This window comes from Tiliqua scincoides, chromosome 8 (genome assembly GCF_035046505.1).
Source record: "Tiliqua scincoides isolate rTilSci1 chromosome 8, rTilSci1.hap2, whole genome shotgun sequence".
In the NCBI taxonomy this organism is placed as follows: domain Eukaryota; kingdom Metazoa; phylum Chordata; class Lepidosauria; order Squamata; family Scincidae; genus Tiliqua; species Tiliqua scincoides.
The window spans coordinates 29,419,634-29,489,215 of NC_089828.1; the positions used below are offsets into that span (position 1 = coordinate 29,419,634).

Here is a 69,582-nt window from a genome sequence, read left to right on the forward strand (position 1 = left end):
AAACGTAATGTGTGAACTAGGCAATTATGGGTACAACCAGCAGTCATTTGTATGATCACAGTGACTAGAGCATGGTGTCACAGTGAGTGTTGTTGCCCGCTGTAAGTCTGATCAGCTGTTTCACATGCCCCATTGGTGTCTATGTAAATGCCATAAATGGGAAGCATCAGGGCTGCTTGTATGAATGGAAAATATCTTGTGGGGAAACACCCATGTTGTATTCATTCTCTCTCTCTCTCTCTCTCACACACACACACACACACACATACATTTGCCTCAAGCCAACTTGGGCCCCAATTCTATGCATAGAAGCAGGCTTCTATGAGCACATTCTGCTGAACGGAGAATCACATGCATGCCCAGATGCTGGATACATCATTCCCCAGCCTGATCCAACAGCTGGAACATGCACAGAGGAGCTGTGGCCACACCACTGTTTAAGATGGGGCACCAGGGTGGTTATAGCTCCCCTCACTTCCCACCTGCTTGTTTTACAGATCTATGCATGCATACCCTTAGTTCATGCTTATTAGTTATACATACTTTTTCACTTTGCTCTTAACAGATATCTCTCAGCAACTTCACCATCCATGGCACACTTTGAATATGCTAGGTTTCTTTGCAATCTTTCAGGCCAGTCAAGGGCTGCAGGGAGCTGGCATTGGGCCTGGGCCAAGATACCTGATTGGCCTCCCCTTTCTAAATTTGTTTTGTACTATATGGTTTGTTTTGCCATGGTCCAGACCCCCTGGAAGCCTGGGCCCTAGGGATTTTGCTCCCCCTGCCCCCTCTTGTCAGACCTGCCTTCTTCCAAAGAGCTCAGGGTGGTATACATAGTTCCACCTCCCTCCTTTTGCCCTCACAACAACCCTATGAGGTAGGTTAGACTGAGAGATAATAACTGGCTCAAGGTCACCCAGGAAGGTTGTGGCCGAGTGGGAATTTGAACCTGAATCTTCCAGGTTCAACACTGGAACCACTACACCATCCTGGCTCTCCCGGCTCTCCCTGAGTTTCCATCCATCTAAGATAGCTCCAATGACATCACAGAAGTCACAAAAAAAGAGGGCCTATTGGACATTTTCAGTGTTCATACTGTTGAAAGCCTGTCAAGCTGACCTTGAAGATTGCAGATTCCTGTCCAGGCCCACACAAATGTTTCACATAACGTGGATGGTGAGTCCATTGCCAGCTTTGCTATACCAAAGAGTCTTAGGACACATTTCCTCATGGAATTGATCATACCTGTTTTCCATGAAGGGGTAGGACTCCTGCCTCCTTTCTTCTTCCTTTGGATGTGAGATGAACACTATGCATTTAGCAAACAAAGAGAAAGCACGGACCTTTTTCTATCTAGCTGCGTTTAGGTAGCATTCAATGGCCCAGGAGGCCAGGTTGGAGACTTTCTTTGGCCTTAATGGGTTATCATTGTGGTGTGGTTAGTTTTACAATACATTTTTGTAACTATTTCCTTAAGACGAAGATGCAGGAAGAGTCAGGAATAGTTACGCCCACCTCTTAAAAAAAAACAGAAAGAAAAAAGAAAAAAATGTGTGTGAAGCTCTACTATTTATAGTGTGAACCAAAGATGCTACCTCACTCAATTTCCATTGGTGATTTTAATCACGTTGATGAAACCAAAGAATACCAAAGATTTTTCATGCACGGCCTGGGTCTGAAAAAGGGGACTCATTCTGCTGAACCCGGCCCCCCTTCCCCGTCTTTTACTCAGTGTGTAAATTTGTCTTCATTCATAACGATAATAATTACAACTTTCACAACAATGACAATAAAACTCTCGGCAAACATGTTGCAAACTTTATAACCTAGGATGAGTGCCTTGCTTGAACCAAAGTGTTAAACCGCTCTTGACCTCTTTATGTCTCACCTTATAGATACTCTTTGAATACCTCAGCCTACTAGAAAGGCCACTAATGAAAAAATAAATAAAAGAAATAATTCTTCTTCACCGTGGTGCTTTTTGCCATGCAATCATGCAATGAAACTTCCTTTGATACCAAAGGGAAATGTTTGTTTTGATTTCCACTTCCTTGCTGGCAAGCCAAAGCTTTCCTCTTCCTCCCCCTTTGCAGGAAGCTTGAGTCCTCTATCCAGACAAGGCCGTGCATAACTTTTAACCAATTCCTCCAAATACCTCATAATAATAAATCATTAGGGTTACGTTGTATAGAGAGTCTATGTGCTAAGGCAGAAGTTGCTAACTTGCTAACTGTCAAGGTTACTTTAAAAGTTATAGCTTATTTATTTTGAGGGCTTGATTCTTCTTTGTAAGGAGTTTGATTTTTTTAAAAGTTGTTTGGGTTTACGTTTGTTTTTTTTTATTTCCTTCATTTGCTTTTTGGTAGAATTGTTCAATAATCCAACGAAGGTCTTTCATCTAGGTTTTGAATGTCACTGAAAGCCTGTTGTTAAAGAGTTTAAGAAAGGGATTTTTGTTGTTCTCATTTGAAGATTTTGTTGTTGTTGAATTGTCAATGTCCTTTTTACAGGGTACAAACACAAATGTGTTCCTATTTTTTTTTATTATGGTGTGATTTTAATTTAATTATATTTTATATGCATTTATTTAATCACTGCTCTAATTTATGACAATGTGGAAAATGTGTATATAATTACCAAAGTTTTATGTTACAATCTTTTGTGTTCCTGATACTAAGGTCAGCTGAAGTTTTGTGCTTTTCCAGGCTGCAGGGTGTATCTTCAGCATGATCTTAGCAAGCACTTCAATGTGTGTTAAATGACTACAAACACTGCCAGGTTACCCCTCCCTTCCTCCAAGATAACTTGTACATGCCAAAATGAGTGTTTCAAGGTAGTACTTTTGTCACATAGAATGCAGAACAGCACTCTTAATGTGTGTTACCTTTAATTTATTTGTCTTTTTCTAGAAAAAAAAAAGTTATTTTGTGGGTAGGACCTGCCCATCCAAAAGATTGAAATGTTGTTAAAAAGCACTGGCATTTGTGAGAGACTTTGCTGCTTTTGTCGTGTGTTTCTTTTTGGTTTTGTTGTTTTGGGTTGTTTTTGTTTTTCACCCAGGTAAGGCTGGCAGAGGGCATGAAACGAAATGAAGCTAACTTGAATTTGGAAATGTCCTTCAATAAACAATACGTGCATCAACAGACCTATGTTTTTCACAGGGCTAAAGAGGCTCATGTGTGATGCATTCAGATCCCCTCTGGCTCTGGAGCCAGCAGGAAAGAATGGCTGAATTAAAAAAGGCAATATGGAAAAAGAGCATTAAAAAAGAGCCGAAAGTGCTTTAGAGTGTTACTAGGTGGTGGAAGAGTACACATTCTCCCTATTATGAATGTCTCCCCCCCCCCCCCGGGGAGGCCCAAGATCTCCCAGCACTTCAAGTAACATGTCAGATATATGCTGCCCCCACTTGTGCAGCAGCATGCAAGCCTCTACCCCTCTTCCCAGTCCCTGGATTTGAAAAGAAAGGGAGAAACAGGAAGTTATGGGAGAAGAGTACTGGGCTAGAGCATCTCTGATAGTTCCCCTCCCCACTACAAGAGAACTTCCAAAGTGATACAACCATGTGGACTTGTTCCCAGGGGTAGGTTGGCATGGGGCATCTACCCACATCTGCCTGCCTACCTCCACTACCTCCCACTCTCTAAATTTGAGAAGGAAGAGAAGAACACAGTGGTGCAGGATGTAAGGAGGCCAAGGATGCCTCTGGTGCTCTAAGACCACCCCTCTCCTCTCTTTCACACTTTGTCTTCCATTCCATTTCCTTTCTGAATCCAGGGAGTAGGAGGAGCAACAGCAGCAGACACAGGTGGCAAGTACCCACTTCCAATCCAGTGCCAGAGGTGGTTGCCTCCATCAGCATAATCAACAGACCAGCCTTGGGTTTCCTCTGAGAGAACATTGATAGAATGCTACCCACCACAAAATTCCAACAGATGTATTTAATCCTTCACATGCTGACAGGTCTTGTCCACAGAGCCCCCTCAGATGTGCACTCTACTACATGTATGTGCGTAACATTTAAGGGCAAGCCTCAGCTTGTGCAAGCCCCCGCTACATATACAACATGATGTGTGATCAGTGCACAACCACTTCAGTCCCTGCTTGTATATCCCTGTGCATGTGTTCTGTCTGCCACACAACTCAAGCCACTTAACCCAGGCCTAATGAGGATGCTGAGCAGGGACTTGTCCCAAGGAATATCTCAAGCATTACAAGAAGCTGTTGCCAAGCTGGCCACATCCATTGCACTGATGCCTCTTAAGACTTCTCTGTTTGATTCTGAACCCATCAGCTCAGGAAATCAGGGGGAAAGATGCTGGGAGCTGATACCCAGGCTACAGGGGATCCACAGCCTCCAGCTCCCTTTCTAAACACCCTTTATGTTAAGGAGAGCTGTGTAATTCAAGATCTGAAGAAGTTAGAAGACAACCACCTTTCCTCTTTTCCTACTCTACACACTTCCTGGTCACAAAGAAATCTCAGTCCCCAACATGATGTAATGTTGGAAATTCGCGGGAGGTACTGTTAAAATACCTGGGCTTGCTTTCAGTAGTCATCTGATGCCAATTTCTGGAAACTCCAGGCCACTCCTAGAAAGTTGGCCACCTAATTCAGGAGGATTCCTCATAGGATTGCAGCACAGCCACCCCCTCGCCTGCCATGATGCTGCCTCTGACATTGCACCGCAGTGCCAAACACATTGCACCATGCCAATGCAGTGCTCCTCTGGGCCACACAGCTAAGCACCCAGCAGCCCTCTCCTCCCCCCCCCATCCCAGCCTAATTCAGCAGGTGCTTTTTAGCTATCAACTGTTCAAGTACTCTAGTCAGCACCAAGTCTGAAGCCTGATAGACTCCAACAGGAACCAGGCTAAGAGCAAATGTTTTTCTATTTGCTCCCATGGCAGATGCAGTGGCTGAGCTTGGGCTTGCTTTCTAATGTGGTATAGAGGAGCTGTGCATGAATGCAGCTGTTGAAGCAACCCCCATGATGACTATCACCACCATGACACCAGACTGCACTGTTATCACCAACCCAGCCTTGTGGGGTTGGTACATTAGTGGTCCTAAGCAGACTGGATAGTTTGAGCAGTAAAGCACATTCTGTGCAAGTAATGATGCCAAGTGTTACTGAATAAGTTTACTCAACCTAGCAACCAGTCAGAAGTCAAGAATATGGTTGGGTATTCGTGTATGTTTTTTCCCTGGTTGTTTTGGCAACTTTGGTCACAGAAGTGGCGCTGTGCATGGAAGTTGAAAAGGAGCAGGCTTTCAGTGGGAGGGCCTCCGCTTGCTTTGAATGGTTTGGTACAGAGGTTTGCCTGACCCAGCAGTGGCACTCCTGGTGTGGGGATGCCACTGCAGAAGAGGGGCGGATTATGCTGCAATCCAGTGAGGAGCTCTTCTGCAGGTTGTGCCCCCAATCAGGCAGAAGCTGGGCCATCACCTCCTTAATATGATTTGTCATGATTATGCTTTATAATCATGGCAAGATCATTTTCACTTTCAGCTCCAACATCTATTGAAAGACGAAAACTGGTCTTGCTAATTTCAGTCATAACTTTCATGCTTCAGTCCAAGCCCACATCCATGCAAGTTACTCACCCTTATGCCTGCAAATGAATTGATTTGGTTTAATTCTTTCAATTCTCTGCTTTCCCCCCATCCGTTCTACTCGTTTCTGCCCAAGTTGCTTTCCATCTTCAAGTTAGCTTGATTGTTTCCAATATACATAAAGCCAAAAGACAATCATCAGGTATCTCAGTCAACCCAAAGAAATCACTTCTGAGTCAGAGGGGGCTCTTCCGTACCAATGAAAAACAAGGGGAGATGTTTTGGTATGAGGACTGTTCTGCTGTTTTTTCTTTTCCAGTTAGAAACAGAGTTGCCTTGGGCAGATTATCAGTAGGAGGTACCTGCCTCTGCCTGGTCACCTACCGCCAGCACTCCGCTACCACTCTGGTTTCTAAAAGGAAGGGGAAAGTGGAACAGGAAATGTAGAGGAAAATAGAGTGGTTCACCACCCTCTTTCTCCTCCACTTCTGCTCTTTTCCTCTCATTCTTTTCAAAACTAGGGAGTGAGAAAGAATAGCAGAGGCAAATGCTAGGGGAGGGGGGCATTTAGTGTATCACCTCAAGCAGCTGTAGTTTGATAACAGTAATTTATGAATTGCTGTCCCATTTTGGTTTCACATGAACAGTTCATTGCTCAGTTTCCCTCTTTGTCCAGCATTCTTCCTGTACTTGCATGTGTGAGGAACAAAAAAAGTGTACCAGGCATCATTTTGCCTTATTTGTGTGTACCTCCTGCACCGTTTTCAGATTTCTTTATGTTCATTTTTAAGCATCGCTACTGACCTCACTTTATGCCGTGCATTATCATCAAGGGTGTTTGCTAAGCAAAAAAGAACAAAGCAAATGATGATGTCATCATGCTTTTCAGTGTTAAAATGTTTCAGCATTTATGTAGTCACAAAAAATGTAGTAAATAAAAGGTTGGATTTTCCAGCACTTTACATTTAGAGGACTCTTGCATTCTTCTGTTCTCTGGAGAATTGCACCCACCAGTGCAATGACTACTGTTGTGAAGGCAAGGGTGATAACAGTAGACAGTGCCTATGGGGCAGAGGCCAACTTCTGTCAATGCAGTGATGGTGATCTCCATGTGGAATACTAAAGACCAGCCAGCCTTTTCTACTGTGCTATAATATGCCATAAAGCAATCCTATGTGTGTCTTATTCAGGGCCAATCTGCAACGTGAGGTAGCAAATGCCCAGCCCTCAACTCTGAATTCCCAGACTCATTGTCCAGAAAACCTCTCACACACCACTCAAGGAGTTTCATGACCAAAAACAGTGATACCACTCAAGGTCTTGATCATGGAAGTTCAATTTATTTTAACAGACTTCTAGGTAACAAATACAATGATCTTTTGCAGGCATGATGCATGCTTGAAAACTTTTGACAGCTAGAGGGAATGGGTGAGTTGTGTTTTCAGGTCACAGAAACCAGCTTCATGAAATCTTTACTTGCCCCCACCCCCAAATTTCTACCCAGTGATGAAGCTATGTTTTTTCCAATACAATCTTTAAGTGCAACTGCAGAAAACCAAACGGCCATAAACACTCAGGAGACCACAAAAAGTGCCATCAGCTCCCTGCTCTGCCTCCATTTGGAGTTTCCATTTGCTCAAGCAGAGTATATGTGGCAACTGGACTGCTTTCTGGGGACAAAGCTGTCCAGTTTCCAAAGCTGTCTTAACACATCTAGGAGCATCAGGTTCCCAAACACACACTGGCTTTTAAAGTCTGCCTTTTAAAAAGCAAACACTGATGTAGCCATTGTAAACACATTATAAAATTGAAACCAGCAGCTCTGAGCAGGAAAAAGACATAATGCAAAAAAGATGTGGATGCTAACCAAGCGTTTGTAAGTTTGCCTTTCCGCCAGAAGAGATCAATGGAACACAGAGCTGACCAACAAGTGGTGTCTCATGAGAAAAATGGAACAAAAGAACCTTGAGGGAAGGAGAGGAGGAAAAGCCTTCCACAGGGTATAGGGAAGCACCTCTGCCTGTATTCCATTTGCCAATCGCTCTGCTGTTAGTTCAGATTCACTAAAAACTTTCAAACTTTCTGTGAACAACTCACACAGAGCTCTTCTTACAACTGACACAAATTCTGGCAACACATGACTTGGCAAACACATGTTTGGACCGCACCACTTCAGATCGCAGGTGAGGGCTCACATGATGGAATACTTCTCTGTCCAAAATCATTCCCTGCACACAGAAAGCTAGCTTGTCAGGCTAGAACCTTCCTGTGCAACACCATTTCCTATGAGGAATTTGTTCCATGTCCGTTTCCATCACAGAAGACCCCACCTACGATATGAACTAGCAGCCAGACACAGGTTTGCCACTTCAGCTGCTGTTTTGCGAGAACTAGAGCTACACAGATCTGCAGCTGAAAGAAAACACAGTTGGCATAACATAAGATAGTTCAGTTACCCCATTTTGAAACTCCTGCCCTTGTGTGAGAGCAGTTATGGCACTGGCATGCATGTTTCTGTCCTTCTCATCCTGCCTGGAGCAGAGGGCTGTCAAATTAAATGGGCTGAACTTGCCAAACAGGCTATTTGGGGACCTCCATTTGGATTATTATTAGCTCCTTACAAAGTTCCTCAGAACTAATCAAGCTGTCTTCCAAGACAATCCGAGAGAAGAGTGAAATGATGGCCTGGGATTTATTAGAATTAAGAAGTGTCAGCAGGCATTTCTCTGGCAAGAGACTCTTGGCTAATACTCAAAAAGTTTCAGAAGGTACTCCAGATAACTTGGACCTGCTGAAGCTTGAAAATAAGACTGCCCAGGCTTCCCTGAGTTTGGCTTTGGGCCTCCGGGCAATTCAGAGCAGCTACTACTCCTAACATGATCAACACTGAACAGAAGAACAAAGACAAACATTCACAGGTCTGCAGACAAATGACCCAAGCCCTCTTGGGCACTGTGCACACAGTGAGAGCTGTGCCCGATCCCTCTTCCAGCCAGCCAGCCAGCCAGCCACTGATTCCCATTCACCATGCAAGACAGCACCCCAACTCCATGCATCTCTCTAAGCTAGAAGATTGGTTGCTTTCTTGTCTGTGGTGGTTGGCTTGATCTTATTGTGTCCGCAGTTGATAATCTAGGGCAGAAAGTAACATTTGAGAGAGTTTGTTAATTTGAAACTACTGTTTGTCACACAGAAAGAAAAGATGAGCCACCCATCTGGATCCCCTACATTGCACCCAACCCCAGCAGTTGCATTTGAACTATAGACTGCACATTCTTTGCAAGGGGCATGTGCTGGTAACATAGAGGAAAGTTCAGCCACCTCCCACTTCCTCTCAAGCCCTGGTGCCTAGTCCACCCACACAGACACAGTTCATACACATCCCCGACACCCACCACAAGAGACATCTCCATCAACCCGGCAGCCTTCCAGGCTTCTGAGAAACAAGACACACGTACCTCCATTCTGGGTGATATAGCGTACCCAAGGCAACGCCTGGTAGCCACTCTTCTCAATTATCTTTAAGTAGCGAACCTGGAAAAAGAAGGTTGGCAGTGAATTCTTCATAATGCAGGATGACAACTGGCTGCACAGGTCTGGAAAAGTTGTACCCCCCCCCCATAAAAGGGTGTGCGTCATGAAACTCAACCCTCATGCACTCTAAAGCAGCCTAAGTCACAGGTTGATTGTAGGCAATTAACACACAGAGCAGAGGTCCAATTGCGAAAAGCCATTCACCTGGATTCCAGACGTGGTGAAATATGGGATTTCAAACTTAACACTGATGGGTGGCTTCCCCTCTTTGTCCTCAGCTTCAACACTTGGGAGTCCAAAGTGAGCCCGCATCAGGTACTCCTTCCCTCCCTGCAGACAGAAAAGGGCAGTGTCAGTTTTCACATCCCCTCCCAGGATGCAGCTCTCTGGCTCCCTCACCAAACAGCCTACCCATCACCAGGCATGATGATGCCACCAGCCAGTGCGTGCCAGAAACAGAGTATGCCAGACAAGCAAATCAAGCCTCACTCTGCAGGGTAGAGCAAAGCAAAACAAACCCAATCAGGTACGCACTGCAGCCAAGATCTGGCACCCACTCTGAGCGAAGGGCAGAGGGAAGACCAAACATAACAGCTGCCAAGAAGTTAAATTCAGAAGCTGGAGAAAAACCCCAGGAGGACTGTTTCAGTCTTCTGTCCAGGCAGGATGTAGCCAGCTGCATTCATTATTCTCGCAAAAGCTTTCTGCCCAGTTTTGTCATAATTGAGCATTCTTCCTAAAAACTCACCGGGAAAGACTTAACAGACCACACAATGGCACTGTTCTCAGGCACCCACTTGACACTCCCGACGGTGGTTTTAAACTTGGGTGAGTCGGCATCATTTGGCACAGGTATGTGGATCTCCACGTTGTTGGCTGTGGATCTGCGCTTGAACTGACTCTTGGCCTAAGAAGATTGAAAGCCCCAAAAATGTCAAAATGATTCTTCTTCTCCCCACCCCAAAAATGTGAGAATATAGATTCTTTAAAAATCAAACTAGCAGGGGCTCTGCTCACTCAATGCTCAACATTTCTGTACTGAAACATCAATCAGATCCTTCAACACCAGTGCACAGATTGTGAATTATGAGCTTTTTATTCATTTACAGTGCTCATATCCAGCTCTTTGAAGCAGCTTTTGTGGGGTTCCCCATTATCAAGCCAATATCAGCTTAGTTTTACAGTGAAGTGTGTGCCTCAGACCATCTTTGGAATACACTGTTATCTGGAATGTATCTCAAAGCAGAGGAAGATCCTAAGATTTCTTTTGTATTCAGTAAGTGACAAGTCCTTTTGGCCAAGTTATTGCTTTATCGATTTACACATTTATCAGTTTAAACCAGTATTTTTCAACCACTGGTACTTATACCACCAGTGGTACTTGAAGTGGTGTCTGGTGGTATGTGCAAGACCCCCGAGCCCCTGCCATCTGGCAGCAAGACTAAAAATGCAATGTGACAAGTAGCAGGAGGCTTGGCTTGGCAGGCAGAGCTCCAGCATGTGCTATTCATGTGCTCAAAAAAGCCCTCCTGTCTGCCTTGAGCCTCTTACCAGTGTTTGTCACGTTGCATCTGGCCTCCCAATCCAGAAGTAACTGGTGATGATATCACCAGTTACTTTCGGTGGTACTTCCAATAGGTAGGCCATGCAAAGGGGTACAGCAGGGGACAAACCTTGAGAGACGCTGCTTTAAACTGGTCTAATTTATCAGTAGAGGCAGTCTAAAACTATTTTATTTTTTCATGAATGGCAGTGATATCCTAAAAAAGGGGGAGGCTGAAAGCGGTGCTATATGTTTTGATTCCAAATTAATATTTTAATCATTTTTAAAGCATTTTATCAAGTGCAATCACTGTCATAAAGGTGGTATATATGTGTTTTATGCTTGTGGCTGTCAGCAGACAACGCCACAGGAATAAAACAGGTATAAAACATTTCTCTCTCTCCCACACACACACAACCCCCAAAGAGCACAATTACATAATCAACTACATGAATCAAATTTAAATGGACTCCAATTACTTGAATTAAATCTTACAGTTAAGATTTCCATGCTACTTGTATGAACAACTACAATGAACTTAACGCTGCCAAACACAAATTAAAACATTGTCAAACTAAAACATTAAGATAGAAACTTGAACTAACAGAACTGAACATAGCATTGGATTGCTATGGAAAAAACTGGTTTTAAAATGCAGAAGTTTTAAAATGCAGGAAAAACACAAACATAACAAGGAACCATTAAACATTTGCTTATGAGTCAGTTTCACTTTCCATAGGGTTCAATACATTTATCAGCTTGAAGGGAGGGACTTCCTTCTCAAGTGTTTTTGGTGCCTGCTTTCATCAGATCAGGGCAATTCTGGTGGCACTGTATTCCTCTTGGCCTGCCCTTTCCAAAGGAATGAGGCACAGTCACACACTCCAAGTAAATGCAGACTGTAGCTCAGTTTCACTTTCCAAAAGGCTCCATGCATTTTCCTTGGCAGCTTCTGAGCATACTCAGAAGACTCTACAGCCAGTTAAAGCAACAGAGCTGTGAGAGAGTTAGGGGCTTAGAATCAAAGACAGAAGCACTCAGGACAATCCACAGATGCTCTGCAGTCACTTTAATAGGTGTGTGTCTGTGTCATTTCATCAACTGAGCAGGATATCGAGTTTTATAAGCCCAATTTCATGTTAGAGTGGTGTTATTTCATTTTTACCATTTTAGACTGTCCCTATTTATCAGGTAAATATCTGACAGCTCTACTAACCATGCTCATGTGCTGTTAAAAATCAATAGATAGAAAGTTTTTTGGATGGGGGTTAAAAACACAAACCACCACATTTTGGTGTTTTAAGATATTTTCCAGAAATTAAAATAGATTACTTTTCCAGTTAGAAATACTGTGGCTGCATCTGCTGACACTGTATCACCTATATCACCTACCTAGTACATTTTTAAAGCATTTAAAATAAAAATGAGAACTTAGAATAAAAACACATGACACCACTTCCAGCCTTTTTCATCATGAGACGTGTAAAAAAAATCACAGTAGAAGCCGACATTTAAATTTGAATGCAAGAAGTTTCAAGGGAAGAGGAAGCCAGTTTAAAGATTTCACTGTATACAAAAAGGGCGAAGAGGAAGCCAGAGAGTGTTCCAAGACTATTACGGACCTTGATCATGTACTCTATGCGGCTATGGGAATGCTTCTCTATGACCGACTCAATCCAGATTAGGGGCTTCACCTGTAGAAGAAGAAACACATCAGATATTACCATCCCTGGCTCTCAACCTGTCAAAAGAATGTTCCAGAAAAAAAGGTTCCACACTAGAAGTATCAGAGTCCACTGAAGGAGGTGGTTGATAATAACTTAGAGAGCTGGTGTAGTGTAGGCTAACAGCAGCAAATCAAACTTCCCCTTCTAGGAACTTACCAGATCTTAGGTAAGCCACTCCCCCTCAGCCTCAGTCTTCCCCAGCTGCAATATGGGAATAATCCTTACAAATCTACTGTAAAATTATATCAAAATAATCCATGTGATGCACTTTACACACTTGCAAATTCCAAGTTAACTTGATGGGTTTGCAAGCAGGTCAATGTCAGCAGAGGAAGGAATAACACTTTGCTTATGAAGGAATCTGACCTCCTTGATTGTCTTGGTGACAGTCATATAACTTCTTGCTATATCACTTACTGTCAAGTTGACAATTTTAATCATGCCTTGCCTCCTTTAAGACACCCTTTTGCTTTAAAAATCAAACAAAAGGACAGACTGTGCTTGAAATTTCAGAATTTACACAGACTTACGTGAGTATTCAGGCGATAGGACATGAGCTCAAACTCCCCATCCGGTGGGATGAAAGAAATTGTCCTGTCATTTTCAAAACGGGAAAGACGAACACACTGGTGAAATTTTACATCCTCCAGCTCCACAGATTTGCTTTTGCCACCTGCCAGGGAGACAAAAGGTGGTCCTAGCTTTGATGGCATACTGCTAGCCAATGAAAACCAGGTGGGAGAGGCACTGTGCCTGGGTAAGGTGGTGATTTTGGGGAGCATGAAAAAGGATACTAGCAGAAGTATCTCCAAGGATTATTCAGGACTAAATGTTCACACACAAAAGAGGAGGAATACATACCCCACTCCCTCCAACCCTTGCTTAGAGGACCTGGGCCAGGATACACCTAAACCCAAAAATCTCCCTTGTTTTTGTCTCTGGCAGTAAATATCTCGGTGCACAATTAATGCAATAGAAATTTGCTACCTAGAGAAAATCAACATCTTTCTCTCTCTGATAGACAGACACCTCCATGGGCTCTTTCTCTGATTAAAAGGCTACCAGAAAAGCAGAATTAAGATGGCCATGGCAAGGCACTTGCAGGAAGTTTCTTCTCTCTGGCGTGGCAGCTGGACTTGATAACCCACAAGGTTAGCAAGCTCTCATATTTTCGTTTCACAATACCTAAACTAAATACAAAGAGAACTGAAAGAATTAACTGAAGATTACAAAGGAGATGACAGCAGCCTTCTTCCAATGTTGCCAATTAGAGGGTCACTAGGCAAAAGAACAGGTTTGTTCTTCCCCATCCCCAACACAGAGATATAAAGCCTCCTCAGCCAAATGCAATTCTCTCCTGAGACAAAATCCAGGGGGACGGGGGAACCTACAACATTTGAAGTAGATATACTCACGGCCAGTGTTATCAAAGAGAACTTTGTCATTTAGGCCAAGGCGAAGTTCAGGCATTCCCGATAGGAAAACCCTCATTTTGATGGATCCAACAATCTCACTGCGCAGAACATTCCCATTAGCACTAACCTGGAGACAATGGAGGACAAAAATAAGAGAGTGTCACTGACTCATAACAAGAGTCTAACAAAATGCACAAAATAAGTTTAGATGTTTGCTAGTTTACTACCTCGGTCTGCTCACAGTGTAGCAACATACATTAACGAGCTAAAAAACAAAAAGCTGGAAACACACACACCCTCCAGTCTCAATGAATTCACAAGTGATGGGAGCCCCTCAATTGGCTGCAATTCAGGAAGGCGACCCTTGAACTGCTGAATCTCAGAGTTTTGGTCTTCTCGTTCACCTCCCTCTTTGCTGCAGTTATTTCTCTGGAGCACTTAAGGGTCCTGTTCAAATTAAGGAAAGGTCCTTCCAATTCATCCAGCTGTCAGCCCAATTTTGAACCTTGTAACTCAGCAGGTAAGAGCAGAGCTCTAGTGTGTTGTTTGAACTGTAGGAGTAAGGAAGGAATAAGGTAACTCAGGGATCAAAACTACTGAGCAACCTTGGAACCTATGATAAGGTTCACAAGCACACAGATTCTGAGTTTCAGTAGGGGGTGCCATATGCAAGCCAGCTGCCCTGAAACAATCACCTGAAGGACAAGGCCTTTTGTCCTGGACCCACCAGCCAGAATATTGAGCTCTCAGCATAGTACAAAGATACCCAGCACAGTTTTTTTACATCGGCTTCCCAGGACCTTTGCAATGTCACATTCCTACAAGCATTTTCTTTCTGCACTAAGTGTCTATCCCATACACTGCAAACTAACTGACAGAGTAGACAACAAATGGCCTAATTCATAGCAACTTCATATATATGGGGACAGATCATAACTCAGCACCTTCTGGGAACTAGGGACTTTCCTCATGCAGTTTCCAGCACCTTTGGTAGCAGGTTGGCAAAGGAACCTCTCTATGCCAAAATCTTGGACAGCTACTGCAAATCAGACCAGACTGGACTATCCTCAAAAAAGGCAGCCTCCTACCCAATCACATTTTAAATTAAACATTTGACAAATACTATTTGTGCTCACCAAGAGGTTCACAGATTCAATGACATCCAAGAACACCTCATTTTTCCGGTACTTGATCCCTTCAGAACGCCAAGAGACGGCATTTGTAACTGTGGCCGGAGGGCGGGGTGCTCCTGTTTCCAACTTGTGGCCTTCTTGGGTTATATACCTTCACAAGCACAGGCAAGAAGAAAAGACCCTAAGAGACTCTTTTCCTCTGTAAAACTTCTTGCCAAACCCCCGCTTCCGATTCCCACACCAGCCATCCACCACCAGTGGTAGAAACTGCTGAATTTCTACATTGTCATCCATTTCTACTCCACTATTTCTATTCTACTACTTCACTAACACAGCAGAAACACAAACCACCAGCCTACCTCCTTCTACTCCTGGGCCGCGACTCCAAATTCTTTCATCCTGTCTTCCTCTCCTCCATATACACGAACCCTTCTCCCCTCCATTCTGGATTCATTAAAACACTCTCCCTCCTGCCGATGTTTTCATCTCCTAAAACTAAGCTGAAATATCTCACGCTGCTACCCCCAAGTATACTTACTCTTGTAAAATTTTACTGTCAGTGGTTTGGGGATATCCAAAATCCATCAACTCATCTAAGAGTTCATAAATGATAACGAAGTTATCCCTAATGCTCTCTTCTTCTAGTTCCTTGAAGTATTCAGAGAACACCTGAAATGAAATTGTGAGATTCTTGACACCCAAGTTATTTACTCCAACAAAGGCAAGGAGAATGGCACCCAGAAAAGCACTCCAAGGTAGTCTCCCCTCCCCAAGACAGGCATCCTTTTCTAACATTTAAATCACTGCCATACCACAAGAGGCTGCAAGGGTGGTGAAGCTGGGAAATGCCTGAACAAGCAGGTCTGCTCCAGGGCATTAGGGGTGCCACCCTGCCCAACCACCAAGTCACCCTAACTCTGGTGTTCAGACCCTTCTGCAACTTCTTCCTTTGGGTCAGGCCCACAACAAATCCCAGCCTGAACAAGCAGAGCCTCAAAACTCTGAGCTGGAGCAACAGAATGCAAGCTCACCTGAACAACTTTGTAGAGGAAGGAGAACACTAAGGAGACACATGCATTCTTCTTGGAGGTCGCAACCACTGTGAAGTCATATTCAGGAGTTTACAGTTTAAGGTATGTTTATACATACTGTACACATATACCTATTTTTAAGCTATCTTCTAAGTTTTGCCAGCTTGTTTTTAAAGTACAATTTTACCCCATTTCCTAAAAACGACTTAAAAGAATATCCATTCCTCCTTCATGTCAAAGATTGTAATGGTAGATATGCTACCCTAAATAGTGTGAAAAAAGAGTGGTAATTGACATTTTGTCAAAAATTGACATTTTTCTGGGCTGAGAGAGAGTTGGCTGGGTGTGTGTGTTAGTTAAGGTTCCAACTGGCAACCTAAATCTCCAATAAGTGTCTTCTGGGCTTCCAGAAGTTTTTTCAGATGAGTGACAAAGAAATGTGCATGCGCTTCAAAATTCAAGTACATGGAATTGTCCTGCCCTTGGCTAAAGTAATCATCATTATATTAAGCATGGTTTTTTAAATTTGTTTGTGTGGTTCAGCAACCTCTATAGGGCTGTGTTGCTCAAGGGGAACATGTGGCTTTAAACAAGCCTTCAACATCCTGATGCTCAGGTCCCTGACTTCTCCCAATCAAATCCACTGTCATCACCACTGTCCAAATTGAGTCCATCTTATCTCCACCTTTACCACATCATACCTTAACTTGCAATGTTGCATTTTGGTAAAGGATACAATACAAGTTGTTATGCTTAATCCACATAAAGCGAACTCCTCCATGAGCGAGAATGGGAGACAGCATGCCTTCTTCCTCCTTTTCCATAAGAATGGGCATGAAGTGCTCCACTTCCGACATGTCCACATCTCCACGGTAATTTCTACAAATGAGGACCTAAAATTAAAATCAGGGGAGAGAAAAACCTTAGCAGCTTGAAGATAAGCAAGATGCAAAAGTGACTGGCCAACAGCTTTGCTTATGCCCTAAAGCAGACACAACAGTAAAAAGTGCTATAGAACCACAATCTGAACCACAATCTAGACAAAGATAAAAGTGATATAGAATCACCTAAAGGGAGCCTTCTAATTTCTGCCAGCCTTTAAGGAGGGAGGAGATAGAGCCAGAAAGCCACAGGCTTTAATGCCTGTTTTAAAAAATGTAGTGTATTTTCTCTCTGCATGAGCCTACTTGAGGAGAGAGCCTCAATTAGCTATCAAGATCAGAATACACACAAAAGCAATTTGAGTCTAATCTCCAGGATTTTTTGAGTTAGTGACATATAAGGACTTTAGCACAACACAGGAAAAGTTTCTAACACTGCATTCCAGCTCCCAGGAAAGCCACTAACTCCCGCCCAAACAGCAACATCTGATCTCTTAAAGAAACAAGGACTGTTATTACTTGATTAAGAAACTAAAGCATAATTTTCCACAACAGCAACAAGGTAGTCAAACATGACCAGGAAGGTTCTTTATGTCAGATGACTGAACATGCTGACAAGCACGTCTCAGGGCCAAATCCTATCCAACTTTCCAACACCAATGCAAACGTTCCCTTTCCTTGAGGAAGCCTCTGTGACTGCCCTCCCCAGTGCAGGATGCAGCGCACACCCCTTTGGCACAGTTGCATCAGCACTGGAAAGTTAGGAAGGATTGGGCCCAGTTTTGCTTACAGATGCAAACAAGATAAGGCAGCAGGCATGAGAGGTAGACCTTGGATTTGAACCAAAGGCTGCTGCCAAAGAGGCTTTGGACTACATAAAAAGTTGGTCTGAGGAAGAGCTTGACAGAACTCCATGCCCACCTGAAGCCAAGGAAGTTGGCAAGTGAGAGGCAAATGCAAAGGCCAGCCTGCCTACAGCCATAGTCAATTAGAAGATGATCACTAGAAGCAGTCCTGTTAGATTCCTTTTGTCCAACAGCACCCACAACTAGATTTCCCTAACAGGAAACCCATTAAGGAGGACAAGAAGGCTGCAACCCTCCTCAGTTATGGTTCCCATTTAAACAACTTGCTATTCAGAGGTCCACTGTTCTGGTAAACTGTGAAGATGTTCCACAGTAAACCACTCTTGGGGGATGTGAGCCCCCCACTAGCAGCACAGTGTACCTTGTCAGTTGCTAAAAAACTGAAGGTGTGCCTTGAACATTTTAGTGACGTGTGTCAGTGTGCTGCGAGATGAAAAAGGTTGAAAATCACTGTCCTAGCAGCTAATACCAAAGGATAATAATAGTTCATTATTACAGCATTTGTATACCATTTTTTTCCACTGAGTCTTACAGACTCTAGGACAGCTATTTTCAACCACTGTGCCATGGCACACCGGTGTGCCGCAAATGGTCCCCAGGTGTGCCTCAGGAATTTGGAAGAGGGTAATTTATTAGTAGGGCCATTGGGGGATGCAAGTCTACCATTGGCAGCAGTGTGCCTTGTCAATTGTTGAAAGAACTGATGATGTGCCCTGACCATTTTAGTGCCTTGCCAGTGTGCCATGAGATGAAAAAGGTTGAAAATCACTGCTCTGTGTGGCTCACACAGACAAACTAATAAGGACAGAGGCCAAGAATGGCCTGAAGACCCCCCCCTTCCTAACAGCTAATAATATGGGTAATATAAATATTAGTATTAGTATTATTTAAAATTATGCAATGGTTCTCAAACTTTTAGCACCAAGACCCACTTTCTAGAATGAGAATCTGTCAGGACCCACTGGAAGTGATGACATGACTGGAAGTGACATCATCAAGCAGGAACATTTTTAACAATCCTTGTGCTGCAATCCTACCCACACTTACCGGGGGTAAGTCCCATTGACTATCCTTGTTGAAAGCATATACATAGGAGCCAGTTAAAAGTACAGAGCTTTCACGTTTCCTCAAATGCAGTCACATACCATGGTGGCATCAAGTCTAATGTATTAAAGATAAAATACTGAAGTGAATGGGGACCCACCTGAAACTGGCTCGTGACTCACCCAGTGGGTCCCGACCCACCTTTTGAGAAGCACTGAACTAAAGCATTTGGACACCGCCTTTCTCACTAGCTCTCACTGTGAGGGTCTCACAGACTCAGGGAGGTTGGCACAGGCAGGCTAAGAAAGAGGGCAAAGAGGCCACGCCAGGCCTAAAGCAAAGGCCCCCCCACCTTGTCCCAGCAGCTCACACCAGAGCCCCTTGCTTCCAGATGGCCTGCAGGTAGACTACCCCTGTCCATGGAGGCTCTCCTGCAGAGCCCAGCCCGTCACCATGACGACGGTGGGGGGAGGGGCTGGGGGCTCAGGCGGAGGCTCCCCCGACCCCTTCCTGCTGAGTAAGGGACCCGCGCCGCCCCGAGGCTGCTCACGCTCCCCCCCCCGTACCTTTCCCTTCAGGTCCAGCACGTAGACGGCGCTGGCGGACATGGCGCTCCTCCGAGGGCCGCTACGGCACCCGCCCCACCAGCACTTCTCCCTCTGCCCGGCTCTGCCCTCCCACAACCACTTCCGCTTCCCTGCCCTCTCCCAAACAGCACTTCCGGTGACAACGGCCTGGGCCTCACCATAGAGGGGCAAATGGCTAGACGGGCGACTGCTGGGCCTCACCGTAGAGAGGCGAAAGGCCAGAGAGGCAACCACTGGAGGTGCTCAGCGTACGTGGAGAGCTTTTGAAGCGGCGATAGACTTCAAGGGTAGACTCACACGCACTGAGTTGTATGGGGTCCCAGATCAAACCTTCCCGCTGTCACGCCCAACGCAATGCCAGACCATGAAGAGCATTATAGAAACAGGGCGGTGGCGTAGCTGGAAGGGGGCGGAGCACCCAGTCTGGAGGGGAGGCTCAGCGGGGCGGGTACGCGACCCCTCCCTTCGGAGCTATTCCCGGCGGCGGGGGGCAAAACGGAACCGTACGGGAATGGCTCCGAAAGGAGGGGCTGCTTGCCCGCCCCGCTGAGCCTCCTCTCCAGACTGGGTGCGCCGCCCCCTCCAGCTACGCCACCGGGTCACCAGCTGTCATAACCGCAAAAGAGGACCAGGTCCCCAAAATGTAGGACATCCAGGACAAATGTAGGACATGACAAAACAAAAGCTGAAAACACCCATCTACTGACTTCAGGTGGTTGATTGAAACACTGTCTGGCTCATTATCAAATTTAAAACTACATTACATGCAACTTATTAATTATAAGATGGCTCAGCGTTGCCTGCAGGGGCCGCTCACAGGGAAAAGGAGGACATTTCAGTTCTTTTCCAGGCCATGAGGCTAAAAAAGAGGATAAGAAAAGGACAGCTGGTCACCCTGTTCCCAAACTGTGGGTCACAACCTGATTTTGGGTGGGTCACCAAAGGGCGATGATGGAAAGATTTAACTAACTGCCTCAAGCCCTGAAATTATTCCAAAAATCAGATACTGTAGCTGCTAATTAAATACCCTGCAAAGAGCTCAGCTCCCTCAGTTTGCAGGATTGCTGCTAACTGCCCTGCAAGCAGCTCAGCTGCAGTTTGCAAGCAGGTGGAAATAGAGGGAGATAAATGTTTGAGCGCCTTTCTTACTGCTTATTACTTTAATTAGTTAATTAACTTTAATTAATTAATTATATTTCTTTGTAGATCTCCTTTTTTTAAGGCCTGCTAAGCCCAGGTCGGTCCCGACAGGGTGTCCTGTAAACACCCTGTAAACAAGTGAGTCCCCTGCTACGAACCCTGGGAGCCACTGCCCCCACGTGCCCTTATCTCTGCGACCTTTGGACAGATGAGCCGAGTCAGTCAATGAAAACGCGCCTTCCATCCCGCGAGCTCACCGGCCAACGGCAAGCCGCGTAGCAAAATACGGGCCGAATTCTGACTAATGGGATTTTCGCTTCCATCTCTTCCTGCTTTAAGTTCTCGAGGGGAGGGAGCCAATGATGTAAGGCGCCCGCCAGCCAATAGAATCTCGTGGTCGCAGGGACGGACAGCCCAGCCGGCCAATGGAGACGTGCCCGCGGCGCAGCCCGGCCGAGGAACATGGCGAAGACTTACGACTACCTCTTCAAGCTGCTGCTGATCGGGGACTCCGGGGTGGGCAAGACGTGCGCGCTGTTCCGCTTCAGCGAGGACGCCTTCAACGCGACCTTCATCTCCACCATAGGTACGTCGCCCGGCAACCGAGGGAGGGGGCGCGGCGGCGTGTAGGCCCCGCCCCCACGCCCCGCCCTTCCTTGCCAGTGTCGCCATGGCAGCGTCTCTTTCGGACCCCCACCCCCATAGTCACTTGATGCTCTTGTCGCTATGGCAACCTGGGAGGGGGAGAGGATGCAGAGTTGGGGGGCTTCCTTCTCCCTCGCAGGACAGGTGGTCCCTCAACAGGTGGGGTGAAGGAAGCTCCCACCTCCCTCTCCCTGGGCGTTGTCTGTGGTAGAGCCCACTCCTACGCCTGTCTATTCAGAAGTCAGTCCCATCACAGTCAATGGGGCTTACTCCCAGGAAAGTGTGGGTAGGGCTGCAGCCTCAGAGCCCAAGCCTATGCATGTTTGCGACTGCAAACCAGAGGCAAAGCGCTTTCACTTTCTAAAGGCTAGGGAGCCCTGTGCAGGGTCATGCGGGGCTCCCCGCACCCCCAGGAGACTGCAGCAGGGCCTAGCAAGTGCATGCCAGTCCCTGCACCCCCTTAGTGACACAATCCTTCTCTGCACCCCCACAAGGACTTACTGCAGTCCTCAACTACCTGGGAGTTTGAGAAACGCTGGTCCACACTGAATTTTTTGGTAAAAATTTCTTGCCTTATCTATGGTAGTAACTCAGTGGTTCCCATACTGTGAACTGTGGTTCCTTGGGGAACTGCAGAAACCAGCAAGGGGAGCCACAGAATCCTTGCGAAAAACTGGCTGCTTCTACAGTGTATAGGATTGTAGTCTTAATACGGAGGTGTGGTCAATCACCCGGTAGATCAAGGGAGCCACCAGTCAGAAAAATCTGGGAACCTTTGAGCTAAATCTGCCCTAGCAGGTGTTTTTACAGATTATAACCCAGACTCAAGAAGCCTTAGCCGATAGATAACATATAAAATACAAAAAAACTGTCACTCGGGTAAAAGGGAAAACAGTTGTTAACAGTGGGGCCACATGACCCTGAAGTTAGCTTAGGGCCCAATCCTATCCAATTTTCCAGCACCAATACAGTCACAGTACAACTTTGAGGTAAGGAAACAAACATTCCTTTGAGGAGGCCTCTGTGACTGCCCCCATACTGCAGGATGCAGTGCATACCTCATACAGCTGCAAAGTTGAGTTGCTGGTAGTGGTTGCTCTTGAGTTCACTCCCTCCCCAGGAAGAACTAGGGAAGTTACCTGTCTGAAACCCTGCAGAAGTCAGGGTAAACAGTACTGGACTAGATGGGCCAATGTGGGCAAGGATCCTAGAGGCAACCTTAACTCAGGCTAAGGAAACTTCATATGATGAGATGAGCACAAATTCCTGTGCTCCACATGTTAGACTTTTGCAGCAAACGCAACAAAGAGTCCTGTTGCACATTAAAGACATATAAATGCCACAGAAAACGTGTTCATAATAATAGCGAGCTGTTCTTTTTTTTCCTTTTTTTTTTTACAGGTATTGATTTCAAGATCAGAACAATTGAGCTTGATGGCAAGAAGATTAAGCTGCAGATCTGGTAGGGATCTCTTCAGGATCTTAACTGGAATCTGGAGTTGAGGAGCTTTTTTCTGTGTAGCCAAAGTCTCTTCAGGCTTCCAAAAAGCCAGGGCATGCACACACAACACTGGAATGAAGCCAGATGCCCAAGGACTGTGACTGCTTTGCCTCTTCTAGCTGCATGTTGTTCTCATCTTCTCCTTACCACTGCTCTGAATATGGCAGGCACCAAATTGCAGCTGGTGGACCCTTTAGGTTCACCTTGTGAGATACAGGTGCAGCCTATTTATCCACAGATTTTCTATCTTGGATTTGTCTCAACACAAATGGGGTGGGGGTACTGAAAGTCACACACACCTTTGCCTCCTTTGCCCTGCGCTGGCATCTCGCTCAGTTTTCAGGCAGCCCAATACACTGCAAAAAGGCTCTGCCTTGCCCAGGCAGGGAATAGCCCTGGAGCCATGGAAGAGGTTCCACTTTTGAAGGAACAGTAACATTCCTGGAGCTCCTGAGCCAGCAAAGAGGCTGAAGAGGGGGGCAGAAAACCCTGTGTAACCAGAACACGTGCAGTAAGGTGGAGCTCTCTCTCACACACACACACACACACACAGGAGCAGGTGTGGTAGCAACAGAGGGGATTGCTTTAAAAAAACCCAGGGAGAGTTTGCTGAATTCCCCCCACAGATGATGCAGGCAATCACCAACACAAGCAAGCCTTCCCACCAAGCAAAGCATGAGATATAGCTTACAATCCTCTCCACACTTTCCTGGGAGTAAGCCCCATTGACTACAATGGGCTTACTTTTGAGTAGAAATGCATAGGGCTGGACTCTGAAAAGCTCAGCATCCCACCTGTGAAAGAAGCAGGACAGCTGGCAACGGGGAGGGCTCAGGAGGGGGATTGCTTTAAAAAAACCCAGGGAGTGTTTGCTGAACCATTCCAACTGTGAAAGAAGCAGGACAGCTGGCAACAGGAGGGCTGAATACAGAGGGGAGGGGATTGAGAACAGCTGCCTTAGTTTCCTTCCATCTGGAAGTGTCAGGCTGCAGCCTCCTTGCGTAACTCTATGGAATTTAGCACAACAAAATTTTTTGTTAATTGAGACAAGTCATGGAATGGAACCAACATGGATAAATAGGCTCTACCTATACATCTTTATCGCTGGCTTCTTTTTTAAATGGAGTCTATAAATTCTACTTAGAATGGGTGTGGGGAGAGAAAGTGTTGCCATGGGTTTTGATGGGATCGGCATCTTCATTCAGAAAATGCTTTTTCTGGCTTGGTTTCTCTCCAAGGACTTAGCCTCTCCTTCCCTTCCCCCAGGGACACAGCTGGGCAGGAGCGGTTTCGAACCATCACAACTGCTTACTACAGAGGAGCCATGGTGAGTTCAGTTGTCTCTTGAATGAGAAGCCATCACACGGGGGGACAATACTGGAATCTATAAAAATGCCAGCATGTCCCCTCCAGTCCCACTTTGTGTGTTGAGGTGTTCTGCTGCTGCCAGTAGGTCCATTCAGTGCTGAAACCTGTGCAGTCTTTTGCCCCACTGTTGCAGCTTCCATGTGTCTGGCTTTGTTTTGGGCTGTCTCTATCCTCTCCAGTTGCTTCAATCTTAAACATATGTTTCCCTTTCCTGGTCTCTTCTGTTTCTTTTTTGCATCATAGTTTAAGCTCCAGATTTTTCAGTTTAGGGGTTTCCACTTGTCTGTCCCCTTTGCTGTCCTCTGTCCATCCCAGGTCACTGGCTACATCAGCTCCTTTGGTTTCCTTCTGTGCTGGTCCCTGAAAAAGCTTCTGTTGCCATGTCCATTAAAAACTTTAAATTTCTCATTAAAGAAAGAAGCAACTATTATTTGCTCTGTCTCCCTCTGTTTTCTAGGGCATCATGCTAGTGTATGACATCACAAATGAGAAATCATTTGAAAACATTCGGAACTGGGTCAGGAACATTGAAGAAGTAAGTTTTCACTGTTCTTACATACAAAAAGCTTCATGTTCTTAAAATGCCAGCTTTTCCATTCAACACCCTGGCTAGTCCTTGCAAACACTGGCCAAGGAAAGTAAGCCCATACAAAAATGTTTCCTGTGTAAAGCTGGATGTCATGGAAAAGCATTCTAGTTTAGTCTTTTCCAAGATGTGACAGTTTTCCCCACACAGATAACTTTGGTATGAAGACACATTCATGAAGCAGTATTGTCTAAAGGTGGATCACCTCATCTACTTTTTGTGGGAACCAGGTGAGGTGGAAAAGAATTCCCTGACCCAGAGCAAAGGCAGACATTCTCTTTGATGTTTGTTGTGAGGACAGCCATGAAGAAAGTGGGAGAAGAGGATGTGAATGGGTGGCAACATTGGTGGTGGTGGGTCTTGGATTCCTCATGTTCTCAGATTCTTATTGGAGGTCCTTCTTAAGACTTCCTTTTCCCTGCTCCGCAAAGCACTCCTTGCCAACAGTTAGATATTTCTCAGTCCTGACTAAAAAAGCTTCTCAGAGGTGCTGGAGATCTCCCTGGTTTCTTGCAGAATTCTTTTGGGAAGAGGAAACTAACCCTGTAGAAGGTGATGGTGAGCTAGTCGTTCTGGTTGGTTGGTTCTCATCTGGTAAAAGCCTCCAGAAAATGCATCTTGAACTCTTGTTGTGTCACTGTGTGTTGTAATTACTCCTGCAAAGCATACTGATTGTTCTGGTGCCAGTGAACTCCTTGACTAACACTGAATCTGTGTGCTTCTGAATTAATGGTATTACTTTGGTGCTTTGTAAGTGCCTGAGGTGCAGTGAAAAATGGATCATATTTTACTACTTTGCAAAGTCTTTTGACAGAGAAAGTAAGTATGCTGTTGATGTGCTTCTGAAGTGGCAAGAGCAGCAGCCCTGGCAAATTCTCCTGGCTAGCAAATGGCTTTTCTAAGCAGTTCCAGTGTAGAGGGGAGAACCGCATGACAGAGTACTGGTTTTCCATGCAAAACAAGCTAGGGTGCTTCTTTACAGTGGAGTTGTTTTCTTACTACACGCTGCTTCTTTTTCATCACCGTAGCATGCATCTCCAGATGTCGAAAAAATGATCCTTGGAAACAAATGCGATATGAACCACAAGCGGCAAGTTTCCCGAGAGCAAGGAGAGAAGGTGAGGGCAAGGCAGACATCTTTGATAGCTGGTCTCCAGTAACTGGGGTAATAATATGCATGGCAATACACAATCACTCCAAATCTTCTTTTGATGTCCTAATGGTCGTGAGGGGGATGATGAGTTCAGTTCTGCTACTGCATTGCATTATGCAACATGAGTGGATGAAGCGCCTCTGTATGTTGTCCTTGTTGTGGGGTTTCAGTAGCAGCATCCAGATGGGATGAGGGCTGTAGTGGTGTAAACTGAGGATTTACAAACTCAAAGAAGATATTCTGTGCCTTTTGGAAGAACAGTAAGATGCTTGGAGCCCAGACCTATCCAACTTTCCAGCTCTGATGCAGCTGTGCCAACGGGGCATATGCTGCATCCTGCAGGGAAGGGGCAGTAATGGAAGCCACCTCAATGTAAAAAAACATTTAGGCTGCAATCCTATCCACTCTTACCTGGGAGTAAGCCCCACTGACTGTAATGGGACTTAGTTCTGAGTAGACATGCTTAGGATTGGGCTCTTATTCCCTTATCTTGGAGCTACCTTGTGACTGCTTCTCCACTGGAAAGTTGGGTAGGATTGGGCCCTTAAAGGGGCATTTTCTTCCCAAAGGCAGCAGGGAAAGGCACCATAGTGTTCAGGCTCACAGCTCAGCGCCTACCTGTGGAGCTGAGCTGAGATTTTTCTTCCTTCATTTTGTTCAGTTGGCCATTAGCTTTGGAATTAAGTTCATGGAGACCAGCGCAAAGGCAAACATCAACATAGAGAACGTGAGTACTGATCTTTCAACTTCACATTGAATCTTTAAGTCTTCCCTACTACTGAAAGTCTGGGCTGGCAAGCCCTGAAAGATGTCAGGAAGCGTAGCTGGGATGGAGGGACTGGGCTCCCTGTATGCTTTAGTGAAAAAAAAGCTCAAAGATGTTTTAGTGTGTTAATTTGTTTACATTCCTGACATTAGGTATTCAAAGCCTGTAACCACAGTTATTTGGAAGATGGATCAAAGCCAGCAAATAGGTTTTGTGTTGTGGTTTGATCCTATTGTGTGCTTGCACATTGACAGTAGGCCAGGCATTTGTTCTTCTTTAGTCACAGGATCAGCTTATGCAAGTTTAGAAGCAACCTGCAGTACACTCCTTAGCAGGGAACATTTTTTCAACATTTTTATGTTTCTTATTTTTAATGTTAGGCATTCTTTACTCTTGCAAGAGACATCAAAGCAAAAATGGACAAAAAACTGGTGAGTACCTTATCTGAAGTGGAGCCCCTTTGTGCAGCTGCAGGATGAAACTGACTCTCAATTGTGGCCAGCTCCCTCCTCCATTGGCCGGGCCACAGGTCACTCCATTAGAGTTAAGCAGTTCCTTTAACTCAGTGTAGCATTTTGGGGGCTACTAACCGTGTGCGCTGTCCATGTTGGCTACAGTGCCATTGAAACATGCCTGTATTTTGCCCTCTTCCTGAATCACAGCCATCAGTGGATGTGAAGAAGAATGTCAGTGGAGCACATCCTTGTGAAAAACATGCCACTAACAAGCAGCTCTGGTGTGGGGTGGATCATGGAGTGTCCTGTGAGGCCATTTAGGCCTGTTGGGTCTATCTGTCTGCAATGCCTTACTACCCCTGCCTCAGCAACCCTTACAGCCTCCAGTGGACAAATGGCTCAGTTTGAGTCAGTTGGAGCTAACATGAGAGGCACCACTGCAGTAACTAACACCTGTCATTCTTTGCCTCTTTAGGAAGGCAACAGCCCTCAGGGCAACATCCAGGGAGTGAAGATCACCCCAGACACGCAGAAGAAAAGCAGCTTTTTCCGATGTGCTCTTCTCTGAGGAGTACAGCCTTAATGTGAGCCTCTGCTCAGCCTACCTGGACTGTGCCTGCTTGTTGCAAGGGGCTCCCTCCCTCCCTCTGTCTGGAATGGGACCCCTTGCAACACTCCCAGCCACGCTATGCCCATCTGAGTGGAACTGAGAAGGTGGCTTCTTTTCACAACTGACTCTTCTGGACTGGTGGAGAAACATGGTGGATTCTTGCTGCGTCTGCCAGGTGGAAAACATGTTGTCTAGTTGGGGGATTGGGAAGAAAGATATGAATCAAGAGATCAGCCTGAGGAAGATTTCTAACGGGTTTTGCGCTCTCTCTCTCTCTCTCTCTCTCTCTCTCTCTCTCTCTGGGATGTGTTTTGTTAACTGTTTTGAGTCTAGTAGAAAAAGTAAGCTATGATCAGAATAACTCTTAAATGATTTCCCACCCACTGAATTCCCAGTCTGTGAATGATCAGGGTGTAGGGCATAGAGATATTTATAGGGCTAAATCATACAGCCAGCAAAAAGCACTGATTTTTTTGTAGCAGCTGTGTGTGCCCCCTCCTTGCTTTAGGTGGGGGACACACAGCTCACTTTTCCCTGTCACAAAAGGGGCCTCTTTGTTTGCTCATGGTGTGCTCTTGGCAATCATTCTAGACACTCCCACCATGAAAGAAGTTGCACAATGCCTCAATATAAAAATAAATTATTTTTTTAGAGAAATTGATGTATGCTGTTAAATGCCAAGCTCTTTGCTTCTCTGCAGGCAGGCTCTTGGAGCTTCCTGGCCATCGTGGGGGAAAGGGCTACAGGTACATGCTATTCTCTCCCTCCTCCTGAGGTGTCCCCTGCACCTGACAAGAGGTGCTTTTCAGCGGGAGTTACACTATACTGGCATTCCTTTCTCCAGGTCCACCATGGCCAGGTGGAGCTCCCACTCACCTGCCAAGAGCTGCTGCACTCACTTCTGCTTGGGGAGGCACATAGGAGATGAACAAAAGGGCAGCCACATCCACCCAGAAGTGTCCCACCAGCACTTCTGCTCTTGATATGTAACTAGAAAGGAATACATGGGGACAATGCCTGCCTCACTAACCAGAAACACTGGGGGTGGTACAGCCAGCAGTGCTGCGTGAAGGAAGGATCGGTGTTGCAGGATGGTGAAGAGTAACACTGCTGTCCAGGAAACCCTATTCATTCCTCTGTGGCTTGAGAGGAAAGGGGCAGGCAATGAAGAAAGATTAACTCTGGTTTATTCCCAGCAGTCATTCCACCTTCTTCATGACCAGTGGCAGTAGTCTGCCTCTTGTTGCTCTGGTGAAGGCTAATCCCCAGAACACTATATCCCCGTCCTTATAATATCCAAGGGTTATGGGGGTTGCCTTGCTGTAGGGTATTGGTATTCAGACTGGGGCATTGCAACGTCCCAGCCTGAGGGCCCTGGCCTCTGCCCCCTTAAGGGGTTGGGGCAGCGGGGAAGGCAGCGATGCGATCCCCAGGATTGTGTTGTTAATGGGGCTGCAGGGGCTGGGATGTATTCACCAGTCCCTGTAGCAGCACCCTGGGGGTGTGGGGAGCCCTGTACATGCTCACACATGCAGGATGCTGCTTCAGGGACTGGTAAGTACATCCCAGTCCCTGCAGTCCCCCTGAGTGACACGATCCCGGGGATCGTGTTGCTGCCTTCCCCTCACCCCTGCTTCCTCCCTCCCCTCCCCTCCCCTCCCCTGCAAGCACTTACTACAGCTTTCAAACTCCTAGAAAGTTTGAAGACAGCAGCTGTAGGGGGACTGTGTCTTCCTATTCACTTGTATTTTTTAAGGTGGGGGATGATGTTCAATAGATGTTCAAGAAAATGTTTATAAACATTTTAAAATCATTGATAAAATTATGTCAGTGCTGCACGGAAGGGACTGGACTGGTGTCACTCACTCAGGAATGTCACAGCCACTATCCAACAGCTGCCTGACACTTGCTCTACCACAATTTGCATTACAGTCACAAACATATTAGAGCATTATTATTTGGGGCAAAAAAATACTTGCAATTTCAGTTCTGGGATAATTGGATTCTTCCACAACAGAAGCACTAGAGAACATTGGCTACTGCTATGACCAATAAATAATAACTATGCATTCCTTTGCCTTAGCAGAAGTTAAAAGAGAATCAGGGTGCAATCCTAACCCACTTTTCAGCACCAACGTAAGGGCAGTGCAACTCCTAGGTAAGGGAACAACCATTCCCTTACTTTGAGGAGGCCTCTGTCAGTACAGGATGCAAAACATGTCTCATTAGCACTGCTGGGCCAGTGCTGGAAAGTTGGTTAGGATTTGGGCCTCAGTGTTTCCCCTTGGTTTGCCTCTGAGGATGGAAGAGGCTTCATGGACGCCAAGCTCTTGTCTTGCGCACATACACACAAGGATGACAGAGGGATGTACTGTCACAATATCCTTGCCTCAATTACCTTGATTGTTTTGGTGTAAAGCTGGTGATTGGACACTTTCTCACATTCTTGCCACTGCAGCTCATCAGCCTTAAAAATGTTCTTCCCTGAGAGGGAAGAGACTGGGAATGAAAGCAGCCAAAGCTGTTTCAATTCAAAACCTTGGTGGACTGAAATGGATCCAAATAATCTCATAAGATTATCTGGCATTGCACAACAACCACCAACTCGAGCAATTTCCCCAAAGAAAAATATTTGGGACTTGCCAATAAGTGTTACAATTCTCAGGATTCAGAGATGGCTTCTTCAATGCCATCTCACAATTACCTCCTACAAGGTGGCTGGGAACACCTGATCTCTCAATGAGGCCTTAACCTCTTAGATGCAGCTTCTCAGTCCCCTTCTTCTCCATGTTATCAACCAGAATACACTTAGGGCACAATCCTAACCCCATAAGGGCAATGCAGCTCTGAGGTAAGGGAGCAAACATTCCCTTACTTCGAGGAGGCCTTCATGAGTGACACCCAACTGCAGGATGCAGCACACGTCCCACTGGCACTGCTATGCCATTGCTAGAAAGTACTGACATAAGGGTTAGGGTTGCGCCCTTAAAGTCACACAAACTAGCTGCAGGCTACTCTTATACAAATCAGTGTGGTTCTGATACAGTGAGAGCTATTCTCTTTGCAGAGACATGCAAGGTACTTTGCCCAGGTTTCCTTCCCAGAAGACAACCTGTTGCACCGCACACAGGTGTGGTCAGGTGTTCGGTGCCCCAGTGTTCTTTTGAACAAAGTCATGTAGTTATTGAGGAGATCCCTGGAAGCAATACCAGCAAACAAATAGCATGAGCATGGAAGCAAATCCCAAACAACAGAGGATGTCTTCTATTAATTGCATTTTAGTAGTGTATGGTTGGAAACCAGAGTTTGAAAAGCTTTTGGGGTGATTTCATTAACCTAGGAAATAGAGGTATTTGGAATAATAGGCAGGGCTGCCACACAACAGGGTTAAAATCTCATCTTTTTCCATCTACTTACCCTTCCATATAAGCAGTAATTCATACAGCAAACAGATTGCCCATCTGAATATGCCTGGGTAGGGGAGACATGATTGAGATGTACAAAATTATGCAGGGGATGGATTGAGTGGACAGAGGGATGTTCTTTTCTCTCGTACACCAGAACTAGGGACATCCACTAAGGCCCAAATCCTAACCAACTTTCCAGCTCTGGCATAGCGGTACCAATGGGATGTGTGCTGCATCTTGTGGTTGGGGGGCACTCATGGAGCCCTCCTCAAAGTAAGGGAATGTTAGTTCCCTTACCTCAGAGCTTCATTGCCCCTTATGTCAGTGCTGGTAAGTGGGTTAGTATTGCACCCTAAAACTATCAGGAGTGCTAGAGCAGAGGGAAGAAAATATTCCTTTACCCAGCATATAATTAATCTGTGGAACTCCTTGCCACAGGATGTGATAATTTCTTTACCCAGCATGTGATTGACCTGTGAACTCAGGATGTGGGGATGGCACCTGGCCTGGATGCCTCTGAAAGGGGATTGGGCAGATTCATGGAGCAAAAGTCCATCCCAGGTCACAAGCTGCGATGGTCTGAGCCGCCTGCTGGTGTTGTGGCAGCGGCTGCCTCAGGATGCAGGTCTCTTGCTGTCTGTGTGCACCCTGAGGCACCTGGTGGCCCCTGTGAGACACAGAGGGTTGGGCTAGCTAGGCCCTGGGCCTGACCCAGCAGGCTGTTCTTATGTTTCCCCTGCAGCCCACCTAGTGACTTCCCGCAGTACCAAGGGCACAATGCAGCATCGTCACTCTAGACGTTTCCTAGCTTTCCCGCATCCGCTCTAGGCCTTTCCTCTCTATGGTGCTCCCCTTCTCCCTGTCAAGGCTAAAGGTTGCCGCCCACCCCCTCCCCTGCGGCTCTTATTGGTCAACTCGCTGATCCGGAAGCTGGAGCGTGTTTTTGCTTCCGGCGCGGCGAAGGCAGAACAGAAGAGGATGTCGGAGTACGAAGGCGTTCAGCGGGGCCCCCTGCGCCTGAAGGGGGAAGGAGGGTCCGCAGCGAAGCGGTGAGGGGTCTATGGGGGTGGAGCTTCCGCTCTGGTGAGGGGCTTGAGAGGGAGGGGTGGGCCTGTGGGGATCCAAGGGGGGCCGTGGCTGTTTGGCCAAGGGAGCATTCAGAATGGGAGCCCAGGTCTACCCAGAAGGCCCAGGTGGGAGCCCAGGTCTACCTGCCCAGCAACCCCTGGCCACAGACGCCCAAGTTCAGTGGGAGCCCAGATCTACCCGCCTGGAAGAGGCAGCTCCAGAGGGCAGTCAGAATGGGAGCGCAGGTCTACCCAGCAGGCAGATCTGGGCTCCAAGCCCAGGTCTTCCTGCCCAGGGAACCTCAGCCACAAAGGCCATTCAATTCAGCAGGGAGTCCAGGACTACCTGCCTGGTTGATCTGGGCTCTGGAGTTGGTAGTGCTCATGGCCCCAGCCTACCCCCAAACATCAACACTGGAACTGCCCTGAGTAGCCCCAGGGGAAAGGCCCTTTCTTGAGCAGAGGAAGGAAGGCCCAAGACAGGTACTTGCTCTGTTTGAGGCTGGGTGGAAACCATCTCGGGCTCATTTCAGTGGTCATGAAGAACCAAAGAGACAAGAAGAATAGCTCAAGGTGGTTGAATTATTATTATTAAGAACATAAGAACAGCCCCACTGGATCCAGCCATAGGCCCATCTAGTCCAGCTTCCTGTATCTCACAGCGGCCCACCAAATGCCCCAGGGAGCACACCAGATAACAAGAGACCTCATCCTGGTGCCCTCCCTTGCATCTGGCATTCTGACATAACACATTTCTAAAATCAGGAGGTTGCGCATACACATCATGGCTTGTACTCCATAATGGATTTTTCCTCCAGAAACTTGTCCAATCCCCTTTTAAAGGCATCTAGGCTAGACGCCAGCACCACATCCTGTGGCAAGGAGTTCCACAGACCAACCACACGCTGAGTAAAGAAATATTTTCTTTTGTCTGTCCTAACCCGCCCAACACTCAATTTTAGTGGATGTCCCCTGGTTCTGGTATTATGTGAGAGTGTAAAGAGCATCTCCCTATCCACTCTGTCCATCCCCTGCATAATTTTGTATGTCTCAATCATGTTCCCCCTCAAGTGTCTCTTTTCTAGGCTGAAGAGGCCCAAACGCCGTAGCCTTTCCTCATAAGGAAGGTGCCCCAACCCCGTAATCTTCTTAGTTGCTCTCTTTTGCACCTTTTCCTTTTCCACTATGTCTTTTTTGAGATGCAGCAACCAGAACTGGACACAATACTCCAGGTGTGGCCTTACCATCGATTTGTACAACGGCATTATAATACTAGCCGTTTTGTTCTCAATACCCTTCCTAATGATCCCAAGCATAGAATTGGCCTTCTTCACTGCCGCCGCACATTGGGTCGACACTTTCATCGACCTGTCCACCACCACCCCACGATCTCTCTCCTGATCTGTCACAGACAGCTCAGAACCCATCAGCCTATATCTAAAGTTTTGATTTTTTGCCCCAATGTGCATGACTTTACACTTACTGACATTGAAGCGCTTCTGCCATTTTGCTGCCCATTCTGCCAGTCTGGAGAGATCCTTCTGGAGCTCCTCACAATCACTTCTGGTCTTCACCACTTGGAAAAGTTTGGTGTCGTCTGCAAACTTAGCCACTTCACTGCTCAACCCTGTCTCCAGGTCATTTATGAAGAGGTTGAAAAGCACCGGCCCCAGGACAGATCCTTGGGGCACACCGCTTTTCACCTCTCTCCATTGTGGAAATTGCCCATTGACACCCACTCTCTGCTTCCTGGCCTCCAACCAGTTCTCAATCCACGAGAGGACCTGTCCTCTAATTCCCTGACTGTGGAGTTTTTTCAGTAGCCTTTGGTGAGGGACTGTGTCAAACGCCTTCTGAAAGTCCAGATATATAATGTCCACGGATTCTCCCACATCCACATGCCTGTTGACCTTTTCAAAGAATTCTATAAGGTTCGTGAGGCAAGACTTACCCTTACAGAAGCCATGCTGACTCTCCCTCAGCAAGGCCTGTTCATCTATGTGTTTTGAGATTCTATCTTTGATGAGGCATTCCACCATCTTACCCGGTATGGATGTTAGGCTGACCGGCCTATAGTTTCCCGGGTCCCCCCTCTTTCCCTTTTTAAAGATAGGCGTGACATTTGCTATCCTCCAAACTTCTGGCACCGTGGCCGTTTTGAGGGACAAGTTGCATACCTTAGTCAAGAGATCTGCAACTTCATTCTTCAATTCCTTAATAACTCTTGGGTGGATGCCATCAGGGCCCGGTGACTTATTGATCTTTAATTTATCAATGAGGTCTGAAACATCTTCTCTTTTAACCTCTATCTGACTTACCTCCTCGGTCAGGAGGGGCTGTTCGGGCAGCGGTATCTGCCCGAGGTCTTCTGCCGTGAAGATAGATGCAAAGAACTCATTTAATTTCTCTGCCATCTCTAGGTCTCCTTTTATCTCCCCTTTCCCTCCCTCACTATCCAGAGGGCCAACCACTTCTCTGGCGGGTTTCCTGCTTCTAACATATTTGAAGAAGCTTTTATTATTCCCCTTAATGTTGCTGGCCATGCGTTCCTCATAGTCTCGCTTGGCCTCCCGTATCACCTTCTTACATTTCTTTTGCCACAGTTTATGTTCCTTTTTATTCTCCTCATTAGGGAAAGACTTCCATTTATGGAAGGAAGCTTCCTTGCTCTTCACAGCCTCTCTGACTTGGCTGGTTAGCCATGCGGGCACCCTCCTGGATTTAGTGGAACCCTTCTTTCTTTGCGGTATACTCCTCTGCTGGGCCTCTATTACTGTTGTTTTAAGCAGCCTCCATGCACTCTGGAGAGATTGGACTCTTTTTACCCTTCCTTTCAACCTCCTTCTAACCAGCCTCCTCATCTGGGGGAAGTCTGCCTGTCGGAAGTCAAGGGTTTTTGTTAGAGATTTGCCTGGTATTCTTCCCCCAACATGCATGTCAAAACGGATTGCAGCATGATCTCTGTTCCGCAATGGCTCAGTAATGTTTACATCTCTAACCAGGTCCTGCGTACCGCACAATATTAAATCCAGAGTCACCTGTCCTCTGGTGGGCTCCGTGACTAGCTGCTCTAAGCCACAGTCATTTAGCACGTCAAGAAATCCGGTTTCCTTATCGTGACCAGAACACAAATTGACCCAGTCAATATGAGGATAATTGAAGTCCCCCATGATTACAACCCTGTCCTTCCTTGTCACCTCCCTGATCTGTTTCCTCATTTCAAGGTCCCCATCCGATTTCTGGTCTGGAGGACGATAGCACGCCCCCAGTATTACATCGCTGCACAAGCCTGGTAATTTAACCCACAGAGATTCTACGGTGGAGTCCGACCCACCTTCAATCTCTACTTTGCTGGATTCTATCCCTTCCTTAACATAAAGGGCCACCCCACCTCCAACACGTCCCTGCCTGTCCCTCCTGTAGAGTTTATAGCCCGGGATTGCGGTATCCCACTGATTCTCCGCATTCCACCAGGTTTCCGTTATGCCCACTATGTCAATGTTTTCCCTTGTCACCAGACATTCCAGTTCTCCCACCTTTGCCCGTAGACTTCGGGCATTCGCATAAAAGCATTTGTACACTGAATGCCCTAGGATGGGCTGCTTATTCGCTCCTTTGTCCCCGCATCCTCTGTGTGCCAAACCGTCTATCACATCCCATCACGCTACCTTTCCCAATTTCTTCTCCTACTCTGCCTTTGTCTTGTTGTTCTCTAACCTCCCCATCCTCATCCCATAGGGATGAGGAGTCCCGACCTGGATGCCCCTCGGCTCCTGTCGGCCTTTCCCCAGGGATCAGTTTAAAAGCTGCTCTGCCACCTTTTTAATGTTATGCGCCAGCAGTCTATTTATTTATATAATAATATATTATATATTTTATATATAACCAGATACAACCAGATACCTGTATCTGAGAATTATAGCAGTATATTATTTATAAAATAAATAATAATAATAATTATTATTATTATTATTAAATACAGTTTTGCAACAAAAAAATTTACCAAGTGGTTTACATCAGTGTTGGTACCACTAATGGTACCTGAGGTGGTATCTGGTGGTGCTCACGGAACAAACAACAGTAGAAGGCTCAGCTTGGCAGGCAGATCTCCAAAGTATGTTTTTCCATGCTTAGAAAAGCCCTCCTCTCCGCCTTGAGTTTCTTACTGGCGTTTTTTGCGTCACATCTGGCCTTCCAATCAGAAGTAACTGGCGATGATGCTGTTGCCAGTTCCTTCCTGGGGTACTTCGAATAGGTGGACCATGTGAAGTAGTGTAGCTGAGGACAAATGCTGAGAAACGCTGGTTTATGTATTTGGCAGTGGCACCCTGTCCCAAAAGGTCTCACAGTCTAAAGAGACTCCAGCAAAACCATCACTGGAAAAGATGCTCTGCTGGGGTGAAACCTGTATCTGCAAATCTAGGGGAAGCAAGTGTAAGGAGAAGTTCTGACAATTCTGTAATGTAGTTCAGTGATCATCTCCTTGTATTTAAAATTGGGGTGGGCATTTGAATACCCTTGCCTCGGGCATGTTAGCAGAGCTGAGGGATTAAAGCAGACTCACACACTGCAAAACTTACTTTGTTAAGAACTTGAACATAGAAAGAACTGCAACCAGTGTTGCAAGCAGAGAACAAGACAGGAAAAGGAGTCTGTCAAGAGGTCTAGTAAAAGTAAGAAAGAGCAACCCACAAGCCCCTGGAGACCAACTCCGTTTTCCTGATGGAGGTCAACATTTCCAGACTTACTGAATGTACACTGGGTGGCACTGCTTATAAGCTGTTATCTCTCCCGTTGTCAGGTGTGGGGGCTTACAACCACTTTCTTCAACAGCTGTCCAGCCTTCTCTTTAAGCCACTTGGCAGCTGCACAGCTGAGATCAAGCCCCTCGTAGCTGTTATTATTGCACTCCAGAGCTTGGCAATAAAGTCATTGCTGAGCGCTCTAGAGCTGTCCCCACACAGCTTCATTGGGGTTCCACACATTCCCTTGAGAAATTACAGGGAACATGGCAGCAGTTACCTTCTCCTTGCTCTTTCATGGCAGAGTGCAGCATCAGGGATAAAACTCTCCATTCACAGAACATAAAATGTTGTTGTTCAAATACAGAGAGAGAGAGCGCAAAGTTAGAACAGTGACATAATTACCATCTTGGTGGAAACAAGAGCAGGAAAAGCTATCATACCACACAAAACACATCCCAGGTTGCAGCAAAGGTTAAATACTGCCTTGGAGTTGGATGTTAAGCCTGTTTTTGATGGGTTAATTTCCCCCAAGAATTCAGGTTTGCAGGGTGGCAGGGATCCTCGATAAGCAGGTGCTGACCATGGCCATGAGTCCTTTTGAAAAGCTTTGTGCCAACAGCACCCTTTTTGAGAAAGGCAAATCTGACCAGTGTAACACAAGCCTTAGTCACAACCATGCTGGATTATTGTTGTGTGCTGTATGTGAGGCTACCCTTGAATTGCATCCAGAAACTATAGCTAGTACAGAATACTGTGGCACAAGACTTTGTGAGGACCTGTGCATTGGGAATGTATTGCTCCCAGCATATATCAGCTTCCTTGGTTGCCAGTATGCTTTAGGTTCAATCCAAGGTATTGGTTCTTTCGCCACTTGTTGAAGACTTTGTTTACACAAGCATTTGGTTGAGCGCCTCCAGTTTTGATGATGCAGTTTGTTTTTTATTATGTATTTTTTGTTTTAAACTATATTTTGTGTTTTAAAGTGAACTGCCTTGAAGGCCTCTTAGAAAGTGGGAAATTGCATACAAATGCCCAGATAAATAAAATGGTCGTCTTGGCCCTCATCATCCCCCATTGAGAGCTGATTGTGCACCTGTGTGTGCTTGAAGCACAATGTGCCCATCCCCCTAAATGCCAAATCGAGATCCCAAATAAAATAGCAAAGCAAGATATGTGTGAGACTTGTGTCTTTTAGCCCTTTATTGGGAAGGATTTAATTTGCTAAGTATAATCGATCACACCACCTGCCTTTTTAGGAAGAAGAAGAAAGAGAAGGAAAAGAATAAAATTGTAGATCAGACTGTGAGCAGCAAGAATCAGGAGGAGAAGAAGCGGGCTTTGGACAAGCGAACTCCAGCACAGTTAGCCTATGAGAAGACCCAAGAGAAGAGGGTAAGTGTAAGGAACTTTGAAAGAAAGGGGTAATGACCAGCTTTGGGGAGGGAGGTGAGACTAATTTGATCTCTTTCTTCAGCTGGCAGTACAGAATGTGGGCATAGGCCTGAAAGGAACAAAAGTAACCCCTCCTTTGTTTCCTTCCTGTAGCAAATAGAACGGATCCTGAAGAAAGCCTCCAAAACCCACAAACAGAGAGTTGAGGTAACTTGCTTCTTGGTCCCAAACTCCTGGCACAGTTAGCCTGACTAAATGCAGTGCTGCTTGGGGGAGGCCTTTACTGTGCGTAGGCACAGAGATCCCTGGGGGCAAGGATTGAGAGATAAAGCAAGGGAGGGTCAAGGGGGGGTACCAGCAGTCGATGAAGGAGAAGAGATGAAACCCAGATACTAATTATGATGTGAGCAGGTGGGGAACTTGCAGTAGCAGCCACCTAGGACCAAGGGGCCAGCACTAAAATGTTTTGAGAGAGGTTTTAGATAGTCTAATCTTAGATTTTCACTCTTTTTCATCTCATGGCACACTGGCAAGGCACTAGAATGGTCAAGGCACACCATCAGTTTTTTTACCATTGACAAGGCACACTGTGCTGCCAACGGGGGGGGGCCTCACATCCCCCAATGGCCCTACTAATAAATGACCCACCCTAAAATTCACGCAGCACACCAGTGTGCTATGGCAGTGGTTGAAAATGGCTGGCCTAATCAGCTAGATTGTATTCACCTATTTGGATTATAAACTCTCCTCTTTGGTTAGCCGATAAGTAATGGCTGTCCCCGTTTCTCTAGGAAGCTCAGTTCTTACAGTCTTGTAGAGAACTATTCTGCATTTCCCCCCTTAACTTACCCCCAGATCACAGAAGTTACCTGAGTGGTGGATATGGCTAGGCCTTTGACCAGCAGCAGTTCTTTCTTGCACTGCATGACTGGGGTGATAATGAAAATCATTTAAATGAGTTTTCTTAAAAGTTAAAAAAAAATGTAACAAGGTAGAGAACTTCACTGTCCTGGGCAGTGGTGTTGAAGCTACAAGGTTATAGGCAGTTGCCACTGGACAGGAGAGTAGCAGAACTCTTTTAGTCTCCTAAGAGGGGAAGATGTCAGCTACACCCCTTTCAGAAACCCAGTTAAGAATGAGTTTTCAGTCTTCTCCAAAATTACTCCTTGGAATGGTTCTGTAGGTTTGTTTTGGACAGTCAGGAACCAAGAGAGAGAACCTGGACCTGAAGCAATTCCAGCAACCATCCTCTGTCCACTGAATGTAGTTGAATTTACCACCAAGTTAGGATGCTGTTTGCAGAGTCATTTCTGTTGCACTCACCATGCATGTTTCCTTTCCTAGGATTTTAATAGACACCTGGACACCTTGACAGAACATTATGACATTCCCAAAGTCAGCTGGACTAAATGAGCATCTTTTAGCTGCTGGAGTTATCTTCAAAAATATGCTGATGTTGTGTTTCATAAACCAAGTTCTCGTCTTTCATTTTTTTCTGTTCCTTGTTCAGAATAGCTGTGGCTTAATTTACTTAAGTCAATGGCAGCATTTTTTGGGCTGTAACCACCGTTCCCTCTTTCATTCTTATTGTTGTATCTATAAAAGATTTGAATGCAATTTCCCTCAGTTAGACCTAGCAGCTCAACTATAAAATGTTGGTGTTTGAAAGCAATATAACTATAAATATTAATGCTAGCAGCTGTTTTCTAGAGTGCTGAACATGTGACTTACATAATTAATTAGACTCTATTTTCATGTTGCTCGCCAGACATGAATTTGAAACAAGGATTCTTTGCCAACATATCTCTTGGGGCCATTTATCCTTTCCTGAACTCATAAGGGAAAGCTTCCTTTTTAATTAAGTCACTAGCTTGAATGAGGCCTGTACTCTCTCATTTTAGGGATGAAGTAGAAGGTGTGGTATGTCCACCAGGAGAACTGCTACTGTTAATTGGATTTGCATGTTGCAAGTGACTGAATAAATAAAGTAATGACTGCTGGTTTCTAAAACTTATTAAAATTATGGCTGCACTGGCCATGAGCCAAGGATACCAAGGATAATACCACAACCCAATAGTTGCACAGTGAAAGCCAAAAGGACTCAGATGCAACACAGATACCTTCATAGGGGCACAAAGCTAGCTGAGCCTGGACCTGGTGAAGTTTTGTGGGTGAGGTAGGAATAAGTCTCTGCTAGATGTAGCCTTAAGAGGTTTTTAGGTAGCATCTCACTTGCTGGGAATACAGAATAACCACAATGCCCATATTAAGTCTGCAGTGGCTTTCTTGCAAGAGATATTCCCCACAAAAAGAGGTAGTTATAATTAACATAACTGCCTCAACAACTGCGCTCCACTCACTTGCACATAGACAGAATGCTTCTTTTGCCTGAAGGGGAAGACTGCTCCCCCAAACTGGAGTGATTGTGGATTTACAGCCCAATCCTATCCACAGTTGCCTGAGAGCAGGCCCCATTGACTCTAATGGGACTTACTTCTGAGTAGATATGCATAGGATTGGGCTGTTAATCTTCCTGGGGCCTTGTCTGAAAGCATAATGTACTTACTGTTTCTGGTCAAAATCTGGATGAGAAAGCACAGAAAAGTTGCCCCTGTACACACCTCTACCTTTTGTCCCATCATAGAAAGTCAAGACACACCCATTTTATTTTTATGTATTCCTTGCTCCAGTGACCCTGGAGAATGTAAACTAGTAAGCACATCTAAGATACGCACAGCCTGTGTAGGTCCGGAGAGAAGTAAACTCAATGCAAGAAAATATCTTCTCCAGTAAGGCTTTTAGCCCAAGTGGAAGCACCTATCACTATTAATACAAAGTAATACTCCATAAACAGGCATGTATATGTAAAAAACAATTTATTAGATCCAAAGCTAAAAAGCTACAGCCATGTTACAGGATGCACTCAGAGCAAGTCAGAAAATTTCAACTGGATTCATTTGCTCATCTTCCCACCTCCTTGCAAAATTTAATAAATACAGAAGTAAAAAAGCTGTTTCCCAGAGTACAATACATTTTAACAAGCTTAGCAAAAAGGAAAAGTTCAATTGGTTTTAGTCCATTTCTCAGGAGATGGAGCCAACAGACAGTATTTTGGCACACTTCTGTAAACCAGGAAGCCAGAGACTAGATGCAGCCATGTAACTATTTAAGACATCCAGTCAATATGTGGAATGTTTAGACTAAACTTCTGTTTTATGAACATAATACATTTGCAAAAAAGTACACAGGAATACAAGGAGGTAAGACTTCCTGCCACCACGGACAAAATACTGCCATAATGAGCTGATAGATGACCCCCTGGGCATCAATAGGTAAATGCATTTCATACTGGCAATTCCTGCCATAGGAAGAAGCTACCGGCCTCTCTGTTTTCACAGAACCATCCTGTAAACCTTTAAGGGGCAATTTTTGTATTCCAGTATGCAGTCTAGCACCCTTGGAATAGCCCTTATATAAAAAGGGAATGTATGCAGCTTTCCAGTTTCACAACATGTCATATAGGGCATGATAGGAACATCATAAGTTACATTCAGTCTGTGCCCAAAGCTGTAATATTTAAAGGTGAAAGGAGGGGGAGGTGGAAGCATTTGGTCCCTTACTATCTGCTCTTTGCATGATTTGAGAGAGAAAGAAAGAAAGAAAAGAGGTGGGTGCAAGGAGGCAGCTGTCACTCCTAGCAATGACCGATGGGGCTTTCTTGGTCTTCTGAAGTCCAGATGCTTCCCCCACGGTGTTATATACTGCCAAGTTCACTTAGGGTTTGATCCAGCGTTCGGTGCAAAGTCAAGCTCTCTTCTTTTGCTAGGGCAAGTTTTTCTGGTAAAAGTTAATGGGAGAAATAGTTGCTTAAAGAACAGTGCCTAACTGTGACCTGCATATTCCACACCCCAATTCTAACTGCATGTTAAAAAACAAAAGGATAGCCCTAGTTTGAATTTTTTCCCCATATTTATGCCCAATGTGTTCTTTCCAAAGACCAGTGCTGAGGACATATTTGCCCATACATTATATCGAGACCTAACAAGGAATCAATATTTTTAAACTAATGTCACACACATTAGAGGAGCTGGGCTGTTGAGACACATTTCTACTTGATGCAGACATTAAGAAACTTGGCAAGAGCCAGTTTTGTGTAGCAGCTCAAACATCTGAAAGAGGTTGGCTCTGGTTTTGGTCTCCACATGGATAGGGTAACCTCATTTCACTGGGTAGGACTCAGACAAGATCAAGTAAAACATACTGCAACATTCCTGACTTTGGAATAAAACTGTTAGTATAGTGATTCCTAAATTCAAGATCTGCAGTGTACAAAGGAGAAAAGACTTGTTCTTTGAAAAGAAAAAAAGAGCCAAGAAGCAGAGAGAAATCAAAGATTTGTTTTTAATTGAAGTCAGTGTTTACAGAAAAAGACGCGACAGCTCAGAAAGCTATGTGAATGCAAAGAAAGCAGCAGGTTCTTAGTACGAAAAGAGAACCAAGTGGACAGAGAGTTCCAATTGTTTATCTACAAGGAGGTCATATCATTGAGTGCGTGGTCCAGCTCCTCACTGATTGCTTTGTACTTCAGTTTCTGAGCATACAGCTCATCTACAGGTCAAAAGGCCGGCAGGAAAAGCAGAGCGAGAGTCCCCAGTGACAGGAACATGGCAAACGATCACAGGCGGTTGTTGCCATGGAATGAGGGAAGGTAGAAGAGACAGAAGCAAAAGGAAAAGGGAAAAAGAAGAGGGAAGAGAAAGGAAAATTAACATACAAAAGCAACAAGCAAATGAACAGTTTTCTGAAAGATTGCAACAGCAGAGAGGTTTCGATTATGACGAGCACTCCACCCAGATTCTCAGTAGGCCTTACAAAAACCCTATTAAAAAGTCAGCGTTATCCCCAGAAGTAGAGGCCTGGAACTGGGCAGAGAAACAGTTTTTTATTCTGCTCGACATGGTCAAGGGGGAGAGGTGGCCTTCCTTAGCTATCATCTCAAGCTCAGTGCCATCACACAAAGCAAGCTCTTGCTACATCCATGACATTCCTACCACACCTCTTTATGGTCTCCTGGAGATAATATTGCTGACACAGGTCCCAGCATGCTATTCTGAAAAGATCTGTTGGTGCCAAAAAGCCCAATACAGGTTGAGACTAATTATTCGCGTGGGTTCCATTCCAAGCACTCAGGTAGATAAAAAAAAACACTATAGCAAATCAATTTAAAAAACAGTTTCTTTGTTCCAGTGATTGAAAAACAGCCTTGCTGACCTTTTGACTCTAAGAGAAGTCATTAAGAAGACAATCCATCAGCACTTCACTCAGCCTCTCCCTTCACCAATGCAAAATTATCATGTTTCTTTCACATACTGAGGGAAGGGAGGGGTCTGAAGGAGAGAGGAGGATTGATGGATTGTTAGTCCTCTCTCTCTCATTAAGGAGGCTGTTGTTAAAGGACTGTTCAGTTTTAAAAACTGATTTTAAAGAGATGCATTTTTCCCCTTCTCCAGGGATCAGTACATTCCCTCTCATTTGCAGGGGCCATTCGTGTTGAGTCAAATCTGTGTATAAAAAATCAGTGTATAAATAGGCTAGACCTGTACTCTCAAAAACTTATCCCATACCTTCCAGGTCATCAATTGTCTTTTCCAGTTTAGCAACCGTTCTTTCTGCAAACTCGGCTCGTGTTTCAGCCTAAAAACAGATGGAGAACAGGAATAATAATGTTGGTTCCTGTCAGGCAAATACCCAGAAATGGGGCCCAAAGACACCAGAATAATCTCACCTCCTTGAGCTTGTCAGTCAGAAGCTTGATTTCCTCCTCATACTTGTCCTCCTTCTCAGAGTACTACAAAAACAAGAGTCCCGGTACAGGTTATAGGGATTTGGCAGGAATAAGGAAAACAAACATCTTGATTCTTTGAATAGAGAGATTTCCTTCTGGAGATGATTATATTCTCCAAAAAAGCATAGATTTGGTTTCCAACTGGAGTATAAGCCCTTTTCAGCAAGAGAGGCTGCCTCTCATCCCCTGGGTCTGCTTTGCGGTTCACACCTGTCCCAACATTACCGCATGTTCTTTTAAACCCATTAGAAAAAGAGAACTGGCCCCACTGAAATGCATCAGTTAGCAGCATCAGAAGTTACCCAGGGATAAACCTCAGCAACAAAACACTCATGCTGCCACCACCCTGATACGTTCTGCAGCCCTGATTCATGCCTTCCACAGAAGTGTTTTATTTGCATGAAGCCTATCCACAGCGAGGTGGGCCTGATGCCACATTCAGAGCAGGTGGAATTGAATTACTAAGGCACCACACAGAGAAGAGGGCCAGCCAGATATAAATATGGGCCTGCCATTCTGTGCAAAACAGCTGAATTCTGACTGGTGACTTACTTAATAGACAGCTAACTAGCAGGAAAACTTAGTTTCAGGGATGAGGAAAAAATTCCCTGTGCAAGACATGGAATTCCCCCTCCCACCAAGTCCTGTGGAGTCAGTGGGGTACACCTGAAGGCCAACTCTCACCAAAAAAAATCACTAACCTTCTCAGACTGAGCTTCCAGAGATTTCAGGTTGTTTGTGACATTCTTCAGTTCTTCTTCCAGGTCGCTGCACTTCCTGCACAAGATGAAAGAGGGGCCCCCAGTCAATTCTTCCTCCTCCACAATTTTCACTGTTTTAAATGCAACAACAGCAGTCAGCAGCAAGAGGCACTGCTGCTGTCCCTAACCTTTCATACTCTATATGAAAATCTATAATTTGAAAGGCCAGCCAAGACTATCAACTCTTATCTGTGTGGGAAGGGGGAGGAAGAGGGTTCCAAACAGGAATCTCTCCAATTCAACAGGTAGTGCAAGGGAGCAGTGCCTTCTACCCCACCTGTCTTCTGCTTGCAGATAACTTCTGGGATATCCCCCCCCCCGTTGAACCATATCAGGATCAGGCAAGGGAGACCAGTAGTCCAGAGACATTTCCAAAACACTAGGACTTTTTTTGTCCCAGGCCAGAGGCTTCCCAACCAAGAAAGGAGGAATCTAGAGGAACATCTATCTCTATGTTCACGAGCCACTATGTTGTAACAGCCCTGTGTTTCCCAATTTTTCCATATTTTTGGACACTGTGAATCCTCCAGAGGCTTCTGTGAGATAGCTCAGCATTCTAAAGACTGCTAGAACATCCTCCTTCAGTAACTTCTGTCTTTTGTTTGAAATGTCATTTGCAAACAGTCATATGGCTGTATGGTTATCACTCCTTTTCTATGTCTGAGTTTCCTAGCTAAATCTCCTACTGAGAGTGGCATGATCTAATTCAGCAGCCGAGCCCACCTGTTTTAGGTAAAGAGGTGGGATGGCCAGGTGGTTTCCTCTTATGCAGTCAGGTAGCCCTAGGACATCAAACCTGGGTTTCTTAACATCCAGCACTAGGATACTTGGGTGTGTTTTGCTAGGTCTGCCCCTGGAACCAGCTGCTGGTTTGCAGCAGCACATTCACTTACTCTCCCTTCAGTACACAAGACTATCTACATAGTTTACACTGCCTAGCAGCAACTCTGAGTTTCAGACAGGACGGCCTTTCCCAGCCCTATCCAGAAATGCTACCAGGAACTGAACCTGAGACTCTCTGTATACCAAACGTGCCGTGCCCTGCCCTGTGCTACAGCCCCCCCCCCATCCTGAACTCTCACTCTGATCATATCCAATTCTCCTTAGCCTGTGCTCCAGAGATATGTCTATTTGCAGCAACCCCATGGGGGACTCAGCTTACTTCCCTTCCTTTAGTCCAATATTCTGCAAGAAACCACTACTTACAGTTCAGAGACCTCAGCCCGTTCTTCTGCTCTTTCCAGTTCCCCCTCCAGAATGACCAATTTACGGGCAACCTGCAGGGAAAGCAAAGGATTCTCACTTGTCAAATGCCCCAACCAACCCTATTGTAAAAGAAACCCCTCCTGGGACCAACATTGATGTGGTTTTCACAGTGCCCCCAAAATAGAGAACAGGAAACACACAGATGAACTGTGAAGTTCCTCTAATTACCATGAGGGAGCTGGGGGACTGAATGGTGACCTTTATGATGGGACTACACCCAAATAGGGAACATTTGAAGTGAGCCTTTGTGCTACCCCTACTGGGGTAACTTTTTATTCGTCTATAGGATGTCAAACCAGGGGGATCACTGGCCCAATCCCCTCCCCGCGCAATGACAGGTCTCTCTCTCTCAGCACTGTTGCCTCACCTCCTCATATTTGCGGTCAGCTTCCTCAGCAATATGCTTAGCTTCCTTCAGCTGCATCTCCTGGATTTCCATTTTCTCCTCATCTTTCATGGCCCTGTTTTCAATGACCTTCATACCTCTGTAGAGTGACCCCAAAAAAAGCATTTTACTTTTGTGGCAGTGATTGTTACATCTTGTGAGCCAGGATGGTGTAGTGCAGCCATTTTCAACCACTGTGCCATGGAATTTGAGGGAAGGTCATTAGTTGGGTCAATGGGGGATGTGAGCCCCCCCCCCACCAGCAGTATGGTGTGCCTTGTCAATTGTCAAGACCTGATGGTGTGTCTTGACAACTTTAGTGCCTTGCCAGTGTGCTATGAGATGAAAAAGGTTGGAAACAGCTGGTTCTGGTGTTGGACCTAGACATGGAAGGTCTAGGTTCAAATCCCTGTTAAGCTACAAACAAACTACGGGCCATGATATCATATCTGAGCCTACCAACCTCACAGGGTTGTTGTGAAGGCAAAAAGGAGGGAAGGAACCACGTATACAACCCTAGGAAGGGGGGTATAGAAATGTGAAGAAGAAAAAAGACATAGCAGAGGAAGAGCAATAGCCCCTCTTCATCCTAGCGCTGCATCCTTTCCAGTGGCAGTTTGCTGCCATCCCTCTTGTACGTGGTGTTTTTAGATGATGCGCCCATTTGGGACAGGAAATTGCGTCTTTGATTCCTTTTGCTGTATAAATTTCTTTTGAAAAATTCTTGCTAGACATCCTCAACAGTAAATCCCTAGGCAAGAAAACTTTTTTTAAACCAGTAAATCTGCTTTTTCTGTCCTGCCGGGCTCCACATTCTGGGTGTTAGCAGATTCCAATGTAAAAGTGAAGCCACACAAGACTGTTGTCCAGACTGAAAACAAATCTCCACCAGTCCAAATCACCTCCATGGGCACAGAGGGATGGGAGATGTGGACAACAGAAAAGCCCCTTTTGCTTGGCACTCAAGCAGGCCAGCCTCTCTCACTTAAGACCACCTCCCTTTCCAAGCCCCTCTGTGCAACTAGGATTGGCGGCTGCAACAGCCCAAAACCTGGCTCTGCAAGCCATCATTCACATCATCCTGCATCATACATTCAACATCATACATCCTACATCATACATGAGCATTTCCCCATACCTCTCACTTTCATCTGCAGCTTTCTCAGCCTCCTCCAGTTTCTGCAGAGCTGTGGCCAGGCGTTCCTGGGCCCGATCCAGCTCCTCTTCCACCAGCTGGATCCGGCGATTCAGAGCTGCCACCTCCCCTTCAGCCTGTGTGAAAACATTCCACAGCTACTGAAATACAGGTACCAAGACACACAGAAGGCAGACATTGCCCACCCCCAAACTGATACTCCACAGTCCATTTATGAACTTATCTTTTAACTAGGAGGAAAGTAGTAGCCTACAGGAGCCAATTTGGCCCTCAATCATCATGGGCTTCTACCACCAGCTTCCACTCTTGGCTACTTAAAGCAGGCAACCCCCCCCCCCCCATTGCTCCTCCAACATAAGCCAGCTTCCCTTGGAACAATCTTAACCTACAAGCCTACTACTCAGGAGTTGAAAAAGCAGTCCTACCTCATACCCCTCTCATCATTCCACAGAAATTATCATTAATGCATGTTGAAAGAGAGCAGATTTTCAGAGAAGCGGAGGACAGATGTGAGAGAGTTCAAAGAAGAGGAGATCCTTCTGTTCCCAGGTGCCATTAACAGATTGGTCTACAAAGTGTCCATTAGCTCAGGTCAAGGATTTCCACTGTGGACTAGGGAACTGCGCTGGTCAGAGCCATCACTACCTGCAGGCAGGCTGCCGCTATGAAGTCCAGAAGTTAGAGATTACGCACAGGAAGAGGAAGGAAGGAAAGAAAGAAGAGTGGACGCAGAGAGAGAGACAACAGTCACTTGGCTTCAGTGGTTTTTTCCCCACCAGCATGTCCTGCTCTTTAAAAGGAAAGCGAAGGTGCCAGGCAAGATGTAGAGTTGTATGCTGGAGTTCATCAAGGCAGAAAAGAAGTCAGCAGGGTGATTCTACCGGTTTGTAAATGGGAAGGACAAGTTCCCAGGTCATCATCATCTCAAGACAAGGAAGGAACCCTCTCCTTTTGCCTTGGTGACTCAACAGTTTTGCCAACATGCGGTGCAAAACTTCTTAGGGCAGTGAGACTAGAAGCAGTCCCATTTGGGAAAGAGTTGAAGATGCTTCGCTTCTCTTCTCTCCCCCCCTCGCCGCTTCGGGGCTCAGTCAGTCTTCCCTCCCCCCCTCCGTGCAGGCACCCTTGGGTGGCACAAAACACCCTGAACCTTTCAGAGTCACGGAGGAGTGCCTCAGTCAGTCTTCTCTCCCCTCGCCCCCTCCACGGGCACCCCTGGGTGGCACAAAACACCCTGACCCTTCTGGAGTTGCAGAGGAGAAGCTGCACGGGCTGGCATTTCTCCCCATCTTTTTTTCCTAGCAATCCTAGGCAGGTCTACTGTGAAGTAAGGCTGCGATCCTATGCGTGCCTTCCCGGGAGTCAGCCCCATGGAACTCAATGGGGTTTACTTCTGAGTAGACACGCCTAAGACTGGGCTGTAAGACAAAGGCTGGCTGCCAGGGGCTGAGCGAGGCGGAAAAGCTACCGCCCCCAAGAAGCCTCCCGGACTCGGGAAGGAAGCGCAGCCCCAGCCACACAGCGCTTCCCGACCGCGCCTTAGCGGGCAGCAGGAGCTGCGGCGGCCGCCGCCCTGGCAGACGTGGAAGGCGGGAGGAGGGGTGGAAGGCGGAGCCGGCGCCGGGCTGAGTCAGGGCGGGCTCCACCTTCCTGCCTCGGGAGCGGCTGTCCTTATACGGGCAAAAGGCGCATCTGGGCAGCAGAGCCGGAGGGAGGAGGAGGAGGCCGGGGAGGGCGAGCGCGGCAGCGGGGAGAGCGCGGGCGCCAGGCGGCGAAGAGCGAAAGGGAGAGCGGGGCGAAGAGGGGAGGCGCCCGGCTGCGTCCCTGGGCGGCGGCGGCTCACTTTCTCGCGCAGCTCCCGCTCTTGGTCGCGCTGGCGCTGGAGAACCTGGGCGCGCTCCTCAGCCTCGTCCGCCTCCTGCTGCAGCGCCTGGATCTTGCGCTTCACCGCCTCCAGCGAGCCCGTGGCGGCGGCCATCCCGGGGCCTCTGTCGTCTGCTGCTGCTGCTGCTGGCGTTCCACGTGGCTCGGGCTGCGGACCCTGCGGCTGCTGGTGGCGGTGGCGGCGGCTGCGGACCGGCTGGCGAGCAGGAGGCAGGGAGGGAGGCAGGCGGATGGGGAGGGACGCTGCCGTCATCACCGCTGGAAGGCGGACCCGTGACGTCAACACCGCTGGAAGAGCCCAAAAAAAGGGATGCGCTTCCCCTGCAGACTCCTCCTCTTCGGAAAAGTCATGCAGCTGCCCGGTGGGGGGAGGGGGAGGAAGAGGAGGGGCACCTCTGAGCATCCTCCTCCAGCTGCAGCCCCACTTCTTGGGTCATGCACTTCTTGGGTGGGGGGAGAGGAGGAGCACCTCTGAGCATCCCCCTCCAGCTGCATCCCTCCCCTTCGCTGCTCTGAGCCCCAGATTTCCTCCCCACTTCATCAGCAGTGCCCATCAGAGTGGGCACTTCATCAGAGTGCGACCTCTGCCCATCACCACCACCGCATCATCAGGTCTGGGAAGGTCTCCACTGTAGCACTGTGCGCAAAGCACCGCGGGGGGGGGGGCAGATCAAGAAAAAAAGAGGTAGACCTCCTCCACTCCTACCCACAAGACACGTGTTCGACACTTGCAATTGTGCATTTGGTTTAGGAACCCTTCATTGCCATGAGAGGGCGGTAGACATGCCCAAGAGAACCAAGGGGGGGGGTGAAAGAGTGTGCAGGCGTCCCATCATACGGATCTGACAGCCCAACCCTATGCATGTTTACTCAGAAGTAAGTCCCATTAGAGTCAATGGGGCTTACTTCCAGGAAAGTGTGGATAGGTTTGGGCTGTGAGGCTACAATCCTAGGCACACTTCACTTACCTGGGAGAAAGTCTCGGGACCAATCCTATCCAATTTTCCAGTGCTGGTGCAGTTGTGCCAGTGGGGTGTGTGCTGCATTCTGTGGTGCAGGGGCAGTCACTGGGCTGTTCTCAAGGTATGGGAACACGAGTTCCCTTACCACAGGGCTGCACTGTGGCTACACAGGAGCTGGAGTGTTGGATAGGATTGGGCCCTCATTCAATTCAACTGCTATAAGAGCACAGCCCTTAAGCATACATTACTCAGAAGCAATTCTCACTGAGTCCAATGGGAATTGCTCTCTGATCAGTACCATTTGCTTAATACTGCAGCCATAAGGAGCTGCTTCAAGAGGCAGGAAAGGGGGGGGGGGAAAGAGGATTTTAGATGGCTTTAAAAGGAGATCAGTCAAACTCAAGATAGAGGAGGAGCTTATGGCTAAATAGAGCTTCTATGCCCCGAAGCAGTCTACCTTGAAGGACCAGATGCTGAGGGTGCTGTTGCCTTCATGTCCTCTTTGTGGTATCTGGCCACGACCACTGTGAGAAAGAGAATGCTGGACCACACTGACTTTTTCCATATGATTTTGCAGGGCTTCTAGTGTTTAACTTGGGACAGCGATTACTCCCCACTGATGATGAAGGTGCCAACTGGCACCTTTGCCTCTGTGTGCCAGCAGTCTCCTTTCTGCTCCTGTTGCTTCTCCTTTCAATACTGGACAGTTGCGGGTAGCAGCTTTGAGCCAAATAACTTTTACTGGACTTTGTAAAGGGGATCTGTTAGAAGCAAGGGCTTGGTTAGCAAATGCTCATGACCGCTCTGTGTAGTGAAGGATAGCAAAGAGTGTGTTCAAGAAAAGAGACCTTCCCTTTCTCCTCCTTTACACCCCCCCCCCCAATTCCTATCATGTACTGATTGCAGGAATTTGCTTCCCTGGCTCAAACAGGCCTGTACTTATCAGAGGGGGGTTGCATTGGGAGGGAGCTGCACTCCTTGTGAGTTTGCAGTCCTTGTGCTACAGCACCCCATCTGGCGGAGGCTTTGCCCTTATTAAAACCAGCTTGGATGAATCCCTTTGGCAAGAGCCTCGAGAGTTGGCTGAGCCTGAGGGTGTGGCTGCTTCAGAGCTTTTGCAGTCTTTCTGCTGTTTGGCAGGCTGATGGAAGGGGGAACTTGCTGATACACAGGCATTCTGTTGAAGGGGAGCCTTGGGGCTTCCAGAACTTCTCCATCTGTGTTTTATCTCCAGCTCCTGTATTTTTCTGGCCTGCATCCACCATTTTGGAGCACTTACCATTCTGGATCACGGTAACTGTTGTGGACATAATGTTTTGTAGCCCCTGGACCATTAGCCGAAATCTTGGGAAGTTTCCTTTAGGTGGGCCACTTCCTTTAGGTGGACAGCCCACCAAATCTCTTTGGCCCAGGCACCCCTCCCCCACAGCCACTTTCCCCACCACCGTGCAGCCTCTACGCACGTCTGTCGCTTTCTTCTCAGTCTGCTCCAGCTTCTCTTGCGCATCCTTCAGCGCTTCTGAGTATTTGTCCAGTTCATCCTCAGTTCCTTTCAGCTTCTTCTGAAGGGCTGCCAGCTCATCCTCCACCTGTATTGAATAGAATAGAATTTAAAGCAGCAGCCTGGGCTTTTCTTTCATGACCTTTATGCAGTAGCGTACCAAGGGCAGGGCAGTACACCCTGGATGCAGGCTCTAAGTGGGTGCCAGCGTGTCTGTCTCTGTGAATGCTGTGTAGACCTGGGGAAGGGAGCGAAGTCTTAAGACAGAGGCCAGGTCTACCTGCTGCTTCAAATTCTAGACAGACCTGGCCTTCCCTGGGAGATCAGGAGGTGGAGGTCAGGTCTACCCATGGCTTTGAGCAGCCAAGGGCAGGGTGGTGGGAGCAGTCTGCCCAGGTACCAGTGGTGGTAGGTATGCCACTGTCCTTATGTTCTGTACTTGCAACACACTTTTGTTCCACTCCAGGCTTTCCTCCCTCCCTCACCTCGCCTCACCATGCTCCCCCTCACTAAGTACATAGTGTTTTCTCTCTCTGGAATTTTACATTTGCTCTCTGTATTAAAGCCAAGTGGCTAGTCCTCAGTTTCCACCTCCCTATCCTGTCAGAGTCTCACAGGAAGAGAAACTCCAAGTCCTGCCTTGCTGAAAATCAATGCAAGATTATGCCTCTTTTTAACTTGTTCATTTCCCCCTTGTTTCTTGCTGTCTTGACTATGCTAATGACTTCAAGTTTTTGTTGTTTTTTTAATGGCCTTATTTTGTATTCATGTATCAGTAGTTATCTGGATCCTACTGGATTAATGCTATGTCTTTCTCCACAACAACAAACTCATGACTTGTGGTACGTGTGAAAGAACTTTGTCTCTGTAGAATCACAGTCGTCCCATTCTATGCACATTGACAGAGGAATAGGTCTCACTGAAGTCATTGGGGTTTACATCTGAGTCAGCATTGCTCAGGATCCAACTACTGGGAGTAAAGTGTTTGCTTCACTACTGGCTTTTATGATCTCACCTGCCTATAGGGTACTTTCTTTCCAGCCTGGATTGCCAGGTATAGATCACGTTTCTCCTTCCCTCACCCAAAAGAAGGAGGAATGTGGTTTTTCTCTGCAAAGAGGGTATAAGCATCTGTTACTTCTTTCCCTGCCAACCACTGAGGAGGGAAGGAAAAGACTGGGGTGGGGGTGGGAATCACAGGATCCTTCCCTTTATCATTTAAGGGCAACCCAGCCAATGCTGAGATGTACCAAAAAGGTTAATATCAGGTGGCCATTACTTTGCATTGATTCCACCCTATATGAAGACAGAGGAATGTGGAGGGAAGGCTACAAGCATCCCAAAGTATTGCAGGGGCTCCCTGTGCAACTAATGTTACACAGAGATGATGCCTGTTCAGTTCTAGCCCTCTCAATACATTTCAGCAGCCACTGGAAAAGACAGTTCTTTTCTGCTGGGCCATTTAGGGAGGGCCAAACCACTGAGTAAGTGACTACAGTACTCACTCTTCCATTAAGACATTCTTAGGAAGTGTGAGTCACATGCCTATTTTTCTAGACGTAAATGTCTTCAGTACAAAGCTTCAAGAGTTTTGCAAATGACTGCCCTAGCAGGGAAAGAGGCAGTTCTCATAACTTTCTCTTAAGCCAGGGGTGCCCAAACGCTGGCCCTGGGGCCACTTGCAGCCCTTGAGGACTCCCAATCTGGCCCTCAGGGAGCCCCCAATCTCTAATGAGCCTCTGGCCCTCCAGAGACTTGCTGGAGCCCACACAGCCCTGATGCAACTGCTCTCAGTGTGATGGCCAACTGTTCGACCTCTCTCGTGAGCTGTGGGACAAGGGCTTCCTCCACTGCTTGCTGTTCCACATTTGTGATGCAGCAGTGGAAGTAAAGACTGGCCTTGCTTCGTGAAAGGCCCTTTATAGGCCTTGAGCTATTGCAAGACCTTGAGCTATTGCAAGTCCTTCATTCGTTCATATAAGTTCCATCTCTAATATATTCATTTATGTAAATTTATTCAAATTTGAAATGTAAATTAATTCTTTTTTTCCCTGGCCCCCGACACATTGTCAGAAAGATGATGTGGCCCTTCTGCCAAAAAGTTTGGACACCCCTTTCTTAAGCCAACAAGACCTTCTAATGCTGGGTGGACTGGGCCACAAACACTGGGTGGTAAAACACCTGATAGGGATAGGGCAAATGTCATTTTAGCTCCCTCCTGTGATGAGGGAGACTTGAGGAGGATGTTTTTGCCACCACACAAGGGGTCTCTACTTTTAAGGGAAGAAAAATCCTCCAGCACTAGGTATGCTCCCAGTACAGCCTTAGTTGACTTTTAGCCTAGTAACCCCTTTCCTGCATTGAAGAACCTTGTTGCTCTGCTTTTCTCCTGACCTTCCGCCGCCCCTTTGGTTTTCAGCAAAAGGTTCTTCCCTCCATAAAAATAGCACATGGAAAGGCACAATTGAGGTGAAAAAAGCAACAACAACACTGCAGCAGAGGAAAAGCCCCCATACCCTCGCTGCAGTTATCTACCATTCCAGGCTCTCTCCAGCATGTTGTAAAAAGTCTTGCAGATTTTATATTTTCAGGAGGGGGGGCTGTTCAACCATTTCTGCAGGTTTCCTTTGTCTAAGTTTGTTCTCTGTGTGAGGGCCAATTGCTCCCAATAGGGTCACACGCCTATGGGAGCCCTGCATTAGTAATCTACTCCAGTCTTGTATGCAATTTTATATTAAAATTTGCTTTGGTCCATTTGGTTCATTAACTCACATGCACTTTTTAAGTGCACTTTTTGGCTGCTTTCCATTCCACCACAGCGAAACTGTATAAAGTAGATAATACAGTTTGTTTATAAGATTCTACAATCTTGGGGGTGAACCTGGGCTCCCACAAAAAAATGTTCCAGTTGGGCTCCACAGTTCCTAAGGCTGGCTCTTTGTATTTGTGTGTATTACTTTACACCCTTTAACAGCTGATTAAAATCTTCATGAAAAGCCTCCTGGCTTCCAGCTTTTGAATGCGAGGAACACGTATACCATGTCCCCACTATTCCCCTGTCTGCATCTTTTGCTTGCCATCTGCCCTGATGAAGAATCCTATGGGATCTGAAAGCTTGCTGGTAAGACACCTTGTAACTTTTTGGTTGGTTCCAATAAAGCATTCCCCCTACTTTGGATTGTGAATTTCTCTTGCAATGAGAGATTGAGTTGATGAGGCTGCCTAATGCCAGCCTCATTTTCCTCCCCATTCTCGCCTTCCACCAAGCTGCCAGAATACATTCCCAGCTTATCTCAGTGACAGACCAACCTCTCTCCCACCACCTTCCATATAAATCCACCCTGCTTTCTGAACACTGCTGTTGATATCATTCCAAGCATGAACCAGATGCCAGTTTGCCTCCAGAGTTCTGAAGAGAATTCCCATTATCTTGGAACCAGCTGGTGGTGATAATGGAGCTGGCTCTGCCCGCTCTCGGAGAACACTTTGTGCTGCTCTCCCTCTAAGCCTGTGCTAGAAATATGTGGCCCTGCTGAGGGGGAGAGGCTGAATGCTCCTCCCCCCCATTGCAACAGCTCTTTCAACTATGTTAGTGGGGCTTGCACCAGCTCTGGAATGCTGGAGTAAGACGTCACACCTTGCAAACCAGCTTCCTTGGCTGATCTTAGAGCTGCAAAAGAAATCTTCAGAGCTTTTTCAGCAGAGACTCATGGAGATCAGGTGGGCTTACCTCACTGGCTGTCCAACAACTTAGAACTCCCTCCCTCCCATATGAACATATAAAAAGCCTCCTTCCACCAAGTCAGGCCATCGATCCAGCTAAGTCAATATTTGTCTCTGTTGATTGGCAGTAGCCTTCCAGGGTTTCAGGCAGAGCGAGAAGTCTTTCCCAGTCCTAACTAGAGGTGACTGCCAAGAAGGAGAGCACCAGGATGAGGTCTCTTGTTATCTGGTGTGCTCCCTGGGGCATTTGGTGGGCCGCTGTGAGATACAGGAAGCTGGACTAGATGGGCCTATGGCCTGATCCAGTAGGGCTGTTCTTATGTTCTTATAAGAACTGAAGGTGGAGCCTTCTATATGCAGAGCAGGTGCTCCACCATCCCTCTGGAACTTTGTCCAGTCTAAAGGCAGAGCTCAGCACCCTTTCCAATTGTTTCTGGCCCTTGGTGGCTCCAGTGAAGCTTAAATTGGGACTTCTTTAAGGGTATTTCTTTTCTGTTCTTACATGCTCTGAACATTTGACCGCCATTATCACTCTAATCTTTATTGCAACCTACTAAGAAGGTGAGGCCCATTCCTTAGGATCTGGGAGGCTAGGGCTGTGAGGGATTGGCTTGTCTTTGGGTTCGTAGCTGAGCCAAGATTTGTGGCAGAAGCCCTGGCTCCTAACCCTCCTGCTACATTTTAGGTAGCTTGGATTTCAGTTGGACATTGGGGTATGTTTTTAATACCCCAATACAGAGCAGCTGCCAGCATCAAGGAAACAAAAGGTCAGCATTAAACCCAGGTAGCGAGGAACTCCGTGCTCTGCCTCTGGTCCAGAGGACTACAAATAAGCAACTCTTAATCCCCCCTCAATGCAATTCAGCCATGACCTCATCCCCCATGGAAAATATGTGGAGGTCTCTTGGTCGCCTGGTCTTTCTTTCAACCACCTTTTGTCTGGGAAGCTTTGGGGCTCAGCAAGTTCTCCTACTGGATGTCAAGGTATTTTAAAGTGATTGCCTGTTTTATCCCATAGACAGCTTGTAATACTGGAAAATAGCCTCAGTTTGTACCTCCCAAATATTTGTACCAGTTTGTACCAACCAAATATTTGGTTTTACCAGTTTGTACCAACCAAATATTTGGCTGATTATTTCAAGACATTATTGTGCAGTGCCAAAAAGGATGAGCAGCGTGGGGTCCCTAGCTTGAAAGTCATCTCAGCCACCAATTGACAAAGTGCCCATTATTCTCCCAGCCTCAGTCTATAATCTGTGATATGGGAATAATACAGCTGAACTAGTTGACAGGATTGCATTAGATTACTGAGATTTTGGGTGTGACATGCTCTGAAAAACATTATCTAAACGCCATGAACAGTGCTTTTTCATGTTTGCAGTAAGTTGTCAGGTGGTCTCTTGTCCAGACACTGACTCGCCCTAGATTTGCTTAGTTTCTGCAAAGGGGCTACAGTGCTTGGAGATTGCATAGCTGGTTGGCATGTCATTGTCTCAGTTGTGGTCGGAGTTAACCAGACGCATTGCTTCACCAACTGCAAACAGCCATGCATCATCACCCAACATTAATTAATTATTCCTACAGTGTCTATCCCCCAGCTGGCACTCCATGAATGCCAAGATGGAGCGGTGGCAGTATCTGTTGCCCCCCTCCTCTGGGGCTCCTCTGCCCCCTCACCTGTTTGCATTTGTCCTCAGCTGCCTTCTTGTCTGCCTCTGCCTGCTCGGCCCGGTCAATGGCATTCTCCTTGTCCAGCTTCAACATCTGCATCTTCTTCTTGATGGCCTCCATCTTTGCGGTGTGTAGAAGCAACTGTTGCTCGAGGTGCTTTTGAGCAAGGGGGAACCAAGGCGAGCCGCAGGTTGCAGGCAGGCAAGTGGGGGCTCCTCAGGCAGCCTGCGATAGTTTTAAGCTCTCTCCGAGTCTCCTGGCTGTTCTGGCTGCTGCTTATGTCCCTGGTGGCCCCTCAGGTCTCTCGCAGGCAACCTTTCCAAGAGATAAGTTGGACCACAGTCAGTGGAGGAATCTTTAGCACTTGGTCATCACCTTATTTGGGGCTTGGCTTCTTTAAAGAGAGAAAAAAGCTCTCGTTTCCATTTTTAACTTGCCAGCCGAAGCAAAAGTGAATGCCTGGGTCAGACAACAAGCTTTCCAGCCATTGTGGAGCAGTTAAGCTGAGACCTGGGCTGTGGGTGGGAAGCGATCCAAGTTCCAAGAGGCTGTGAGGGAGGAAGCGGCAGAGCATGGCTGGGGTGAAGCAAATGGATGGGCTTGGGATTGCGTAGCAAACATGGCAGAAGCCTGTGTGCTGATTCCTTTGTAACAAAAAGGTGCATATACTGTGGACCTTAAGAAACCAGATTCCTGCTCTTTCAGTGCCTTCACTGTTTGGCTGCTCCCAACCACCAACCCACTTTTTATTCTGTGTCAACCTACCAAAATTCCAAAAATGAGCAGCCCACAACTGTGAAGAAGAGGCTGTGTGGAACCTCCACTGGTGACTTCAGAGTGAATGTGTGTGTCAAGATAAGAGTCCCCTCTTTTCCCAGGACAGTTCCACAATCCACTACCAAGCAGGAAGTGTGGAATTGGAAAGTCCCTGGCTGGCCGCTGCTGGAAACCAAATGCTGGGCTAGGGGGACTTTCGAGCCTATTCAATGGGCTGCTCTTGTAATAGGCTTATTTTTATTATTGATAATAATATCAATAATATTATAATATTATAATAATATCAATAATAAAAGCCTAGAGAGACGATAATGATGAAGAATGCTTATATACCACTTTAAAACAGAGTAGTTTATGAAGTGGTTTACACAGAAATCAATCAATCAGTGGTTCCCTATCCCAACAGCCTCCCACTTCGCTTTCCACTTTGTTTTTAACCTTTAAATTGCAAGCATCCGCCTTTTTAAAAATTGTTATACAGCAGCTAGCAATCTCAGACATTTCTGTAAACAATGATACTCAAAGCATGAGTGCCTGACTGTGCCAGTTTCACACTCCCTCTTCTTGATAGGAGATGCCATAGGGTTAATCTCACCACACCAAAGTTTGTACTTTACAACATTTGCAAAGCATTGCAGAAGTGTTTGCATAAGCCAAGCCCGGGCCTCCACACCGTCAGCCCTGTTTTGAGTGCCAGGCTCGGCTCAGGGAGGTAGAAGAGTGACAAACTCTTTGTGGGCATATGCCAACAAAGCAGGCTAATTCACTCCTTGGAATGTGTGAGGAAGAAAGTCTTCCACACCTTCCCCTTTAGTAAGCTCCCTACACGAGTAGCCCCTGGGAGGCTGTCATCCATCTGTTAATGGCACATTTTCGGGCTGCTTCTGATGGCCGTTGATCCTTCTGAAAAGCCCTTGCCTGAGCAGGCTGTGCTGCAGGATGGGTTGTCACACCACTTGGGCTGCAACAGATGCTGTCAGGTTGGACATGAGAAGCGGAACTCTGGTTGGGAGCCCAGTGGAAATCAGATCCGTCCCCCAGGAAATGGTGAGATGGTGGCCTGTAGCCTTGTATGGAGAAGTCCAGGACTAACATCAAGGGAGTTGAAAGAGGGGGCTTTGGAGGGCGGGGGTAGTGGTGGCAGCTAGCAAGAGATAAACGGGTGTTGACTGCTAGAAACCAGCTACAAAGGCAGGGTAATGGGGAAGAGGGACAGGCGGAGGGTTATTTCCCCAAAATAGATAAATAAGAATCACTTTCTGAGAACAGCTCCTCGAAGTGCACCATTCCGAGTAGCTCTGGGACGCTCCCAGCAGGGCATGAGATCTTGCTTGTTGCTGTCGAGAGATAGACTGCCTTTCTTTCCACATGGGGGCTTCATTTAGCTGTCACAGCTAGTAGCCATTGCTTGCTGGAGAGGAGAATAGGTCTATTTTGAGTTTCAAGAGCTGAGGTAACCCAGAGCTATCTATATGTGTCAGGATTTCAGCTTGGCCACAAGCCCCCTCGCCCCCAGCCTCATATCCCCTACCATCTGCTGTATGGGCCTAATAATAATACTGGTCTGCAGTGCAGGATTGTTGTATGACTTGCAAATAGGCTCATATACATGAAACACCCTGACGGCACAATCCAGACAGGTTTACTCAGAAGTCCCATTGTTTTCAATGGAATTTACTTTCTGGAAACTGCATATAGGGTTGCAGCCTGACCCGCTAGGTATTTGTTGTCATTAATGCTATAATTGCCAACTTTTGTTTTCAAAAATTCTGGTGTCTCTAAGCATGTGCAGAGTGCTTTTCCCTTCTGAGAAGGAACCACTGTAATGGAAAGACAAGGCTCCTGCCTCTTCCTCACATATAGTGGAGTGTCCCTCCCAGACCCAAAAGGTGCTGTAGGACTGCCACCTACTGGACAATAACCCAATCACTCCAATCACTGCTCTCTTACAGTATTTCCCTTCAGTGGTGTAGCTAGAGGGGGTGCAAAGCACTAAGCTTCGCAGGGAGCCTCAGTGTGGTGTGCAAGCAGCCCTTCCCGCTCCCCTTCGGAGCCATTCCGGGGCCATTTTCTCTTGCTGACGAATACTCCTGCAGGGGGCACCTGTAATGCACCTCAGCTCATTACATTTTATAATAAAAATCTCCCTCTCAGGGTTATGCTTCACAGCCTGCCTCCAAGCGGGCCGCTCAGAGGCCAGGGTTTCCCACCTGTTGAGGTCCACTCCTAAGGCCTTCAGATCCCTCTTGCAGATGTCCTTGTATCGCAGCTGTGGTCTACCTGTAGGGCGCTTTCCTTGCACGAGTTCTCCATAGAGGAGATCCTTTGGGATCCGGCCATCATCCATTCTCACGACAGAGCCAACGCAGGCGTCTCTGTTTCAGCAGTGCATACATGCTAGGGATTCCAGCACGTTCCAGGACTGTGTTGTTTGGAACTTTGTCCTGCCAGGTGATGCCGAGAATGCATCGGAGGCAGCGCATGTGGAAAGCGTTCAGTTTCCTCTCCTGTTGTGAGCGAAGAGTCCATGACTCGCTGCAGTACAGAAGTGTACTCAGGACGCAAGCTCTGTAGACCTGGATCTTGGTATGTTCCGTCAGCTTCTTGTTGGACCAGACTCTCTTTGTGAGTCTGGAAAATGTGGTAGCTGCTTTACCGATGCGTTTGTTTAGCTCAGTATCGAGAGAAAGAGTGTTGGAGGTCGTTGAGCCAAGGTACCTATAGTATGTAGAAAATCAGGGTCGGCTCATCCATGAGGCTTACTGAGGTAATCACCTCAAGGAACAGATAGTGGGAAGTGCTCACATCTACTAACTCACCTCCAATGCTTCTCCTCCGCCCTGGATTGGAAAATAAAGAGAGGGATGAAGCAGAAGAGAGGAGAGCAGTAGGCTAGAATGTCTTGCCTCCTCCACACTTCCTTTTCCACTTCATTCCCCTCTTTATTTTCCAAAATAAGGAGCAGGAGGGACAAAGGCTACTCCATCACCAGGTAATGGGAGCAGCATTTGGTGTGCTCCCTCAGGTCCCATGAGGACTTGGCCAGCCCTGGGAATAGTAATACTTTAATACATAGTAATAGTAATACAACAATAGTTGTAAGGATAACAACTTTGAAAGGAGCGCTTTACAAATGCTACATATTGTTATTATGGTTAGCCATCTCACCTACCGAGCATGAATGGTGGAGGCTGGCGTCATGGCCAAGATGGCAGTGCCACAGAGAATGCTTCACTGACATGCCCAAATGGCACTGAGATTTCCCTCCACCAAATCCCCAACACTGAAGCAAAATTCACCAGCCCTTCTTCCTCTTGTTCCATTGCTACAATGTTCCTGCCGTTCTGTCCCAACCTTGCTCTTCAGATGCTTTGTTTCTGAGCTTCCCAAAGGCAATTCCAGACCTCCAACTCCAGGAGCAACTGTTTTCCTAGCTGCTGCTATGTATGCATTTTAAAATGTGCTTAGGACCCCTTTCCCCTTTTAACAAAAGTGTTCAAAGCAGCTAATGACATTAAAACGGTCACAAAATGCAATAGAGTACCATAATAATATCAACAATAAAAGCAGTACAATAAGCCAACTGAAAAAGGTCACAGTGTTGAATGACTCACAATCCTTACATGAGCTGGAAGAATCATGGGGAAGAACAAAAACCCCGCCCACTGACCTAAGTTCAAAAGATAGAAACTGAATCTCCTTCACCAAATCACCCCTCCACTTAAGACACCTGTTTTCCAATTGCCCTGGGCCAGACATTGACTCAGATACCATTACCAGCCCCTTGGGCGGAACTTCCCGTACCCAACAGAAAGCCAACCTGATGGCACCCAATTCAGCTGTCCTAACAGATCTAACTGACTGGCATGTCATTTTGACACAGGGTGGAATTCCTTGAACCAGGATATAAAAGGCTACACCCAGCATCCCACTACAGTTCCTCAGACCTACCTCTGCCTATCTGGCAAGTGATACCAGGAAAAAATATTTCCAAAGCGCCTCCACACCTCCCCCCCCCCCCATATCCATTCCTCATCCATTTGTAGCAGTAGTTGGGGAAGACATTCCTGCCCTGCTCATGTAGGATGTTGCTGGCTCCTAGGTCAATTTAATCCAAAGAATCCTGTTTTCCAGACAATCACTCCTTCTGACTAGGGAGATCTAAGGTGTCGAACATCCGTCAGAGTAACCTATAAGGCCCATTCAATTGGGCGAGTCTCAGAGAAGAGACCCCCTGTGTTCTGGTTAGTTTTAGAGAGAGATGCATAATTTCTGGGGTGTATATATTTCCCAGAGAAATTTGCTTTTGCTTTCTTTGTCCTGGTGTTGCAACTTGAGATTTTATTCTGTTGGCTTGATTTCTGCACCAGGCAAATGTAAATTTGCAAAAGGCTTCCACCATCCTAAAACAATTACAAGCTGCAGACAGCAGAGGGTGTTCATGTCCTGAAACATCTTTTTCTCCCCTTCAATTTTTTGTTTTGTTAGCATCCATCTCAAAGAACAAAATCTGGTGAACACAAAAACCTTGCTCACTACTCTGTGATGTTTCAACTGGTTCTAATCATGGTAGTGGTCCATTGTTAATACAGCCCCCAGCCTCCATCATCCCTAAAGCTTCAACTTTTTTTTTTTTTTGCAGCCAACCCACTTGAGCAGGGACTATCACTCAGTGGCACAGTACATGTTTTCCCAGCAGAAAGTTCCAGATCCCAAGCATATCCAGTTTAAAAGGATCTCAGGAAACAGACCAGAGACCCTGGAGAATGGTTATCAACTGGCAGGGGTGGTGCAACCCAGAATGCTGACTGGTGCTGTCCTGGGTCTTCTGCCTGTGCACAAAAAACCAACAAAAACCAAAAGCCTTCCCATGCTCCTTGCGTGCTATCATGAAACCCAGAAGGGACTTCCAGATTCATTTATGGAGACAACACAAACTCTCGCACTGTCCCTATAAATGAAACTGGAGTCCCTCACTACTGGGTTTCACAGCAGTGTGCAAGGAGCACAGTAAAGTGAAGAATGATCTGCCACCCCCTCAAACCCTTCACAATTTGCTTTTGATGCAACCTACTTCAGGTGGCTGTGTGGATGGGCTGGCACTGTCAGCTGGAGTAGATGATACAAGAGTAAATGGACCAATGATCCGATGAACAGAAGGCACTTCGCATGCCTAGATGAGGGACCAGAGCTCAACAGTGGATCGACCACTTTGCAACCCAGAAACTTCCCAGTTCAATTCCAGCATATTGGGTAGCAATCTGAGCCTCTGCAGAGTTGCTGCCAGTCAAAGAACCTGATATTGGGATAGAGGGACCAATAACTTGGCTCAGCAGAAGGCAGCTTCCTGTGTTCATATACAAGTTCATTTCTCCTTAAGATACAAAGATTAGCATACAAGCTTACAAGTTCCTCCACCAGGGACTACAAAAGGAAGCTCATGAACCCAGCTGGCTAGCCTAATCGCCAGGGATGTGCTCAAGGCTCTTAGCCCGACCTGCAAGTCAAGGTGTGGGTCAGCGACCCTGCAACTTGATTGGCGAGTTGTAACATGACTCATCAAGGCTCAACTTGCAAAAAATTTTGAGTCTTGCAAGTCTGAACCATTTCGAGTCACAAGTCTCCTGCAACCAAAAAACAAAACAAAACCTTAAGCCTTCATCCTCCTCTCAACCCTACCAGCCCCATCCTCCTGGAATAAACCTACTATCCTCCCACCACTCCTGCTGCTGCAGTCAGTCTGAAGGCCAGCTTCCAGATTGCCCACAAAGTCTTTAGTTAGTTGGCAACCTTCAGTCTCGAAAGACTATGGTATCGCGCTCTGAATGGTGGTTCTGGAACAGCATCTAGTGTGGCTGAAAAGGCCAATTCGGGAGTGGCAATCCTTTCCGCACTGGGAGCAAGTGCAGTCTGTCCCTGGTCTGTCTCCCTAGCTATGGGCCTTCCTGCTTTGCCTCTTTGCCTCAGTCTGTTGGCCAAGTGTCTCTTCAAACTGGGAAAGGCCATGCTGCACAGCCTGCCTCCAAATGGGCCGCTCAGAGGCCAGGGTTTCCCACCTGTTGAGGTCCACTCCTAAAGCCTTCAGATCCCTCTTGCAGACGTCCTTGTATCACAGCTGTGGTCTACCTGTAGGACGCTTTCCTTGCACAAGTTCTCCATAGAGGAGATCCTTTAGGATCCGGCCATCATCCATTTTCACGACATGACCAAGCCAACGCAGGCATCTCTGTTTCAGTAGTGCATACATGCTAGGGATTCCAGCTCGTTCCAGAACTGTGTTGTTTGGAACTTTGTCCTGCCAGGTGATGCCGAGAATGCGTCGGAGGCAGCGCATGTGGAAAGCGTTCAGTTTCCTCTCCTGTTGTGAGCGAAGAGTCCATGACTTGCTGCAGTACAGAAGTGTACTCAGGACGCAAGCTCTGTAGACCTGGATCTTGGTATGTTCCGTCAGCTTCTTGTTGGACGATACTCTCTTTGTGAGTCTGGAAAACATGGTAGCTGCTTTACTGATGCATTTGTTTAGCTCGGAATCAAGAGAAAGAGTGTCGGAGGTCATTGAGCCAAGGTACACAAAGTCATGGACAACCTCCAGTTCATGCGCAGAGATTGTAATGCAGGGAGGTGAGTCCACATCCTGAACCATGACCCACAAAGTCTTTAGTGCAACACGAAAGCAGCAAAAAAAGTTAGGAAAACAACACACACTAAAGAGAGTTGTGACTCGAGTCATTTTGAGTCCTGAGTCTTTTTTAGAGTCACTGGTCCTGAGTCACAAGTTGATAGTTCCAAGTTGATCAGTGACATCTATAACTCGAGTCAACTCAAATCATCAAAAACAGCATTTTTGCGCAACTTGAGTTGAGTCAATCCAAGTTGAGTGCCCATCCCTGCTAATCACCCTCTCCTGCAGGGTATCATTCAAGCACAACAGGCCTGCCACTATAGGTAAAGATTAGCAGGGTGACTTTTGGCAAACATCACAGGTTCCACCCCTTCTATAAGAACCTTAACAGTAAGTATATTTTTTTTTCTTTCTTAAAAATGCATTTTAATACAAAAGCAATGAAACCATTATGGTGCCAATCATATGCATACTTACCCAGGTGTAAGCCCATTGAACACAGTGGTACTTACTTCTGAGTGAACATATACAGCATTGTGTTATAAACCACTAACAGCAGGTATTGCTGCAGCCAATGACCCACAACACAGGCTCTCTTTTCAAATATTTGCAACCAATGGCCATCTTGGAAGAGGACATAATCAATCAGAGTCTGAATATTTTGTTTGCCCTCAGCCATTCATAAAGTTAAACACGGTGAAAACAGGGACTTCCATTTTGAAGAAAACTCTTTCACAGAGTGATATCCTTCAGGGCCAATCATGGACCAGTAAGGCATATTTCAGGGTCCTGAGGATACTATCTCGTTCTTAGTTTGGAAAAGAGTAATTCATTTGAGTTTAAAGGTGCAAGGGAATATCTTTCTGTGGTATGAAACAGAGGTACTGGTGAATGGACAGAGGAACTCTAAGTCTTGAAACATCTGGAGTCATCTCCATCACCAGACTTCCACTTCAGACAAGTTTGCTTCCTTAGGAAAACAAACAAATGTCCATACAGTCAGAGGGAGCAAAGATGCTCCATACGAACCGCTCAAAGCCTCTTGGCCACAAGAGGGCAGCAGACACAACCAAGCAAAAGCCTCTCTGGCCTCAAGCAGACCCAGTAGCAGACAGCAGCACAGACCTAATCTGTCAAACAAGTGTGTTGGAGTATTTTTAAACCTAAGAAGCATCCTTTATCTCATTCACTGTTTTCCTCCATATACACAGAGATTCCACTTAACCTTCACAATTAAGGCTGTTTGGTCAACACAGCTCAATAGAACTTCCATTCCCGGAATAGAACTTGCAGAGGCACTTGCCTCTGAGCACCAGATGCGGTGCGACAGATAATGAAGGAGAAATGTTTGCTTTCATGTCTTGCTTGTGCCCTTCTCAAAGGCATCCAACTGGCCACTGTTGGAAAGAAGAGACTGGATTAGTTGCATCCACCCAGAAAGCCTTCAATCAGCCATTTACAACCTTTTCCATCTCATGGCACACTGACAAGGTGCTAACATTGTCAAGACACACAATCTTTTTTTTTTTTAATTGACAACAGTGTGCTGCCAGTGGGAGGTGCACAACACCCAATGGTCCTACTAATAAATGACCCTCCCCCAAACTGCAGACCATTTGTGGCACACTGGTTTAAAATCACTGTCTTAGATTAATGCATCACTCACTACAAGGTGTGTATCATGGAAACTCCCCTTCTTTAAGTGGGATGCCTTGCTCATTGCAGGTGGAGGGGAACTGGACCTACTTCTCTGAAATACCTGGACCCATCTGTGCGCCCTCTCTCTCTCTCCCTCCTTCTCTTTCTCTCTCTGTGCTCATGGCATATTGTGATTTGCATCAAACAAGCAATGGTTTGTGGTGCTGTCGGCAGCTAGGTGGTCCCAACACTGATGAGATGATCAGAGGCTTTTGCTAGTATGCTCTAACGCTTTGATGTGGTGAGGAACTAACCAACTGAGAGCTATAACTGGCACTTGGTGGAGGAAGGGGAATGGAGATCTGTAGCACACAACACATTTTCCACTTTGCGTTTTAGAAGACAGCGTTGCTAGTGACCCAACCCCCCAATAGAAGAAGGTTCTTTGCTATTACTTCAGGAGAAGAGAAAAACGTGTATGTTTTTATAGGACCTAGACAAAGGAAATGATCCTAGGATTAAGATGACAGGATCCCTCTTCCCTTTTCAAGGATTCCCCTTCAACACTAGAGTGTCAACAACGAGAACCCCTCTCCCAGACATCTGAGAGACCATGGCTCGGTAATGGCACGCATGGTTTGCATGTTGAAGGTCCCACTTTCAATCCCTGGCATCTCCAACTAAAAGGATCTCTGGTATCATTTGGAAGGAAAGGTCTGTCTGAACCTGCTTGAGACCTTGGAGAGCAGCTGTCAGTCAGAGCAGACAGTACTAGACTAGATGGTAGTGTTGGGTTTGATGAATTAAGAATCCATGCAGGTTTTGTGTGTTGGGGAGAACTCAGTTCAAGCCCTGCCCCATACAAGACTCCACTAAGTTGCTTTCCAACAGCCCCAGGTGCAGCTAATGACCTCAAAGAGTGTTGATCAGGCACTCGCTACTTGGTATCATGTGCCCTTCAAACATATGGACGTATTTGTACTCAAAGAGCCAGGATGATGTAGTGGTTCTGGAGTTGGACTTAGACCAGGACAATCAAGGTCCAAATCACTGTTCAGTCATGAAGCTTCCTTGGGCCAGTCACTATCTCTCACCTCACAGGGTTGTTGTGAGGACAAAAGGAAAGGAGGAACTCTGTAAGCCGCTCTGGGCTACTTGGAGGAAAGATAGTATAAAAATGTGAAACTAAAATAAATACATGTGTTCGTGTGCCAGCCCATCAATGTGACTGACTGATGTGGTTACCTCAGGCAGCAGATTGTTAGAGGGCACCCACCTCTGCCAACCACTGTTTTTCCTCCTCCTCCTGCTTCCTGGAGGGGAGTGCAGCAGAAGAGGAAGTGGGAAGGAAAGAGGAGTGGGGGACTAGAGTGTCAAAGACACTTCCTCTTCCACTCTGTTCTCCTCTTCCCTTCTCCAGGGGGAGTGAGAGGAGCAGAGGCTGGCACATCCTTTGGTGCCAAGAGGTCACGAACGTAGGACATTGTATTGAGTTTGATCTTTGATCCATATAGCACAGTATTAGCTGCTCTCCTAGATCTCCCCATGAGGACCCTTTCCCAGCCCTCATTTCCTGAGATCCTTTGAATTGGGAATGCTTGGAATTAAACCATGGTACCTTCCCCCAGACCTGCAAATGCTCTTTGATTGCTGCCTCAGCTCCTTGGTCCACCTAGTTTAGTATTACCTTCTCTTGACTGACAGCTTGCTAGGCAGCTCTCAAAAAGAGATCCCTTTCCTTGCTAATGGTACCAGAGACTGTTTTAACAGGAGATGTTGGGGGTTGAACCTGGAACCTCCTCCAGGCACAACCATTTGCTAGACCACTGACTATGCTAGACCACTATGACCTTTTCACAGTGAATACTTTTCAGACTGCATGTTAAAAGTGCTTGGAGGATGTCGGGCAGCTGTGAGTTGTGCCCCCAGTCACAACTCATCCTTCAAGGCGTGAGTATTGCACTGATGGAGCTGTGCAGTTTCCTGGGCTCTTACTCTGGCTAAGAATCAGCATGTTCTGCTGCAGGACCGGTTGTTTTTCTCCTGCTAAAACACGAGCTGAACAGCCTGAGTGGCTGTGAGTGCCACAGGCTGTACAATTGTTCAGGCTGCTGGGAGGTCGCAAAGGTCCCTTGGCCGCTGGTGCTGGCAGCCAAGTGCCACAGGCCGTTCTTTGCGCTATCAACAGGAAACATCTTTAGCAGGGCAGGAAGTGGCCCTTTGTCATTGGCCTGGTGCAAGAACATGACGGGATTCTCTCATCCTATCAGGGCAGAGATATTTTAGGAGCTGGTATATAAAGCCATGCAGGAACACAGAGAGAGGACTGAGCTTTTGAGGATAGGGTCTCTGGTGGAGCGGGGGGGGGGGGGGTTAGAACACAACAAAGCTTTGTTCTCTTCAACGATGTGGCAAAGAAATCTTTTTCTGCCTTTCGTTCTTCAAGACCCACTGTCCAGGTTCCCTCTATCCAGCTGTACATATCTGGCACCAACCAGCAAGGGAGTTAACAGAATTGGTTCAGAATGTCTGTAGTCTTCTTGCTGCTGCCCCGTTAACATTGCTAATTAATTAATCAGTTGTAGGATTTTTTTTTCCAGTATCCAGATGATGTTTGGAGACACTCTTAATAAAGACTTCACAAGTTTTTCCAGCCTAATGCTCTGGCACTGTGGAGGGTAGGGGGGCATTCTGGACCAGAGCCCTCATAAAAGTCCCAACTCAAAATCAGCTACGATTGCCTTGTAGAAGTCATTTCTGTTGGCCAGGGCCAGCAGCCATCCACAGGACTAGGATAGGGAAGAATTTATCTGCTACTGCAAAATCCTGGCAATCTCAGATATTTTTTAAAAATTAATTTCCATCATTCTAATAATGCTTAAAATCTTCACCCAGTTAAAAAAAATGATGTCAAACCTTTAATATCTTGATAATTTCAGGGGACTGGAATGCTTTCCTTTTCTGAAATGTCTGGACAAAGTAAAAATGTTTTGCATCTTTTGCACTATTTTTTGAAGTGTGAAAATATTTTGCACTGAAATTCTGCTCCAAGAGAAGCACTGTACTTTACTGTCTGATCTATGTATATCCAACTTTTATTTTACCAGCAATTGTTTTTTCTACCAAATTTAATTTGCAGCAGTGACAGAACCTCTATTTTTAGTTTGATGTTTCTTATCTATTAATATCATTTTGCTCCATGTAGTTATAGCTAAACCTGAAAAGAACAATTAAAATAA

At 46.4% G+C, this 69,582-nt stretch overlaps 4 protein-coding genes across 5 annotated transcripts; 2 read left to right on the forward strand and 2 right to left on the reverse strand.

Moving 5' to 3' along the window:
- Positions 1-6,876: 6,876 nt before the first annotated feature.
- AP1M1 (adaptor related protein complex 1 subunit mu 1) lies at positions 6,877-19,423 on the reverse strand. The gene is made up of 12 exons (XM_066636023.1): positions 19,297-19,423; positions 16,676-16,832; positions 15,940-16,007; positions 15,447-15,577; positions 14,912-15,059; positions 13,776-13,902; positions 12,891-13,033; positions 12,256-12,327; positions 9,839-9,997; positions 9,295-9,420; positions 9,015-9,090; positions 6,877-8,688 (listed from the first exon to the last, which is right to left on the reverse strand). Exons 1-12 carry the CDS (start codon positions 19,336-19,338, stop codon positions 8,666-8,668), a joined length of 1,272 nt encoding a protein of 423 aa, XP_066492120.1. The 5' UTR covers positions 19,339-19,423; the 3' UTR covers positions 6,877-8,665.
- A 1,451-nt stretch (positions 19,424-20,874) lies between these two features.
- Positions 20,875-28,202, forward strand: RAB8A (RAB8A, member RAS oncogene family). 2 transcript variants are annotated; one of them, XM_066635991.1, is made up of 8 exons: positions 20,878-21,043; positions 22,504-22,564; positions 23,870-23,930; positions 24,429-24,506; positions 25,586-25,675; positions 26,372-26,437; positions 26,857-26,907; positions 27,407-28,202. In XM_066635991.1, the coding sequence occupies exons 1-8, from the start codon at positions 20,920-20,922 to the stop codon at positions 27,497-27,499; spliced, it is 624 nt and encodes a 207-aa protein (XP_066492088.1). In that variant the 5' UTR covers positions 20,878-20,919; the 3' UTR covers positions 27,500-28,202. The 2 variants fall into 2 exon arrangements, with proteins under 2 accessions (XP_066492089.1, XP_066492088.1); XM_066635992.1 differs by lacking the exon at positions 26,372-26,437 and having other exon boundaries at positions 20,875-21,043.
- A 3,683-nt stretch (positions 28,203-31,885) lies between these two features.
- On the forward strand, positions 31,886-39,884 carry FAM32A (family with sequence similarity 32 member A). The gene is made up of 4 exons (XM_066635215.1): positions 31,886-31,997; positions 38,017-38,152; positions 38,306-38,359; positions 39,497-39,884. Exons 1-4 carry the CDS (start codon positions 31,927-31,929, stop codon positions 39,563-39,565), a joined length of 330 nt encoding a protein of 109 aa, XP_066491312.1. The 5' UTR covers positions 31,886-31,926; the 3' UTR covers positions 39,566-39,884.
- Positions 39,885-42,535: 2,651 nt separating this feature from the next.
- Positions 42,536-57,613, reverse strand: TPM4 (tropomyosin 4). Its single transcript, XM_066635216.1, has 9 exons — positions 57,313-57,613; positions 51,875-52,000; positions 47,548-47,681; positions 46,392-46,509; positions 45,965-46,035; positions 44,699-44,774; positions 43,938-44,000; positions 43,777-43,846; positions 42,536-42,760 (listed from the first exon to the last, which is right to left on the reverse strand). Exons 1-9 carry the CDS (start codon positions 57,424-57,426, stop codon positions 42,678-42,680), a joined length of 855 nt encoding a protein of 284 aa, XP_066491313.1. The 5' UTR covers positions 57,427-57,613; the 3' UTR covers positions 42,536-42,677.
- Between the last annotated feature and the right edge of the window lie 11,969 nt (positions 57,614-69,582).

What these genes read in the sequence shown, in the direction of transcription:
- AP1M1 (XM_066636023.1), bottom strand. Translation starts at nt 19,338, where the DNA reads ATGTCCGCCAGCGCCGTCTACGTGCTGGACCTGAAGGGAAAG. An exon ending in GACAGTAAAATTTTACAAGA is followed by an intron (nt 15,060 to 15,446) that starts GTAAGTATACTT and finishes GTGCTTGTGAAG; the next exon opens with GTATATAACCCAAGAAGGCC. An exon ending in GGTCTGTTAAGTCTTTCCCG is followed by an intron (nt 9,421 to 9,838) that starts GTGAGTTTTTAG and finishes TTCTGTCTGCAG; the next exon opens with GGAGGGAAGGAGTACCTGAT.
- RAB8A (XM_066635991.1), top strand. Translation starts at nt 20,920, where the DNA reads ATGGCGAAGACTTACGACTACCTCTTCAAGCTGCTGCTGATCGGGGAC. An exon ending in AAGATTAAGCTGCAGATCTG is followed by an intron (nt 22,565 to 23,869) that starts GTAGGGATCTCT and finishes CCCTTCCCCCAG; the next exon opens with GGACACAGCTGGGCAGGAGC. An exon ending in CCCGAGAGCAAGGAGAGAAG is followed by an intron (nt 25,676 to 26,371) that starts GTGAGGGCAAGG and finishes CATTTTGTTCAG; the next exon opens with TTGGCCATTAGCTTTGGAAT.
- FAM32A (XM_066635215.1), top strand. Translation starts at nt 31,927, where the DNA reads ATGTCGGAGTACGAAGGCGTTCAGCGGGGCCCCCTGCGCCTGAAGGGG. An exon ending in GGAGGGTCCGCAGCGAAGCG is followed by an intron (nt 31,998 to 38,016) that starts GTGAGGGGTCTA and finishes CTGCCTTTTTAG; the next exon opens with GAAGAAGAAGAAAGAGAAGG. An exon ending in CCCACAAACAGAGAGTTGAG is followed by an intron (nt 38,360 to 39,496) that starts GTAACTTGCTTC and finishes TTCCTTTCCTAG; the next exon opens with GATTTTAATAGACACCTGGA.
- TPM4 (XM_066635216.1), bottom strand. Translation starts at nt 57,426, where the DNA reads ATGGAGGCCATCAAGAAGAAGATGCAGATGTTGAAGCTGGACAAGGAG. An exon ending in CTGACCGCAAATATGAGGAG is followed by an intron (nt 46,036 to 46,391) that starts GTGAGGCAACAG and finishes CTTTCCCTGCAG; the next exon opens with GTTGCCCGTAAATTGGTCAT. An exon ending in CGGGCTGAGGTCTCTGAACT is followed by an intron (nt 44,775 to 45,964) that starts GTAAGTAGTGGT and finishes CATCTTGTGCAG; the next exon opens with GAAGTGCAGCGACCTGGAAG.